This window comes from Ammodytes marinus (assembly GCF_949987685.1).
Source record: "Ammodytes marinus genome assembly, chromosome: 10".
NCBI lineage: Eukaryota > Metazoa > Chordata > Actinopteri > Uranoscopiformes > Ammodytidae > Ammodytes > Ammodytes marinus.
The window spans coordinates 23,719,383-23,791,471 of record NC_137214.1 but is presented as its reverse complement, the minus strand read 5'-3'; positions in this window follow the sequence as shown (position 1 = coordinate 23,791,471).

Below are 72,089 nucleotides of genomic sequence, written 5' to 3'. Positions count from 1 at the left end.
GATGGTGTAAGGAACAATTTTAGGGTTACTTTACTTTGTTTAAAAAAGGCCATATTAAGCCAGCATGTTTTAAACAGAAAACACACCACCAGACAACGGTTAATCAAACTGTATCATATGCAAAATATTAGAACTTAAAATACTCAAGCCAAGGTAATGGCACTGGCCTAGATTGATATTTTAAATATGATAGAACAGAAAGTCTGTGCTCTACATCCAAAGCCAAGTTCTGTCTCCCAGGTGTACTCCTTGCTTTCAGGCATATAATCTGCTGTATCTTGCTTCAGCAGTGACCTACTTAAAATCCAATGAAAGCCCCCCACCCTCCACTCTCTCCAAAGTAATACACACAAGGTTACCTAAGCTAAATGTCACCAGGGAGGCATATTGATTATTTCCCAACAGAGAAAAACAGAGTACTAAATGCAGAGTAAACTTGTCAAACACAACATACTCAGTGAAGCATACTGTAACAATCAGATTAGTGGCTTTTCATCAAGCTCATGATTTAGAAAACACCATAAAAAACTAATAATTGTTTGTATTTTGTCCATATTCAGCATAGTTCCCACCTGAAATCCTCTATCTATTTGTATACAATTCATCTCATATTTAAAGTATTCAATGCACAATTTCCATTTCAGGAGTAACAGGAACAGTGGATCACATGACACCCTTTAAATCCAACTTGGTGAAAGGTTGACTCCATTACTGAAGGTGTTTGTCAACTCCACTTAATCAGACAGCAGGGACGGGAGGAGAGGCTCCTGCCAACGTCACAGACTTTTCTAATCAATTCCAGATGGAGCCAGCCTCTAGCTTATCAACTGACACTATATGTGCCACATATTCTATGAGCACTCAGATTGTCTGGTTGATTGGTGAGGAGCAAGATAAGTGGATGATAAACTAAATTGATCGTTTATCAAATGAAGGGCAAGCATGTATGTCAGTTCTTTTGATATGTCAAAATGTTTTTACTTTTTTTTTTATTATTTTAAGTCTCAACAGGAATGCAGCTGAAAAACAAAAACATGCATAGATGTTTTTAATGTGCATTATGTCATAACATTTATGTTGATGATTTTTGTTTTAATTAACTGTAATTTAAGCGCTATATAAATGTATTATTATTATATGTATTACTTACTTTATCCTGATGAAGGGATTTTAATATCTATCTGTTTTAATCTGTTTCAATCGCAGACAAAGTATTTTGCATCTTCCAGTAAAATAGACTGGGAAATCGTTGTCTACAATAGTCAGACAACATAGTGTACAAATCCCTTAGATAAGATCTTAAGGTAAACTGTCTTTACAGCAAATTGCATAGGACTTAAACTAATAAGTGTACAAAGACCTTTGTTTATAAAATATCACCTTGGGAATAGGTGTAGACTTATCACACACAACATTGTATGTCTCAGTTGGCCATGTGCTATCATGCCCTTCTTAGATCGATACACTTTTCAGTTCAGTTGAAACACTGACCTTGTAGTGTCAGCATGGTGGATATACTGTAAATTAAAAAAAGATAAAACAATACAAACACACAAAACACAAGTGTGTCTGAGGACTCTGTAGCAGTGGATCCAGAGTCTCTTCCCTGTGCCACTGCATAAAGAAAACACATTGATGATTGCATTGTCACACTGCAATAGTCTGCAGATATGTTACACCAGGGGTCTCCAACACGTCCATAGCTTGGGCAGGTTTTCAGTAGCTCGCCTGATAGGTTGACCGACTGTGTTGTAAAAAAATAAAATATATATATTTTTTTAAGTTTAAAATCTGACGAAGGTAAATGCACCTCTTCCCATGGTCAAAACTTTGCGAAGGGCCGTGATTTGCGGTAAATAAATGTTCACATGTGTCTCAAAGGGTTTCTCTATCAGCTGGTGTGTGTGTCTGTAGCCTCGTTTGAGTAGGAGCCGTCTTGATCAGACCCTCGCAATTATGACGCGCGTCTTGCTGAGCGCACAGCAAAAATGCTGCAAAAATGCTGTGCGCTCAGCAAGACGAGCGTCATAATTGCGCAGGTTAAGGTGCGAACACACCAAACGCGTTGGTTGCGGTGGCCAACGCGCCCACCGCACCTGATCTGGCGCGTGGTCATTTTGTGTCAAAAAGTGGTTCAACGCGTCCAACGCTTCGCAGCTAGTCTCCCCCACGATATATTTATTCCCCTAATCAACCATGGCTGCGATCAGACCCGACCCAACAGCGATCATGTCCGCACAAAAACAACAACAACATGGCCAACAATTGTGCCAAAAGACAAATAAACAGCAACTGAACGGAACAAATAGCCTTAAAACAGATTCACGCCACTCGGAAATGAACACAAACAGCAAGGCAGTACCATACCAAACACATTTACAGCAGCATTGTGTGCAGGGCAGTAGAAAATAAAGGCAACTAGCCTATCCTACCTGGCTGTGACAGGGGACCGTGGCTGGCGTAGATATAAACACCGGTGCTTCGCTGTACTCGTTGTGAAAGTTACCCGGACTTAGCCGTTATGTTTGGCTTCATTATATGGAGGTGGTGGCCGAACACAACCGGGTGAGTTAACTAATGCTATCCGACCGGTGCTAACTTGGTTTATCGGCTAATGCACAGCCGCACATATTCACTGAATTAACCAGGAAGCCCATTCTCCTGGTTCACTTTCCCCACGTCTTGTAACCCCGAGCGGCTTCATACAGCACCAGGCAGCCAGCCGTAAATACATTTCCTCCTCGGTGTTTGCCTCTGTGTTGTCCTCCGCCTCCAGTCCTCCCACCGTGCCGATGTCCAGAGGTGGAAAGAGTACAAAAATATTCTACTCAAGTAAAAGTATGATTACTTGGATGAAATTTTACTCAAGTAAAAGTAAAAGTACTGGTCTAAAAATCTACTGAAGTAAAAGTAAAAAAGTAGCTGATTTAAAATGTACTTAAAGTACAAGTTACTAGTTACTTTTTAACAGCGGGAGGGGGCAGGGGTCTCTTCAGTGTAGGGCATTATATATATAGACAAACTAGTTTTGTTTAATTAATGCAACACTTTTACAAATTAAAGTGCACAAATTAAACAAATCATGTCACCACACATGTATGGATGTATACTGTGTCATTATACTTTAGATAAGCAAATATGGAGCAAATAGTCTGTTGATGTGGGAATTTAACCGGTCTACAGACCTAAACAGACTGCAGTTCTAATAATGTAATTGTGTATAATTGATTCAAACCATGGAAATTGCAAGGTTAGGCTGCTCGATTTTGACAAAAATCATAATCATGAATGACATTGTGTAATCACAATTATTATAGACAATTATTCATTGATTTAAGAACTGCAACATGCACTTATTTAACATTTGAAACCATGACTTTAAACATATCCTAATTGAACTGAAAACAAGGAAAATGCAAATAGCCTAAGTAAAACATATTTTTTTTAATAATTAAATTAAATAAGTGTCAAAATCAAAATTAACCGTTGAAAATGTTGTTGATAGGGCACGTCTTTTGCTAGCAGGAATGTGAGGGCATATTTCATTTATATCTCATGGAGCAGCTGGCTGGATAAGCAAGTTGCATTGTAGGCTACAGTGTTCTTAATTGATGACTGTTGTGGTGGCAAGAGTCAAGGAGCTTTAAACTTCCTGTGTTTTTTATTCCTTTATTGCTTGGTCATAGACCACTAGGATTCAACTTAAAGTGAGTAAACTAATTGGTGGTGATGTTTTGAGGTGCAGCTGGGTCGCATGCCTTTTTTCTCTCTCTCTCTCACGGTCGCGTATGTCATCTGACTCGTGTGTCCGCGCGTAACATATCTTGCACATTATTTTAGTCTATTAGTTTTACCTTTCTTCTCGACCAAAGGCTGCCTTTCTGCCGTCTTCTGGAAGTTGTTCAAAGCTCCCGGCAACACTCACCGTCTCCATCCTACTCTGCACTGTTAAACTGAAAGCTAAACTATCAGGTGAGGGAGGGGCCGATCGCACGGCTGGATGAAAGGTTTGCTGCATTTAAAAGCCTTCACGTCTTCACGTGCGGTACAATGACAGTTTAACTAGGATTATTTTGTTTTAATGATAGAGGGAAGCAATGTTTGTTGTTATCATTTAGTCGCAATGATCCTGTCGATCATTCACTGTGTTAGTTTCCGGTATTGTGCCGTAAAAATAAAAGCCCCCCGCGATATTTATTTTCTTTTCTCTCCTTTCCCCATCTATTGTTTTACTCAGTAACGCAGGTGATATAAAATGTAGCGAAGTACAATACTTCACAATAAACATACTCAAAGTAAAAGTATAGGTTTTAAAAATCACTTAAAAAATTATGTAATTTAGTTTAGTAGTTTTTTCGTGTACTTGTACAAGTACACGAAAAAACTACTCAATTACAGGAACGCGAGTAAATGTAATTCGCTACTTCACCCCTGCCGATGTCTGTGACGTCGGGTCAAGCTCACCGCTGATTGGCCAACGCGGCTAAACGTCACGCGCTGGAGCGTTGAAAGTTCAATTTTTTCATCTCGGGCGATGGTGCGTTGACGCTTTGGTGGCGCGTTGACGCTTTGGTAACGCGGCTGCCGCGCCCAAAGCGACGCTTTGCCGCGGCCAACGGATCATCGCGCCTAAACCAATGGTTCCCTATGCAAAAATAGGATTTCTCAACGCCGCCACCGCACCCAACGCGTTTGGTGTGTTCTCACCTTTAGCAAGACGGCTCCTTCTCAAACGAGGCTTGTGTTTGTGCTGCTCTGCGGCTCTGCATGCGGCCATGCGTGACTACGGCATTCACGCGGGAGAGTAAACGAGCAGAAGCAAGCCGATATTGGCGAAAATAAACGCAGCGCGTTTCTATGGGGATTTTCAGCTGAACAGAAAGAAGTGGTGTGTAAAGCTAGAACAGTTAGACTACACATCACCGTGGCAACACAACCTATCTGCTCAGACAGCGCAGAGAAAAGTTTGAAGAATGCATGAGAGTGATGGCCCAGGCACCTTTCAGTAAGTTTACAGAAGTGCCACACTGTTACTGTCTTTGACCTTTGGATAAATGTATTTAATAATTTTAAGGGGAAAACACATTGTATTTATTATTTCAACTATTGAGTTATTTGTAAAACAGCATGCTAGTGTAGCCATACAAGATTTATTTTCTGAATTTTCAATGCTGCTTTATTTGTATGTTTTAAATTGGGAAATACATGTTCCAAAACGACCAATAACCTCTGCATTTAAAAAGAAATCAAGCGAGTAGGCTAATAATAACCATTAATGAATTATAGACTATCGCATCACAGTAGGCCTAATTGTCCACAATAATCTCACAGCCCCCCATCCAAAAAGGAACTTTACAAAGTTACAACTGTAAGGTCAGTTGTCTGTTTTATTCAAATAAGCAGTTCTTTATTTCTGTAGTGCGTATTGGCATCTTTGAGCAAAATACCCCCAACATTTTCGGTGCACCGCTTTGCGCCGCGCCTCCTCCACACCTGGGCGGTGACCACCTTGACTAAGACTATAGCCTCGTTTGAGCAGGAGCCATCTTCCTCAGACCTTCGCAATTATGACGCGCGTCTTGCTGAGCGCACAGCATTTTTGCAGCATTTTTGCTGTGCGCTCAGCAAGACGTGCGTCATAATTGCGCAGGTCTGAGCAAGACGGCTCCTTCTCAAACGAGGCTATTTCCTGGGGGAACACTGTTGCGTCACAATAAGAAGTGTAATATAGACATTGGTGTCAATTTTCAGTGATGTATATGTGGCCCACAAAAAGTGTAAAGTAATGTTTTCTTGGACCTTTGGGAAATTATTTATGATAAGCATTGGGTATTGCAATTTCACACATGTACAAACGGAAGCTTAATTAATTTGATGCGTGCTATAAATATAAGCGATTTGATACAAGTAGCTCTTGGCCACTTTAATTTTTTCAAAGTAGCTCTCAGTTGAAAACAGGTTGGAGACCCCTGTGTTACACTGTTTGAATCTCTCAACTGATGTCTGGAAGGTAAATTGGACTGTTGAAACCAAAATATGCTCAACCTCGAACTGTAAATCAAAGGACATATCCGTAGCACATCCAGTCATTAAAAGTGTTGCGACATCTGAGTAACTGAATGCAAATGGCACTAACAGTGCTGGTGCATGACTTCTGTATGTTGTGTAACGCCTACAGAGTAAATATATTTGATCTAATTTTAGTGTGTGCCTGCCTTGCCCTTCACACAAATTCTCATTATCCGTGGCACAGCCGGAGAAGTATTGGCACAGTCAGTGGTACAGAGCCAATCAGATGTGCCATCAATTCTTGCTGAAGGAGTGAAGATTTCCCACTGTAGGAAGTGCAAAAGAAAAAAAAAATGCTGAAAATCTTGGGCTATGAGCCCAGTCATCTGGGTTAGTGTTGAACACACAGCAAGCTATATGAGAGGGAAAATAAATCTGTGCTTCTGTTGTAAAAAAGCTTGCTGTCACTTGTTGCTTGGATCGCAAAGTTGCACATTTTTAAGTTTTAAAAGTTTCTGACTTCCTTTTCTATGTATAGTTCTTCTCATCCTGGTTCACACTAGCTAACCAAGTACTATCTCCTCCCTCAAGTTGCACCAGTTTCTACTAATCATTTAAAGGCCATGAGCTTCTCTATGAGTTTCTTTCAATTGAGCAATTGCTCTGAAATTTGCCTTTTTTCTGTAGCAAAGGCTAGCCCGTTATCTCGTAACCATGCAACTCTTTTCCCATTTTTCCTATAATGAATGGGATGCTGCATCACATCATTTTAATTTCTCCTTTTTTTGTCGTTCTGCTCCTCTCTCTTTCTGTCTCTGATTAACAGTTCACTTTTACCGTCCATCTTCTGTTTTCATGTCTCTCAACATATTTTTCTTCCCCGCACCAACTTTAAATATTCATGTCATGCTCTTTCAACAATAGATTACAAACACTTGGAAATAATTGTGTCTCGGCGGGCTGACAAAAAAGGGAGCAGTGATCGTGAGCAGTGGAAGTGATCAAATATGGCCTTGAGCCAACTGTCTTTGTAGATAGTCTTTCTATTGCCATTGATCTGGGGGAGGATACACCCAAGGAATACATTATTTATGCACTTTTTCCTCCCTCTCTCCCAACAGTTGAAAGTAGTGAGTCACAAACTGTAACAAGAGTAGATGGGTGATGCATCGGAACAGAGGAAACTAGGGCCGCTGAGTATATGGGCAACCCTACGGGCCAAAGGCAGTAACAAAACAGTGTGGTAGAATGCTTTCATCTTCTTACAGAACAGTAATCGTCAAGCTAATGTACTCCTCAACCTCACTGTATACACTGGGTGCCATGTCATTATTACTATGGGCTTTTAACTACCTCTTAAACCTGAATGAGTTGATCATGCATCCTGGCAGGAAGCTGTTAAAGTCATTTTTCTTCTCCCTTGGGATATATAGGTTATAAGTTGTATATGTTGAACATTACGAAACATAAAACGAAAACAATCTGGTGATTTTGTTGGAGCATTTTCCGAGACTCAGGTTATTAATTTGCTGATAAGCTGAAAGAAGCTAAGTGTTCCTAACACAAACATGTTGAACATGCATCCTTGATGCACCTTTCTACAATTATCTCGTCACTTTATGTCAAGTGATTTTAGAAATAATGCATCTTAACATGTCCATAGCTTCTAACTTATTAAAATATATGTGTGTCTAAGTGTTTTGCCATGTGTGTATTAGGTTTGTGTGGGGGTTTGTGGAATGCCCATAGGGTAGACATATGTCTTAAATGAGTATAAATTGCCATAGCCTCAGTACAGTGAAATACACAGTATTAGTTTAAAGGAACAGTTTATTGTTCAAAATTATAATACAGGATTGCTAATAAATAATACATTTTTAATTTTGGTTATATCCACACCAAATAGGTTTTCTACCAAAATGTATCACACTAGCAGATTAAATAGTCTACTTTAGCGAAAACTTGACGTAAATTGCTTTTATTCACCCTTTTTCTCGGCAGGGGCAGCAACTTTGTTGCTAAGCACCCATTTCTATTTTGTGCTTGCATTGCACATCACATACATCACTTCCGGATTAGGTAGTCAAGCCTATTTTCAGAACTTTGATGTGTTGATGTTTTCAGAACTCTTGCTTTTTCGTGTATTATGTCTGAGTTTTTGTAACTGCTGATATTTGATTGTGGTTTGTTCAACCAGGCCAATTCCCTTCTGTATAGCTGCAAAACAGTGTTGTTGCTGCCAGACAAATTACCCAATTATGTTCTAGAATAGCCATTTTCTTCAATAGTATTTCTACTGATGTTTACATGGATAACCTAAGAGTAGTGTGTTCCTGAAACTAACTGAATCTTATCAAAGAACACTCACACTCACAGACACACACACACACACACACACACACACACACACCAAAAAATGCATACTGTAGTACTGTACAAGCCCCATGTCCCTGTGTATCTGTATGGATGAGCTCAAGGCTGTGACCAGCAGAGCCAGATTTGGACAGTCTTGCATCCCCCTAGGTGTCCATGTTTTTCCCTCCTATTCATTCTTCCATCACAAGCCAAGCCCAGAGTGCTGGTGGATTTTTACACAATACATTCTCATTGATTCATTATTTACATCGAGCACACAGGCATCTAAGGCTAGGGCTTACCCATGTTGACACTAGCAGAGGCTCTTGTATACTTGGAAGCAAAGGTCAATCTTGGACGTTTAATTCTTGGCTCAAACAGAAGTGGGCAATAGGCTACTGTCCCTGAAACATCTAATGTAGAAATCTAGCCAAAGGATGTGTAAACAGAGCTAGCTGTGTTGGTGCTGTCACCCGCAATCATATTCAAAAATGAATGTGAATGTCATTTATGATCCAGCTAGCTAGTGCTACTTAAGGAAACGCTTAATGTAGTGTGACTTGCAGTGAGCATACGTTTCTAGAATAACAAGTAAGTGAAATGGGATAACTAACCATGACAATCACAAGGGTTCCATCATTGACTGTCTACTGAAGCCTTTGCCAACTTTGTGTGAAATGTTTTGAGGCATAGCTTTTCTTTTGAAAAAAAATCCAAATTCTGAAAGGTACAGTATCTTGAAAATATACCCGTAATTGCTACAACCATTGGATGATACAGTTTATTAATAGCTTCCTGTCATTGCCAATGTGTAAAAAAAAATGTGAAACACATATTCTTAGTCTAGCAAGCACACACACACACACACACACACACACACACACACACACACACACACACACACACACACACACACACACACACACACACACACACACACACACACACGGGAATCATCAGACCAAACCTCTTTGTAACCAAAAGGCAACCATAAGGAGTGATACCACAGCAGGAGGGCGATCATCTGCTGCCTGCCGCCAGAACCTGCGTCGGCTTCCTGAAAGACTCAGAAATATCCGGAGCTTCCACTTGACAGTCAGACCCTCTGTAACACACTGAGCCAGGAAGTGCAAAGGCGGGGAGCTGGCGCGATAAAGAGACCGGAGCCAGGAGGAGTCCTTATCTGCTCAGTGCGCTCCCCAGCCCAGGAGCTACGGCATGACAAAGGTTCTAATGAGTCTCTCGCCCAACTGACAGCTATCTGAGATCATCTGGATATTGGAAAGAGGCATGCAATAAATTAAAAGGGGGAACACTGATTCACAGCCTATCGCCTCCGCGATATACTGGCAGTGTATGCAAACGCCTGAAATAGAGCAGGAGAGGTGACTGCAGGGTATATGGGAGTTTAGGAGCATTGCTGTTATCAAACTGGGTTGGTCACACTTTCTGGAGAGCAGCCAACAGTTATTATCTTACAGTAATGGAATAAAGCAGGTACAGTAGGAGCTTTTTGTGCTCGTACAGGAATTAATCTTGTGTCCTTCTGCCCTTCTTCTTTAACACCAATAGACTATTCACAATTGCCATTTAGGCTTTTAGGAAAGCCAGTTAACGACAGGGTCACCAATTATAGAGATGATTAACTGCTATTAGAACTGTTATCATATTCCCTCAGTCCCTACTTTCCATCTCATATTCATTCATCTTTCTTTTTACTCTTTAACTGCACTTTCATATCGAAACTCTCGACAGCACTTATTTTAGGAAGCGTTTTACAGCAAAAAACTCTTCCACAGGACCAAGCAAAACATTGTGTGAACCATATAACACCTAGGGAGATGAACCATTGCATTGGCCCTGGTCTAGACTTCCCCACTTTTCCTCACAGACTCGTTAAAGCATAAGCAACAAACAAACATCCAAGCTGCACTTTGGCCTATACGAGCTGTAGGCAAGGATCAGTGACCTGCACCAACACGTGACGGCCCAGTGTCCTTCTAAGAGTCTTTCATGGTCTGGCAGAAGCAGGGTTATGGGAGCTTATCCAATGTGAGAGACAAAGGTGCTGTTGGAGAGTCCATAGTCCCTTCAGAGGCAGAGTAAGAATCTGTGTAATGACATGTCCACTATTGTTGAAATGAAAAGGACTCCACTATGACATAGTGTTCAGCCCGTGGAGTGGGGGTACTGTAGTGTTAGTAATTACTAGTGCCGTCAAATGATTTAAATATTTAATCTCGATTAATCGCATTAATCTCATATTTAACTTGGGATTTATCGCAATTAATCGCACATTTGTATCTTTTCTAAAAGTCCCTTGATTTATTTTTACCCCATTATTTTTCTCATGTTAATGCTTATCACACACATTCTCTACACCCTTGTAGTTCAATGTATATATATTTTTTAAATATCATAATTTCCAATTTAGTGCACATAGCCCACAATGTAGATTCCCCACCCCCACACCCCTAGAACAACATCCACAAACATAATTGGAACTTTTTTATTGAAAACCAAACTATAAAAGAACATAGGCTATATAAAACAAATTAATATTAAGTATTGAGGCTAAATTAAACTGGTTGCTGCCTAAATGTTTTGGGAGTAGTTCCTCCAATACTTATTGCAGACTGTGTGTTGATATGTGGACTCACACAACCTGGTATCACGCCGAGGCGTCACTTCCAGACGCATGGACCGGCGGCTCTATTTCACGCCTTGCCTGACCAGGGCGGCTCTTTTACACGCGCACCTCCCGCCGTCCAAATGAACGGAGGAATAGCACCAACAGGGGCCGACATGTTCTCCCAGGGATAGCAAGACATGTTCTCCCAGCATTTCAATACTATCTAGCTGCAGCCCCCTCGGTGGTTAGGGTTAGGGCAAGGGGACAGGGAGAGGTTATAATATAGATAAAACATTGACGGAAAACCGCGGCCGCCATTTTGACTACGGAGGTGCGCGTGTAAAAGAGCCGCCCTGGTCAGGCAAGGCGTGAAATAGAGCCGCCGGTCCATGCGTCTGGAAGTGACGCCTCGGCGTGAGATCGGGTTGCCGGCTGCCACTCAGTTACATGATTTTAATGTGATGTTACGCTGTAGGAAATGTTCAGTTTGAATTAACAGTAACTAAACTGAGATACATACATAGTGTGTGGTGTTGTAGAGTATCTAACAATACTAGTTGTTGCAACAGCATGGGAAAAAACTACAATGTGTGTCAAGCCAAAAAGAACAATTATCTAGCGATAAAAAAAATAAAACGTTGTTAAAATGGTTTTGCGTTACCGCCGGTAATAACACGTTACACTGACAGCACTAATTACCCAGCCTTTCTGGAAACCAGCCATGTCAAGAAAACATTTAAAACTGTGGTCTCTCATGCTATTTGACAGATCTCTTCAACTGACAACAAATAAGTGAAGTTTGGTGTTGTCAAACACATGCACACATTTATGATTTAATTGAATTGAATTTTAAGGGTTTTACAGAAGTGCACATGCTGAAAAAGACATTTATCTGGCCTTTATCTGCTCTGCTAATGACCACCATTTAATGGGACTATAGATCAAGCTTAAGAAAACATTGCACACAACCAAGAGTTGAATATTTAAGTAGCCCCTCACCTTGATACAAGATACGCAGCATTTTTCTGTTATCATCTAAAGAGCAAAGCGGTCAATACTCTAAATACCCTGCTTCACTGCTGAACACTGAGGGTACATGGAAGGCATGAAGGTGGCAAAGTCGCTGTAAGGACATTCTAAAGAGGCTGATGGAGGCAAAACACAAAATGGATGGCCCCACAATTGGCTTTGCTAAAAAGGGACCGGTATCAATCGTTTTCCTTGCTATTAGAAGATAGGCAGGTTATTCAACAGTGTGAATATTTAATGATCCTTAAAAACCCTCTGAGGTCTAGGGATATTTTCTCCGATTTTACATACTTCTATAAATACCTATTTCAAATGTGCAAGAAGATAAATTATACCAAAGTGTTTTATATGGAAATGTTCAGAACACATTAGGCCTTTGTTTTCTGAGGTCTACTTATGTCCTAGACCATTGTGTATATAAATAATTGGCTTAAATGCTGAAAATTGTATTGCGATTTTTGAAAAACCTGGAAATTTGTGTGAAAGAAGAACCTTTAGTCATCCTGTTTAGTTGTTTTGGCTCTTGACATTGCTTCTCCTAAGCCTTAGCTTCAAAAATGCAGTGGAAATTTTCCAAAACACAGTAGTCATTAGCATGACTAATATAAAATTTGGTCCAGACGCTTTTTGGTAGAAATGTTGTCTCTACTTTCAAAAAACATAAGGAAATTAGACTGAATGAAGACTTTGAACCACATATGATGATTCATGGGATGTACACTAATAAAAGAGGAAGCATCACAAAATTTTTTCAAACAAACCATTAAGTAAACAATAATTACAAACTACTTTCACACTATGTATATACTCTATGCATTATTTACAAGCTAAGTGGTAGCTGGGAAGCTTCTGGGTCTTGCTTCTCACAGTGTTTTCTAAGCCTGTAAGGGACTGACAGTATCACAAGAACATTCCCTGGAAACAGGAGAGCCTCTAGTTTGAGATAATGTTTTAATTTTTTGTTTCAGTCATATCTTCAGGGAGATATTAATAAAGATATGCGTGCACGCGCGCACGCACGCGCCGGCGCGTGAATAACCCTAATAACCCTAACCCTAAACAATTTGTCTGGTCAGTAATGGCCATAAGTGGGTTGGCTGCATGTGTGTCGCTCAACCGGCTTATTGGTTATTGATGAAAACTGAATTACATAGTAACACAAAAAAAAAACATGGATAACACAAACACAATTTCCAATACTGCAAAAAAGTGATTGTAAAAATACCCAAGGATGTTACAGTACATGTCCCATGTGTACTACACTGCACTCCTCTGTTAACAATAGACTACAAATGAGCTAGATGTCAGCATATTTACATACACACTGCTGGTAATAAGCAATGGTGGCAAAAATAGCATGGCAAAGAATATCACATTCACCAAAGGGGATTTGTTTCATTAGTGTTATTAATTTATTTTTGTCACTAACCTCTTTTTTTACTTTTACCTGCAAGTGTAATGTTTCACTTGCGTGTATACGAAACATGTATGCAAAAACGTCATGTGAGATTATGAAATGCAAAACACATCAAATCACTTATTTTATATATGTTTCGCCTGGCATTTGGTGACTTGGGAAACACCAAAATACCACTCTGATTATTTTATGGGTACATAATCCAACTGAATCAAGAGTCAGGAAGGCAGACTACCCATGAATTATTTCTTATTTGGTGTTCATGTTTCTATGGTATTTTCCTCATTTACAAAGAAGCATTTTGTCTAAATTGGAGAGGCAATAAATTACTGATTTAATATAGGATTGTATTGTGATTAATAAAAGCTGAGCTACTAGTGATAGCAGTCTATAATGTTTTTCATTATAATCAAGGTAGAAACAGAGGTATGCACAGTTGTACAGTATGCACTGTCAAGTTTTAAGGATGAGACTATAAGAACATTTTCAAAGGGAAACATACGCTGCTCAAGGACATTTGATGTTTGTTTTTTTCAGGGGGATAGCCCAATATACTTTTTTTCCCCCTCTCATTTTCTCTTGTTTTATCTCATCTGCCACATGATGCGACATCCTCTGACCCCTGTTCTTAGCCAGCTACATCACCCCTTACCCTTACTAATGCTCCTCGTCGACACACACGCAAAGGGACTTTTCCAAAGGTTGTAAGACACTTATTGCCCTCGGCAGCTTGTCAATGCAGGGTCACACTGCCCGGTGACACAGACAACAAGGTCACTGTCAAAGGGAGCTGTTTGTAGATCAGTCCTCATGGCCCAGGCACACTCTACCCTGGTTGCTGCATCCCAAAAGGGCTACACTGCCACCAGCAGTCACTTCACATCTGCAACTCTTTGTGTGGGGCTCTCGTGGTGTAGTGGCTTGAGGCTCAGTCCTCGTCGCAGCAGCCACGGGTACCATTCCGGACAGCGGTTGTTCTCTGCATGTCAATCCGCAGCTCTGCCCTATATCATCTCTGTCTCTCTGCACCATCAAAAAAGCATTGAAAAAGCCCAAAAATAATATTTTAAAATACATTGTTTGTGTTCCTTTTTCTTACACTTACTCTAATAGTCTGTTATACATAACCCAATAATACATCCTATGATTCATTGCAGTGCAAGTAACTTTCAGTGGCACTGTTACCTAACTGAGAAACATAGCACATATAGCCTTATTGTCAAATATTCACTGAAGGATATTATGCTCAGTACAAATGACCATTGCTTTTGTTAAGGTAATTTATATAAGAATGCTTTTTTTATAAATAAATTAGTTTTTTTTTATTGTTCTGTGAAGCATCCGCAAGTTATTTTCTCCTCCTTTTAGGGGCAGTACACAATTATGAGTAAGCATATTCCATAAATGACCCCAGCTGTTCAAGCATATTGTGTTTCGCTTCATCAGGGATTAAAAGGGGCTGACAACTGATCAGCTGAATCGGTGCACTGCTTGGTCTCAAGCTGACCGGACCTCCATTATAAATGAGAAACTATATGTGTTCATCAGCCAGCTGGTGGTGTATGCTACAGATGTGTGGCTCATGATAGCTTGCATGAGTATATTTCTAAGTGACAGCAACAATTACATAAATATTAGCCTGTGAATTTCAAAAGCATTTGGTGCGGTGACATTGCTGGTTGAAAAAGAAGGTTGCTAATCCCCGCCCCCCTTAGTTACTGTTGCTAACTCCGACAAGCTTTCAGATCCAGAATGCCGCTCCCCATGCTATTAATGCCGCATTTTTGGAAAAACCAGAAAGCCATTTCAGACAGAAACAGGCGGAAGGGTTGACAAAACGCATTTTATTGGTAAATTCAGGATATCAAACTAACTCAGCATCACCCGATAATATTTTTGTTTTAGTATAGTAGATTTTATTTGGACATGGACATGACAATGTCATTGGACAAACCAGATGCATTGTTTACAGTGTATTAGCATAAATGCTAGTTTATAACACCTGTCCATTTTGACATCAAGGTAATGCCCACTTGGTTGCTAGAGCTTAACTGTACTATCTAAACATTGATAAGCTGGCAAGATCAATATTGACAAAGTAAACATCAAGTCTAAGTTCACCAACAATGCAACCGTTTCAACCCAGAGCTGTAGGCCACAGACCATAGCCACATTCGGTTAGCTGGTGGAGCTAACGATTCTTTATGTTAACCTGCTATGATCTGCTAACTATAACTACAGCATCACATTATTATACGGTTAATTAAAGTAATGATTTACCTTGGAGCAGACAAAGCTGTGCCTTTTCTGAGGAGTTGCACTGCAAGGACGTCCACATAACTGTATCCATAGCCTACACTTTTCAGGGTTTGAAGTGTGTTTTAGAACAGAAATAAATATATATTTCTCATTCCAAGCTCTCAGAGTCATGAGTGTTATATCAAGTGTCCCAGGCACAACGTTTGACCCTTTATACCAAGAAGTCAACAACAAAAAAGACCAAAAAGTGAAAAAAAAAATGTATTCATAAACCGTAGCCAAAAAAGTAGCCAACCTCTGTCAGAGCCTGCCATATGCTGCGCTGTGATTGGCCAGCTGCATGTACGGGGCTTGGCATTGCAATTTGTCAATAATAATATTTGCCTTGTACTTAATAAATTATTTAGAAATTAAGTTTAATTTAAATAAAAACAACCATTGTTTCTTTCAATTTCCAAGTTTAAATCTGATATTCATAATATGAGTATTCCCAACTGTATCCAAAGGTCATTGAAACATTTGAAACCCAGTGTTTCAGTCATTGATTTTCTCCCATGTCCTTAATGGACAGGCTAAAAATATGCTGTTCTGCTTCTGGGTACAGTCCTTGTTTTCAACAAAGCTCTCTGTACATGTCCTCTAACTACAAATTAAGTGGATTTTGAAGGACTGAGTTATAACTATTTTCTTTATGATATACAAATGTAGATATATTGCTAAAAAATTTCTCAAAATTATTAAAATAGTTAAATATTTTTATCAAAACAAACCATGCTAATCAAATCAAATATAGACATCCCACAACAGATACACTGTCCAAACGTTCAATTATATGTGACTCAGTATGCCACACACTTAAAGCTTACATCTTTAGTAATACATCTTTCAAAACTACATCAATTAGCGATAAAATACTGTATATTCAAATCAATTAACCTTGAATATGAAAACAATATATTCAAATATTAGGCCTGTTTTTGCAACACCTATCATTGACTGACATTTTGTGGCACACATGATTGCCAATGATGTATTATTCTAGAAAGCAGGTGTGTCACATTTCAGCTCCCTACTGGCATGAATGCATACTGATGCAAACTTGGTTTATGTGAGTAATAAATCAAAAGCCATCAAAGTTGTTTACTCTTATTTCTGCCCAATGTGAACACGCTGTCAACGTCACTGAATAATCACATGAAGAAGAAAAGGCCCCCTTCCCTATGTTTCATCCATCCTATGATTCAGTGGATGCATAAAATCACTGAAAATGGAGGGCCTTGTCTTTGCCATGTTGAGATCAGGAATGGGAGAAAAACACAGACTGTATACGGTTCATCCCCTTTCACATAGATAAAAAGGGATTATACACACATACAGGCACTCACACCTGAGCACACACACACCTGCTGTTTGTATGGACACGGAGCCCATATACTTGCTTACACACACAGACACCGATATACAAAAGCCTGCACACCCACAGTCTCGCACCAATGCACATATAGTGCCTGACCACATCATCTACCAAATCCAAAGGGCTGAAAGAGGCAGACGCAGCATTGCTAATTCCGAGTTAAAAGAAGTACCCGGCAGAGCAAAGTCTGTCTTAGTGCTTTCATTTAACCATGCAGCTCCGTATCAGAGCCAATGCGTCATTCCTACCATGGTTAACACTCAATAAAACATCAAAAGGGATGAAGCTCAAAGCTCTGGACAAATACACACCCACACAGATAGCAGATACACTCAGTAGCTCTTCACACACACACACACACACACACACACACACACACACACACACACACACACACACACACACACACACACACACACACACACACGCACGGGTTACTATATTGGACATTGTACATACTGTAGATGTAGCTCATTAGATTAAATGAACAAAGCAGGCAGAGTCAAAGAGAGGTTTGCGTTGCTTTCAACAGGAAGCAATAGCATACTACGCCTCTCGAATGCTAAATTTCAATACAGCGTTTGTTTCCACAGCAGCAGCCTCTTGCAATCACGCTCCAAATGTGGCAGAACAATTGTTTTTTTTGAGCCACCTATGGCTAGTCACACAGGAGCTGTCATCAACTTCCCATCAAGGCTCCACTTCCCCCCAGTGGATGCTCTTGCAAGAGGACAGATACTTCTTTTGAAATTTTTATATCCAGAGGCAAAGGCATTTAATGGTCACAGCTTTGCATGTTACATGAGGAGGTAGGCATTATAATCATATGCTCAGGCTGAAGTCAGCTTAGACAAGCTATTTATTATTCAATTATTTTAAATATTTAATCGGCCCAGCAGGATGCTCGCACACTATTTCAACCATTGCCTTACAAAAGGAGGTATAGCCTTGCACTTGTCTGGTATTGATCAGGAGGGCGGCATATTCACTCTTCTCCAAAAAAAGAACAGTAAGTATTGTACCTTTATCCTTCAGTCTGCTAGTCTTTACACTGTTTCTCAGAACTGTTTGTATTTCCATCCGAAAAGGAACATGGCAAGCAAGAGATATTGAGAAATGACTGTAAAGAAGATAAATCATAAAGACCAGAATCACATCGACAAACTTATTTAATATAGACACAGAAAACTGAGGGTGAAGTTATAATGTAGGGTGTGAGAGATAGTGTAACGCTGGACACAATCAGTTCCCTTTGAGCCGAGATAAAAAAGGGAAAGAGCAGCCTTTAGAATGCAGAGGCACTCAAATCTGGTGATTGTACAAAAGTAATTCCCTCTGCTCACAGATACTAGCTGTTCCAGAGACGAGGACAAACAGCCACTGCAATTATGCCCCTTCCACCAGCAGCCTCCCCTGGCGATAACTGCTATGTCGCAAAGGAAGCAAAGAGATGAATTGCTTTGCAGACAGCAGGCATCTCGCCTCTCAGCAAACACACACACACATGCACAAGTATGCAGATACACATAGATACATTTTGCTCTGCAGAGGGGAGTAGCCTTCCAACAGCCGTTAACAAAAAAAAAAACATTAAAAAAATCAATCACATTTTCTATATTGACATGTTGTATTACTAAGACATTTATCCTAACTTTGCACTTTTCTGTAACACTGGCTAATAAACAGTTTAGGATGAGTCAAAAACCTCTTCTGGCATCCTCTCTCTCCTTCCTACTTCATTGGGATCATTCACGCTGTGCTTTCAGCTCACTAATCTCAGAAGCCTTGATGGTGCTATTAATGTACAACAGCCGGTGTATGTGTCCTTACCTTGAAATACCACCCAGAACCCTATAGTCCACACGATAAGATGTCGGAAAGCTTGGCGCTGCTCCACAACAAAGAAAAAGGGGCATACAAATCCTACCGAAGTCTCTCTCAATCAGTACCCAATTCAAAGCCTCTTTATTTTCCTCGATTTAGAACTTACTTTTTGTGAACAGGGTGTCCTTCATTGAGTCTCTGCATAATCCATTTCCCCTTTTACTTCCTTGGTTCAGGAGAATAGCGTTTGCGTTGCTACCACACTTGACATTCCACCTTGGCACAGTGAAATAGTGTTTTGTATTCTTCCCTGAAAATGTGTGTGTCTGCGAGACTGAGCGAGGGAGAGAAAGAAAGAAAGAAAGAAAGAAAGAGGCACTGTAGGATCTCCTGTGGTGCGCACTACCACCTCCACTGCAAGTCAATCCAGCCGGTCCTCTTCACAGCTCTCCTGCCGCCTTCAGGAAACCAAAGTCAGCACCTGCTTTTCATCCCCACGACAAGGGGAGGGTGTCCCCCCCTGGATGGAAACTTTCAGACACCTCTGCCAGATCTATCAAAGGTGACAGTGTCCTGAAAGAGTCCTAATTTTGTGATGTATTTTTCCTCGATATCCTCCCTCCTCAATGGCTCTCACTCTCCTTTTTTTCCTTTTCCAATTTGCCTGATATGCACCTCTCTGCTCTCCGGAATAGGGTGTTACAGAAGGGATGCTGAGAAAGAAGAGGAATGAAGCGAGCCGCTTGTTCTCCCTCTCTCTCTCTCTCTCTCTTGCCTTCACCCTCCCTCGTACATGCCCCCTCCCTGTTTCTCACTGCGCCTCCCCACCCTTTCCTTCTCTCTCTCCTCCTCTCCTACCCTCTCATACACACACATACACGCACTTCTCTAGCTCTTGCTTTTCTACAATTACTGCTGTGCCATTGCCAGCCATGTCAGACATAAAGGTTCACCGCCCATACTCCTCAGAGAAAGAAATATTGCTTGATAAATATGTAAAGTTAAAAAGATATGAGGAAATGAACCAGCAGCATGGCAACGAGCAGAGAGCCACGAGGCAATCTAATCTACTTTCACCATCCTCATTACCCGGTTACGAAACATCCCTGGAGTTTACAGTACATTGTTTTGAATCTTTCGTTGCTGCAACTGTTTTGTTTAGTAATGTCTGCTCAGTGGTATATGCTGGCCAACTGTCAAGTGAGTGACTGAAGAGGAAGACAAAGATAGCAGGTGAGAGAGCAGCACGCATAGGAGCAGGGACATTACAAGTGCAGTAGCAGCAGTCATATAATTGGCCACCTAAACAAACTGCAGGAGGCTCTGTTATCATTGCATGTACATAGTCAGTGATTACTAGCCAAGAGGTATAGCACAATGACAAACAATGGGAAGAACAATTAGGAACACAATAAAATTCTGAAACATTTATGGAAAAGCCTCCCACACATATACAGTATCTCACCTCCCCACATGTTCTTACTGAGAGACCATTCATGGCATAATCAATTTGTCATGTACCAAGAGTTGCATGACAACAATACATGCTGTTTACACTCACCAACTGTGAATAACACATATTACTTAAGCCAGGCAATTATCTCGCTAAGCCTGGACTTCACGGTGTGTAAGCCCTCGTCTGTCAGTCATGTATAACCGCAACAACACACCACGGGTGATTACATAATGGTTACATTTTCACTTTGTCATATTAAGTGAATAATGACCTTGATTGTATCAAGGCAAGGTCCCATCTCATCAGCACCTTGTCAACAAAGCCCTGAGACAAATCTTCACATGCCTTCTCAATTCCATCAATCACGTATGTCTACCACGGGGAGGCATGTCAACAATGTCAGCATGTTCCTTTACCAAAAAAAAAAAACATTTTTGGAACTAACAGCCACTGTTGCTTTCCCAAGAAACACAATTAACAAAAAAAATAAACACACACACACTTTGTATTCCACTGCTCTTTTTACAGGGGCCGGGACGTGATGACAGCCAGATGGAACACTGTGTGGATGAAGGATCAAACTGTTTTGACAAATAGTTGAAAACTCCCCTTAAAAATGTCATGAATGTTCTAAAACTGAGCGGGGCCCTCAATATTCACTGGTGTTTACTGTGAAAGACAAGTTTCTACACTAAAATGCTCTCTCTCTCTCTCTCTCTCTCTCTCTCTCTCTCTCTCTCTCTCTCTCTCTCTCTCTCTCTCTCTCTCTTTCTCATTCTCTCATCCTCACTGTCATTCTCTCTCCCTCTGTGGTACAGCTTGCACATAAGCCTGGGTAAGCCCTCTGGCTGAAGCAACAGCACGACCCTTACTGACTCTCATTATCAAGGTTACATTTTATTTTTATTTTTTTAAAGATATTTTTTGGCATTTTTCATGCGTTATCGATAGTTTGAAGAGACAGAGTTGAAATGGGGCAGAGAGGGGAGTGACATGCAGAGAACGACCGTGGGCGGGAATCGAACCCGGGTCTGCTGCTGGGCCCGGCCCGGGGGGGACGCCCTATCAACTGAGCTAAGGGCGCCCCCTAAGGTTATAGTTTCATGTTCTAAAACAGTCACCAACGACAACCCATTTGCTGTTTATTGTCACAACAACCTGACTTTTTTTTGTCAACTTCTTAAACTTATACGACACGTATTCAGTAGTTTCTAATGTCTGCCTTAATGTCAAATTAAACATGCATTTAATAGTTATGGCAAAAGAACAAACATTTTAAAAAGAAGGGTTGTTAAATATGGGTCAGAAATAGCTACCTAAAACATAATCGTGTTACTAGAAAGCAGAAACTACAAAAACTAGAGCCAAAAACTGAAAGGTGGTCAACTAAGCAATAACGAACCAACAACAAGACTGAATGGACCTAACCAGACAAGGGGAAACGGAGGGTTGGCCTAGGCCTATTAGACACACTTGAATATACTCAAAAAGAAACAACATCTCGCCTTTTGCCAGACGTGTTCTGTAAGAAAGAAAGGTAAGTATTAATTCAAATTCATGCAATGTAACACAATGTTAATGAGCCTGTATGGACTCTGGAAACTATAAACTAAATGTGTGTTATATGAAGGCAACTGACTATGTGTACTGTCATTATTTGCCAAATGCCTGATTCTATAAAGAGACCATAATGATATACTTACCTTGATTGGCAGCTACTTATGAGCCTTTGTACAACAGACAAACAAGTGGAAAAATGGCTACACTGTAAGCTATTTCCATGTGTGTTGTTTGTACAATGCTGAGATGTTGGATGAAGTGTGTCTGTGCTTTTATAATGTAACTGTTGAGTAAAGTAACAATCCTCTATCCTGAGTCCAATCTTGGTGCAGGAGGCTAGACAGCGACATTGGTAGTGTGCAAGCAGAAACCCTTAATTCCTGTGGCCCCAAGGTACACTGTATAATCACCAGCCACCTCTGGCTGTCACCACCTAGATGATTTAAAATCCTGTCCACCACATCAAGTACATTTTTAAAGAACTTAAAAGCAAAGTAAGATGGTTCACATTTGTATGACTCACAGCTTTTTACAGCTATGATTAGGTGGGTTTTAGTGGGTTTAGCTTTAGTGAGCTCAATCAAAACCTTTGCTGTGAACATCATTATTTTACTAGTATGGTCTGAGTCGCTGCACTGCCTGCGGTGTGGTGTTATAAATACAATCTTAGACCATTGAAATACTGTGGGGAGATCGTTTCGGGGCTTTTTTGGATAAGAAGCCTCATAACTAAACAGATCAACGGCTGCTTATGTTGGAATTGAAAAAAGCAATGTTTACTCTATATTTCTCACAGTCTGTTAAACACCTTTATTTTATTTGGTAAATATTGTACTGTGTTTGCTAAGAACTCAGCTATTTTCAATGTTGTTTGAGGTAAGTGCAGTAATTGATCACATGTAGTTTCCGGCAGTGAATGTGTGCCTTTCCCCAAAGTTAAGTTTACTTGCCTTCAGTGGAGCTGAGTTCTGAAAAAAAAAATCCAGCCATTATCAGCCTTTTTTTGCAGTCCAAAGATAAACCAACCCCCTCCAATCTTATGTCCTGATCCTGAGAGCCCTGACACGCTTTCAATCCAAGCGTGTCAGTCAAAGAAACCCCCAGGGAATGTTTAGTCCGTCTAGCATGTTAAAAGAAAGTGACTAGACCACATCTCTCTTGGTTATCAGGGTTTAGTAGCCTGGAAATCCAGACCCTGATATCTTGAACGATAGAGGGTCTGGCGACGATCAATAGTAATTTCCAACTCAAGGGGCGGCTCCTACTCGTGCATTTCAAATGCCACTGCACGCAGTTGGATAGCACTACAACCAATCAGAGCGACGCACAAGGCGACGTAAGCCCCTTTCGTTTAGCGAACAGCTGTTAAACGTTTGCCGTTGTCGGTCGGCAAAATAGAACATTCCACTTACTTGCTAATGAAAGATTTGAGTGCCGTCTTCCAAATCGTTAAGGGTCGAGGCCAAAGCAGTCTCAAACTCACACAACATATCCGCAGCCATCTCTGATGTTTACTATCACGGCTTCGACGTCGCATGCACGTCACTGTCGTCATCCGGCTACGTCCTCCCCAGAGTACCATATAAGGGGCTCTGGCGCGCCCGCCAGATTTCTGGCTTTCTTGATAAAGCTTCAACGGAGCGTGTCCAGACCAACACGCGCAGCAAATTTAATTTGCCAGCGCCTAGTGTCAGGTCTGGGAATGCCAGGCTAAGGGTTTAGGTGAATCTCTGCCGACACGTGAGTTGACCTCCTCACCCTATTTTCTCCATTGACATCAATGGCAGGAGGGTGCATTTGTGTGAATTGGACCGTTGTCCATGAACCTGGCTGGACTCACAGTTATCAGTGGCATTATTCATTGTTTGTCTGTTCTTGCTTTCCCAGGTATTTGGTAACCATTTGTCTTGTGGGTTTAGTGGGTCTGGTCCCATAGTCAGGCGGAGCATTTGGAATCATTAAAGCTTTGGATTCCCACGGAACGTAGTATGGCACTTCACAGCCTTGAGGTAAATGAAATGACTTGTCTCCACCCCATTGATCAACAACGGCTTGAAACTCTGACATGTTAAGGGAGAACTAATTAGGGGAAGCGTACCTCATTAAGCCTCATTAAAGTAAAGATCAGGAAAAAACACCCAGCCAATTCCTGTGATGCAGAAGTTGTATCTGCCCCGTAATATGATAATAAATACCCAATATAATTGATTCTGAGGTAGATGTCTCTATTTTGACTTTAACCTACCTCCAAGGGGGATCTCCTTGCTCTGTGATAACGGCTCAAGGTATTTATAGTATCTTGAATCATATAATGATCTTAGAAGTATTTCCTAGTTTGGGCTAATCCTAGGCATCCACTGCGCACATGATTGGGCACATCTGACGACGGCAACACACACAGGTTTCTAAAACCCTTAAAAAACTGAGCGGAAATTAACACACGCACATACACTTAAAATATCTGCCGACATATACTTGTGTGTTTTTGCTATAGCTGATTGGCGCATATATTGGACGCCATTAAATAGTTCAGCTCATATGAAGTGTCATCGGTTCAGATACGCAAGTGCAATTTCCAACTAACGCTGACAAGAAGGGCATTGTGGCTGTCATTTAAATAATGAAGATGGATGTAACCCTTCTGTATCTTCAATAATAAGGAAGACTAGTTTGTGCAGCGTCTATTGGCCTATGCTCCAACCTTAGTTCATGTTATCATGCCAATTTTAAGTTCAGCTCTTGAGCTCTCTGTCTGCTGTGCCCAAGCGTTTCTAACAGCCTTCCAGCACACCTGTGACCGGATGGCAGAGAGAATGTGGCTATAATAAGTAGGCCATTTGATCGTTCCTGAGGGGTCTGAAGGTGTGTGTTTGTTTAACCTCTGTCAGCTGGATGCAAATTAGCTGTCCATGAGATGCTGCTCAATTTACCCTCAACTCATTTAGGTTGCCGTTACAGATTGGTAAGGTTTACGCAAGGTTATTGTTTGTAATTTCAAATAAGACAACGTTTATAAAGATGGGTCTTTTGTAAATAAAGCCTGGTGCAAATGACCATGTTTGGCGGAACAGCAACAGCTTTTAATGATCAGTTTTCCGGAGTATTTTCGTGAGCAGAATATACTTATTTGATTCATGTTTTCTTGTACCAGCTCATTGACTATCCTGCATTTGGGAGCTTCTGATACACTGGGCCGATCATCCATAGAATCCCACTGTGTCCAGAAAGGTCAACAACAGCGAGCCATGGTTAGGCTTGATTACATGTGTGTGTGTGTGTGTTTGTGTGTGTGTGTGTGTCTGTGTGTGTGTGTGTGTGTGTGTGTGTTTGTGTGTGTGTGTGTGTGTGTGTTTTAACCGTACATTGATTCTTCACGTTGATGTGTTTTTACTAGAATACTACTGCTTCTGAAATTGTTCATAAAGCGGCAAATGGTTTAATATTGTCAATGTTAGTACAGTCCATAACAATATAATATGCAGTATGCATATCGTGTAACTACCTCAAGTGACGTCGTATAAAGAATAACTTTATTTATTTCACGATTATTTTTGGATCACACGGAAGAAGGAAATAATTTCCAAAAACTAAATAAATTCATGTTTTTCAAATCATTGGAGCACAGAATGTCACATTTCATGAGACATTAAAAACAATGGCTTTTGGTAAATAGGAGTTACTGTAATAGAAGACATATTTCACTATCTATTTCAAGCTATTATTGTAAAAGAACCACAATCTAAAGGAAGAACATCTAAATGAAGCATCTGCTCTGTTTGCATGATGAGGTTGTTATTTTAAAACTCAATCAAGAACAACTTGAGTCATAATTCTGCCTTGGCTGACATCATAAGTAGGGGAGAACGGGGTAAGTAGGCACACTTTTTACTCTAGTGAGAATTGCTTATCACCTAAACATATTTCAATAGTCATTCCTACATTACATTGAAGCTTAAGGTGTTGGCTTGAAATGTGTACCCCTCACTTGTTCTATCTTATTGTAATAAAGAAGAAATTAATCATCAAAGACACCCTTACACATTGTGACAACCAACCCCATCAAGGGGTCGGTTGTCAAACACTATGGGGTTGTTTGTCACAATGTTATCTTAATGGGAATAATCTTAAAAATAAGGCAAGCAAGTAGAACTAAATTTGAAAGTTTAATTGCATTGTCAAGTTGACAAATAGGCCTACATAACTTACTGTAGCCTTGGCAGCTGGTCTAGTATGGGATGCACTGGGTTGTTTTGATTGTGTTGCCCTTTTTTCTTTTGCATGTTAGCTGCCTTTTCCTGCTCTATTCTTTCCTTCTCTGGGGTGTCAGTGAGGATACAGCTTGACAATGTCTTTCGTTATTGGGTTCCTTTTCTGGCTGCAGCCTTGAGATAACATGTGACAACCAACCCCCCAAAAAATGTGACGACCAACCCCAACTTGAATTTCTTGCTAGCATCAAGGCCAACAACCATCTGACAACTAATTAGCTTGCTAACCACAATCTAAACTATAGTTTACCCTTCACACTTTGTATGGGTAACAAGTGTTTTTGTTATAAACCCATTGTGTAAAAGCCTAGAAGAAAAATACTGAGGTGCTAAATATTTTCAATTTGACATGAAAAACACAAACAGTTGTCTCACCTCAAATTCAGCAGTCTAACTCCAAGGAAGACTATGTAGGTGACCTCTGATCCCAATTCTGGATATTTACATACCAAAATTTCACAGACAGCGACTTCTGGTTCCGAGATATAACGATTGTGACAACCAACCCGTGTGACAAATTACCCCGTTCTCCCCTAATACATTGCAGTTAAGTCTACATGATTCATGATATTCAAACTGACAACAGATGCATTGTGACTGTATTGTATCTCTATGTAGTGGGATAATCAGGATCTTTTGACTGGGGTGGACAGCGCTATTGTGGGTCGGCCATCCTATAGCAAACCTTAATTATTGGCAGGTGCTTTTGTTTTTAATACAGCTAACAGATGAACCATAGTTGAATTCCAAAACTCAAGAGAGCATCCATTACTATGTTTTGTTTTAATGCAAGTCCAGGTTATTAATTTTGAAGCTAAGCAACAAAAAAATGCATTCATGATTTATGTGCTGATGATTTGCTTTTCAAAACTTCATCAAAAGTTGGATGAAGACAAAAATGAGAAATGAGGGAAATAAAATAAATTCCACAGCAGTGAGGCAGTGTTTTAATGCAAAAGAGATAGCAGGTGTTGGAATTGGCACACCTGATTCTTACCATTGAACTGTCAGAAGTGTCACAAAGGAACCTGGAGTGATGAATTACTTTCCTTTTGTTGTGTGTGTGTGTGTGTTTGTGTGTTTGCGTTATAAAAGGCCGCTGTTTCATTTATTTGATGAAAAGAAGAAAGGGAAAGGTAGGCATCCTGAGTACACAGTACAAAAGAAGACTTTTCATGAGGAACTTTTCTCTCTGATGAGCCTGTTCTTATGTTCTGTCTTCTTTAGAAGCTTGTTTTATACAAACAACGTTTTATTCGTATTAGTATTTTTGCTTTCCATATATATACCTTTTTCAGACAAGCTGATGCCCTTTTTGAGTGAACATGTCAAAAGCTTGGGTGAAAGGACAACAACTATTTAAATAAATAAATGAAATTCTAGTAATCATGTATGTACTGTAAACAGCAACATATGGCTTCAAAGTGTGCAGCCGTGAGTTGGATAAAATTGTGTCCCCAGACTTCTATTTGTATTTTTTTTACCCAAAATGGATTTTTTTTTTTAGCATTATTCAAATCCATTTTAAGGCGACTTTACAGGAAAATCTTAGTTACATTTAAGTACGGAACAAGATCCCTTAAGGTACAAAGAGAAATCACATGATGGAATTAAAAAGGAAAAATACAATGTTTTTAATCTGTAACATTTTTAGTTGAGCAGGCACTATATGGATGCTGTAGCATTCACAACACATGCAAGCCAAATGGTATTTTCTGAATGGAAGTCTAGACATACTCTGCATACCTAGTATCCTTGTCTCTGAGTGAAGCAAGATGCTATCTCTCTGTTGCGACAGTTTTTTATTTAGTCTCATCCACCCCCTCTTTTTGCAACATAAGCACATTACTAAAGACAACTACACCAGTAGACGCCATACATAACAATACCACTCACTGGTCCAGAAAGTCATTTTTATTAATCTTTCTCCATACGGAACCTGTAGATGATGTGTGTCGTGCGATTAAATTAATTAGTCTTGTAATGCTGTGGAACAACTGTTACAAGACATTGGATGCACCCTAGCTAAAATGCATTCAAAGCCCTGAGCCATCAGTTCCTCAATGTGCTGAATATTCAAAGAGTGTAGTATTTAAAAGTCATTCTGCTTGTACAGCCTTGGACCTCGGTCAGCATGACCCCAGTGTGACCCCAGCATTAACCACCTGGCACTGGCTGGATCACACCCAACTCCCTGACTTACTGTATACTAATCTATAATTATCTTGCAAACCTTGAAAGAGATTGTCTCATTCTCTCGTGTTTGAGATTATGCCTGTACAGTGATGTGTTAGGCCGTCAACAATTGCTGCCTAAGTGTATTATGTAGCTCTGGGTGCTTTGATGTAAGTATGTTTCTTTAATCAAGACTTATCCAGGGAGATAATGGCTTCATAGATAGTAAAAGGAATATAATGTGGTGGTCATTAACGATTAAACATTTAAAATTACAAGGGAATGGACGAGTAGGCCCTGAAGACTGGCATGTCCTTCACAGCTCTCCGTTGTCTGCTTACAGGCACACATTAATAGTGCACTAATCCCCTTTGACTCCTTGCCATTTAAAACACGGTGTATGAGCACTATGCATATATTCACCTCAAAATTGTGATAGCAAAGTCCCTTTATGGATTGAATGAATGCTATTACCCACTTTCAATTCTATATTGGTTTTTAAAAGTGATTACTTGACTTTGGGATAATGCAGAATTTTTGAGGAAAATGTATACTGAGTGTTGTGCTTAGTATTCCTTCTTCACATACCAAGATAACTAATTAGACTGTTATTTGGCTAACATTGATAGTGGTTGAGTGGCATTGGTAGTTTGCGAACGCCAACCAAATGTTTTGATGTTTTTGAGTTGTGAGGCAATTTATTGTATAAAATCCATTGCCTTGACCTAATCACTCATGCGTCTTACCGTAAGAAAGGCACACTATTTACTACACTGATACTGAGAACTGACATTGACTATAATAAGGCTGGATAGCTGTACGTCTTCAAGTGTCCATACAGCATTACCAGGAATTGTAAATTAATTCAAGGTAATTTCAGCAGCAATATACAGTCCCTAATACTTCTTACTTCATCCTAACGATATGTTGCACTGCTGTGAAAGGTGTGTACGTATGGTGTACAAGAAAAGCAGATGACATCTACATTCACGCAATGCAAGATTCATAATTATATTATTATACAGGAGCTTTATTGTTATGCTTACCTTAGAATTGAAGTCTCGACATTTGAATTGTGTGATGTGCTATCAACCCGTGAGGAAAATACAGCACCATAATTATGATCTCCATGTTGTTTTGAGAAGGGTAAAGCCATCTGAATCCAATTCCAACTTTAATCAGATTTGCGTCTGACAGTTTTAGGGTTATCTATATGTAGTATTATCACATTGTCCGTTCCATTTTGAAGTATTTGTTTAGCTTTTCTTGATGCAATCTGATGTTTATTATATTGTTATCACACCCTGATGTGACTCATCTCTGTGCTGCTCCATGGTGTTGGAGATAAGATTGTATTGGCCACTTAGAGCTCTGAACATTGCCCAGCTGTATCTATCCCCTTGCATTTTCCATTTATCAAAATGACGTGTTCTTCAGTAATTATCATGTGCAATTTTAAGTGAGTTAGCGTTATTCAGCAATAATAGAGGCTTAGCAGCTGCAGGAGGATAATTGGTGATAGCAACTAAAAAACAGTATTTGAACCAGATTTATTCAGGGAATTGGAAGAAAAAGCAAAAATATGAGTTGCTTTTTTATATTTTGACTGACAATACTCCAATAAGTCCTGGCTATTCCCCATATGTTAACTATGCTGGCCAACAACGTGTGTGTTATATTTTTCACACATGTTAGGTCATAATATATTTTCCTTTTGCATTTCCCATTCCTTTAATGCTAACGTTCTTTTTTTCTTCAGTGTTAAAAAGTGACGCTCATTTGCACTTTCTCCCCACTTTCCATTCCAACATGCATTTTCTAGCTGTCAACACTGAGAGAAGACCCTGTTTGCAGTAAACTGTTGTGATCAGCATCTTCTTGCAGCAGGAAGGAAAAAGCTTTTGAGTGCATGGCAATATTAAATCCATTTCAAAATCCATTCAGCACTTCAGTAAAAAATTCAGTAGAAAATGTCTGATGTTAGCAATACATTGCACTTGCTTTGTCACAACATCCCATCTTAAACTTTTTTAATTGCATTTAAATCAATTAGCTTTTCATAATGTGTTGTTTTGTTTTCTGTGACGAGTCTTAATCTCTAAACTCAGTCAGAATACGCAATGTTGTCCATGTTAGAAGTGCTCTCTGTATAACACATTATAGATAAAATAAAATAGTATCCTTTCAGTGTGCAACTAGAAATAACCTGCTTTTAAGATAAATTAAGTTCTAAGAAATACAACAGAAAAGTAGCTGTCTAAAATAGCAATGCAAGGCAAGAACGTGGAAAACATTTGAAATTTATCAAAACTAAAAAAATAACAAGGAATTTAACAGACACCAAGACACATTTAACAGCAGATCTGATGTTGTCTCTTTGACAAAATAAAAGGTTTACTTACAAGGGATTCTGAATGTTGGCTATTTCAAGTGTCAGTCAAGAGGCAAACCTCTAACTAAATTGGATACTAGTTATATTAAATCCAATCACAGCTACATTGCTAAAAAAACATTTCAACTTTCACTATGTATTGACTTTAGTAGCCAGAAGTATAGATACCTGTACATGTTTGCACCTAAACATGCTAAACGTATTCCCTGTGAAATCATTGCATTAGTGAATGTCATCTGAATGTGTGTCACAGACTCACAGTACCAAGAATATGCAGTTTGATATATGCAGGGAGGCCAACATGTCCCCTTGCAACATAGAACACACAAAGGGCCACACGTCATGTACAAGACAAGGTGACATGATATACACAGTACTCTGTAACCCTGACTATGCATATAAATTAAGCATACATAACATTAAGCATCTGGCTCCTACTGGCATTCGAGAAACATGGAATACAATATGAGGTCACATGTATGCAAGGATTGGGGGGTCTCATAGAATGTTGAATTTATGCACCATCCGGAAGGTTGCTTTGTGGGATGAAATGGCTGGAATAAGTTATGGCCACAATTATGGAAGCTAAAGTGGTACTGCACAATGGGCTCTCTATTACTTATTTCATTGATTTTGTCTGAGCAGCTAAATGAAGGCGGCGCCATCTTGCCATTCGCATTTGATTGCACAAACAGGATCAAGCGCTGCCATGGGGCCCTCGTCTGGTAAAACTAGTGAATAATGAAGATTTAGGTTGCCAATTCGGGCCTATATGAACTGCTCCCCTCACACTATTTGTACCAAAAGATCCATCTTTTTGTAATGCAAGTTCAGCACAGCTCCATTGGATGATCAATGCACACATTCCCACCTATCATTGAGGCTCATTTGTCAAGGTAAGCTCATACAATGAATAATTAGGTTGGCGTTTCAATGTCTGTCTGCGGAACTGCGGCAGTGTAAATTAGATGTATACTCTTTTGATTGGTTTGCAGCCCACAGGAACATAAATACAGTGTTTGCCAAAAAGAAAAGGAATAGACAACAATAGGGGGAGGGTTCGTTATGTGTAGAGAGTTACATTATTTCCCACACGTGTTCTCATTCCCATTGCATTTTCTTCACCGGTGGCACTCAGGGCGGCCAACGGGAGTGCCTGTCGTTATTTATTATGGCTTAATAACTGCTCGCCTGCCAAGTTGGAAAGTGTTCAATAAGAAAAAGTGGCTGTGAGAGTGTTTCATATTAAATGTGTCAGTGTTTGTTGAATAGAGATCGTGCCTCACCACTCTGTGAAGTAAAGAAAAATTGCATTTGAATCAGCCTCACCTTCAGCCCTTGTTTGATCTGTGTTAGTGCCGGGGTGTAGTGATTAGTCAAAGGCTGTTTTTTGTTTGGATCAGCGCTGACGTAGCAGAAGAGAAGACCTGCAAGGCTGATAAGAGTTCACTCAATACAAGTCTCCACTCTAGAGAGATAAAAAATAAATAAAAGCTGAGATACAATAAGCCATCAATTATAAAGACAGCGTGCAATTATATTATACCCTTTTTTTAAATAGCTTAAATAGTTCCTAAAGTGGTTAAAAAAACATTAATTCCACTCATAGTCTGTGCTCTTAGAGGAGAATGGGTTTTCAACATGGAAGCTTAAAACATATGTTTTCTATTAAATCACAGCACAGCACAGAAAAAAATCAGGTGTATTGGTCAAATAGAGAGACTTTCATACACACAAACAGGCCCAACAGATGTGTATAGTCATACACTATAAAATAATCTTAACTTAGAGGTCCTACTATCTTTTTTCTGGACCTTTGGGTGCTTTTCTTACCACATACTATTTGTAAGTGAATGGAGCTGGCTCAGTTGTCATTACTTGTGAGTAGAACTTGAGTCACATGATAACAGGTTATCTCGAAGAGGGGAGATCACAACCCAATATCTTGGTCTGAATAGTACTGGATTTGAGTACCAGTTATATCCACGTGTTGCCCAGGGAGGGCATTCATATCTGACCACACCATTCTTGAACTGTGACAGGGTTATGATTTCCCCTTCTCATATCTGACCTTACATACACTCAACAAAAACATAAACGCAACACTTGCTCCCATTTTTCATGAGATGGACTTAAAGATCTACAATTCATTCCAGATACACAATTGTACCATTTCTCTCAAACATTGTTCACAAATATGTCTAAATGTGTGATAGTGAGCACTTCTGCTTTGCTGAGATAATCCATCCCACCTCACAGGTGTGCCACATCAAGATGCTGATCTGACATCATGATTAGTGCACAGGTGTGCCTTAGACTGTCCACAATAAAAGGCCACTCTGAAATGTGCATTTTTTTGCTTTATTGGGGGTCTGGGGACTCAGAACCAGTCAGTATCTGGTGTGACCACCATTTGCCTCATGCAGTGCAACACATCTTCTTCGCATAGAGTTTATCAGATTGTCAATTGTGGCCTGTGGAATGTTGGTCCACTCCTCTTCAATGGCTGTGCGAAGTTGCTGGAGACGGCTTATGGTGGAGAAATGAACATTCAATGCACGAGCAACAGATCTGGTTGACGTTCCTGCTGTCAGCATGCCAATTGCACGCTCCCTCAATGCATGTGGCATCTTTGGCATTTTGATGTGAGACAAAAATGCACATTTCAGGGTGGCCTTTTATTGTGGACAGTCTAAGGCACACCTGTGCACTAATCATGATGTCAGATCAGCATCTTGATGTGGCACACCTGTGAGGTGGGATGGATTATCTCAGCAAAGCAGAAGTGCTCACTATCACACATTTAGACAGATTTGTGAACAATGTTTGAGAGAAATGGTACAATTGTATATCTGGAATGAATTTTAGATATTTAAGTCCATCTCATGAAAAATGGGAGCAAAAACAAAAGTGTTGCGTTTATATTTTTGTTGAGTGTATATGACCTTCCCTCCTTAGATGAAACAAGTTCGATCTCTTCTTTTGTAGGAACTTTTTCTTATATTTTTTCCCCAACAAAGATGCATGCTTTTCCCAATTACAAACAACACAAATTAGAATATGTAAAAAGAAAAAAATAAATAATGAAAAACAAAAAACCCATTCCCCCAGCTTACCAAATGTTACAATTTTTTTCATATTTACTTATTTTTGAACCCCTCAATAATGTGTGTTTAAGAATGATAAGCAGCAACACTGACATCTACTAAATATAAACTCAAATTAAATTTACATTTTTTTTTAAAGTTAAATCTTGAAAATGCCGGGCGGGCATGGGAGGGTTCCTTCAGTTCAGTTCAATATTTAAGTCAGGTGCGCATGCAGTCTGCATTCTGTATAAATTATTAAATAGGCTTTTGAGATTATTTTGCAGCAATAGTGTCAACATTAGTTTACCTCCTAAGCCTGATCTTGCATTAAAGGTGAAGTGAGCATTTTATTTATATTAATATAAGTGTTAAATTGCTTTTTATTCGTACAGCGATCACTTATATAGTGTGCGCGTTTCATAAAGCCGATCTCTCAGTCACCCGCTCTGCATGTAATCGGCAAATAAACTTTTCAGGGATCCCGAAACTGTTATCCAATCAGAAGAGAGAACGCTACAAACAGGCACCCATCTCAGTGTCGGTGCACATGCAGAGCGAAAGATGGGTGAATGTGTATGCGCCTACAATGGCGGAGCAGGTAAAAATCCTTTCCAATGTCTGTTTTGATGGTTTTTATCATGGTTTATCACACTTATTGATCTGAGATGATGTTAGATAACTCGCTGCTTGAAGACCGCAGTGCATTAATGTGGTGACATGGGGACGAGGGAGGGGACTGCTAACTGCAGTAACTGACAGAAAGTTAGCTAAACTGACCATTCCTTCAGAAAACATTCATTTGCATTTCTACAACTATTTGGCATACTTCAACAATAGGTGTAACATAGATAATGTGCTCTGCACACAGGAATTCCCAATCACACCAATAAGCGTGTGTGTCTCTAGCAAGTGGTTGAGCTAGATAATGAAATACAGTATGTTGAATGTAAAACAAAATATTTTCCAAAATCCTTCAGAAGGAAGAAGGCAAGCGGTTGTGGGTTTTGAATAAATATTGGTTTTAAAGCCAATATTAGAACGCTGCAGCCTCCAATTTTATTATTATTATGCCCTTGGCTATTTTCTCTCTCATACTATGGGCATCATCTTCTAATCAACCAATTTACCCCGCAATTTTCATTACACAGCACTACAGCAATGTGCATTTCCTCGTTCCCATATTTCAAGATCCAGAGGCTCAAAGGTACTTCAAACAGTGGCTGGATACACCCTCGTAGTTATCACATTTTCTATGTCTATGCACTTCATGGTCTGTTTGATGTTATTCATGAGCTGTAACTGAAAGTAATACAACTGCATGTGGCCAGAAATCGCTTTTGAATACAAAGTGTGGGCTGCTGTTTTGCTGCAGGATCATATACATACCTGCACCTAGTAATAAGGGATGGGAATTAAATGCTGCCTATCAGGAATCACTGTACCCTTTCAGTGTGTGAATTATAAAGAGGGGAGCACTGGTGGGGTTCTCGGCTATCCTTGGAAATGTTATAAATAGTTGCTTTTAAAGTATTGCTTTCATAATAGGGTTTCTCTCATTATTATGTAAAGAGAATTATGATTTTAAAAGTATGCCTGGGTATACCACATGTTGAACAACTGGAAACCCATCAGCTGTGTTTAACTAAACTGTCCCAGACTCCTTCATCCCCGGGGTGAGGTACATTATGTATGAGTAAAACAACGGACGATAATCACATTTTACAAGTCTGCCTGCAAGAAATCATATTCTGTCTGAGGATAATTTAATGACCCCATTGCCCTGTTCGGGTTTTGCTAAGATATCATTCCTCTTTACTGCTGTGTACTGAGCCTCTGTGATTTTTATTCCACACTTCATAATTCTGCTTCCCCATTCCCTCATTTGTCAAATGACTGCATACATTGAGAAACTGGGTCTTGATATTGATTTGTGCGGCTGGGTTTGGGAGTTGATGCATGCGCCTGTACACAGGGCCGCCTTTATGCACGGGCTTACCTGGGCTGAAGCCCCAGGGCCTACGAAGATTAGGGGCCTCTCAAAAAAAAAAATAATAATAATTTTTTTTTTTCTGTCTCAATATAGGCCCCTGATCTAAGAAGGCCCCGAATATTGTCATTTAAAACAATAAATTATTGACTGGCTCATGATAGGCCCCTAATCTTCGTAGGGGGGCGGGCGTACGGAGAACAGGGGCCTATCATGAACCAGTAAAGAAAAAGGGAAAAAAAATCACATTATTTTTTGGCCTATGAAGATCAAGGGGCCTATCATTCACCAGTAAATTTGTTATTTTTGTTTAAATAACATTGTTCGGGGCAACGCAGATTAAGGGCCTATATTGAGTTGAGCCATTAAAAGCAAAACGAAGAATTCAAAGAGAGACGTAGCTTTGGGATAAGGGATTATTTAAAAAAAATTGGAATGCTGAATGACTGGGTTTTTTAAACCTTTGTATTTTTGTTTCTGCTTTTTGGTATTTCTGTGTCTCCAAATTATTCCAGAAAATAGCTCACATAGGACACAGTTGATTTAGCCTTAGTTTTCTTCTCAAAGTGCACCAGATTGATGCATTTTACTTTAAAAAGGTTCAAATTTTTCTTCCGGGGGGGCATGCCCCCGGACCCCCCTAAAAGGTCCTGGGACCCCACCGCTGTCTCCTCAATAACTTGTGTGTTTGGTTATTAAAAGTCATTAGACCAGGAGGGGGTTATTTACATGTTACCTTAAGTGATTTTGTATTTCATCAATAGAGATATTGTGGTGTAGACAAACATGGCTTTAACACATCTGTATTGTAAGACCGCCGCCCGGGGGGGCCTACGAAACCTCTCAGCCCCAGGGCCTAGTGGCAGGTAAAGGCAGCCCTGCCTGTACAGATGTGCATATATGTATTTGCTGTCTTGGTTTCACGTAGACAATGCCCTGGAATAAAGAATGTGTTCAAGGGTGGTTCAGGCAATTTTCCAAACACTGCTTTGAACTCAGAGCATCAACCGCAGGTTGCATAATACATTCCTCACCAGTCTGTGGGTGGAATAGATTAGCCAATACTTCTATGTAAGGTGGCTTTGTCATTTTTCTTGAACATCATTTAAAGAACATGCTGGATAGGTTTCTGTCTCATTATTCATTGCTGCCAAAACAATTATCCAACTCTGCTGGGATTCCTGAGGCTCAGGGTGCGAACTAAATGACATGCTCTTGACAAGGTGGATCAATATCAGACTCTGCTTCAGACTATATAACATGGGCACGCTTCTTGTTCTGCCTGTATCTTTCACTCTGTATTTGCTCCTCATAAAACACAAATGCCCTACATCATCCGTATTAAACTTAAGCTTTTGTTGAGAACAACCGGTGCCTTAAAACTGGTTGTTCTCAGAACTGGCTACTGTACAGTTGGTGTCTGTTGCGGAGGAGTACTTCAGTGCTTCTTATTTCATGGTAACTGTGCCAGACATTTGTCTACCTTTCTAGAGCGATGAGCCACAAGGCAGAACTCCTTTAAGGGCTCCAGTATCAGCATGGAGCTTTGCATGATGGACATTAACTGCCCTCAGTCTTTAAAGTCCTACTGCACCAAGCCACTCCTAACCAGCTTATGCTGCCTGATTTTTGTTTAACGCAATGCCAGTTATGCACTGCGGGAATGTCTCCCTTTGTGTTGTCCAATTGCGTTTTTCGAAATCAGCTTTGTGCCAGGGTAGCCTGCATCAAACTGCAATATGCCTTAACACTGCGTTCATGTCAACATGACATACAAAGGGGATTATCTCTGGCTAGAGAGTCTTTTGGTCTTGCCACTGTGGACCTTAAAGAAGCCATATTGTCCTTTATGACATTGTTGGCCGGGCATGTACCAGGCTTGTGGGCTTTATGCTGGATTGCGCTATAATGAAAGTTGAATCCCCGATACAAATATCCTTAATTATGATTTTGTTTCCAGCTGTTTGATAGGATGAGCCTCCAATAACAGTGAATGAGCGATAAGTCAGCTGTGACATTCACCAGTGCCTATGCTCCCCTTTCAAATCACAAACGTTCCTCACATCAAAGGTAGTCAGTGTCTCTCTGGTCAAAGAAAACAACAAACAAACATATGAAGCAGCCAATCGCGGGTGCCCATGCTCCAATGAGAGGAGCTTATTTCTAAATTAGGGAATTGGATTGGAGCTGATTTATGGAAGCAGGAATTATAGCTCACACCTTTGATAACACAAAGTTTTGGAACTGATACACAGTTTGGTTTTGTGCTTTTTACGTGCATTCATTACAATCACATCTCTCTGTTGTTAGTTATAACTTAAAGGAATCCTTCACCCATACGGAACCGGCGTTTTATCATTATAAAACTTTAACTTTAAAAGCTAAGCCCTTTTAGAGTCAGAAATCCCAGATAAAAGTAAGTTGAGAGCTGATATTTTGACTATTTAATAAAATCCTTGCAGGTACCGTATATTATGATTATTTTGTGATTCCAGACAATGAAAGATACTCTTTATTTACAGTGCATTCCTTTCCTTCAGTATACAGTGCATTCCTTACCTTCAGTATTTGTTGGGGTAGTCAGTCAAGTGACTTTTCTGTTCTTCTAATACTCCACTTGTCATAACTTCAGCCAGTATTTAGTTTGTTTTCATATGTCTGTTTTCCTGGTTTACTTTCTACTCATGTCATGTCACTTCAGACCCGGCCACTCCCTCCTGCTCTGCACTCCCGGTTAATTACATTCACCTGGCCTGCCCCACACTCACCTGCTCCTCATCAGTTAATCAGCCCCAGTATATATTTCCGTTCAGGGTAACACTTTACAATAAGGTACACAAAATTGTAGTAGCTACTACATACCTACTACATAGATATGTGTTACCTACTACATAGGGTTTTTTTTTGTGCTATTTAACACATAGGTTTTTTTTGTGCCCCTATGTGTTAGGTAGCACAAAAAAAAAACCTATGTAGTAGGTAACACATATGTATGTAGTAGGTATGTAGTAGCTACTACAATTTTGTGTACCTTATTGTAAAGTGTTACCCAGTTCAGTTCCATCAGTCAGTGCCAGATTGTGCTTAGTGCATTCACCCAGCTTTCCAGTGTTCTGAGTTTATTCCATATCATTCTGATCCTGCCTGCCTGCCTGTTCCTGTTTTTGACCTTGGACTTTCCTTTTTGCCTGCCCCAACTGGACTTGTTTGCCACGCTGTGTTACTACCTGGTTTGTCATCCACTTTTCATTAAATCTGTTTTTGAATCTGAACTGTTTCCTGTGTCGTGCAATTGGGTTCTTGTCTGTCTTTCCCGGAAACCTGACACCACTGAAATGACTATTATTTGAAGATAAGCCATGCGCAATAATGAATGAGAAAACATTAGCATAGAATGTCCTCATTGAAATTAATTGTTAAAAATCAGTGTTATGTCTCTGCAAGGGGGTTGCTTTGGAAATAATAACAGCTTAACACATGGTTTTTACCTCATCACGGGGTCTTTATCAGTTCAGTTCTGGCTGTTTCATGTATTATGCCTTTGCATCTTGCATTATTTCGTTTTTCTATAAGGATGATTATTTTCTGAGGGAGTGTCCTTTGAGGAAGGCTTTGTGATGAAGGGTTAAACACAGTGTGAAATAACTTAAGTTGCCTTGATGCAAAGTAATATGAGAAAATGAGCAAGTTAAAATTGCATATCATAATTGATGTGTAATTACACTCACACTATTGTCAATGTATTGGTGTGTCCTCAGACATTGTTCTCCTAGATATTACATCCATATAGTACTAAATTGTTTTCCCGATTATGTTGTGATGGCAAAAATAATCACTGCCTGGAATATGTTCAAAGACAACGGGCCAAATCCACTAAAGGATTGCACTGCTTTTGATAAATGTCCCTCTCTCCCTCTTCAAAGCTTGTGATCTTTAAATTACATTACATTGATATTGTGTTATATTATGGCGGAAATCTGGATTGTGTGTTTATATAGGACTTCCAAAAAAGAAATACAACAGTACTGATGGAAGTATAGACAATCTTAATTCAAAGTGCATGCATTTAATATATTCAATGTTAAGGTATGTAGCCTAGAGTCTGTACTCGGATGTCATGTTTTGATGTTCTGACAGTATGAAGGAGAGGTGAGGGCTTTGCATCTCACCCCTCTACACAGCCCATTTTAATGAGGCCTCATTTGACTGGCAGTCTGAGAGAGGTCAGTCTGATGTTGTTTGAGGTGCAAGGAGAGATCACAGACTTCATGCAAAACCAAGCCAAGGTCAGCAGAGAAGCTCAGCAGTTACTGGAGATGCTGAGCACAACACTGAAAAATCTGTTTACGGGGCAGACCTATGCCTGATGAATACGGCAGGAATCCACAATGCAGCTGGGCCCCCTGTCTCAGTCGAAATCCGAGTTAAAAGTAAAGTTTGTTACCATCATCATTTGAAAGCATTATTAATATGATTACAAACAACTGTGGGTTGCCAGTATTTTCCTTTGATACATTTCTGCAAAGTAAAACAAAGTTTGAATTATTAATCCATATATTTTTATATATACAGTACTGTATATAATGGCAGTATTGAAATTGCATAACAATACATAGTAAAATAGCTTCTAGTAAATTTTAATTGGCAAAACTCCCACATTGATTCAGAAATAATATAATGTGATGGTTTACCTTGACAATGGTTGTCAATATCTCTGCGTGTTTCAGTTTTATTCAGAGCAGACTTTTGGTGTGAACCTATACACACTATACTGTGTGTTAACTCTGCTCCCCTTCGTTAATGGAGTCAAGTGATGGAGAACATCTCATCGTCCTGCTGCCCACTGAAAGACTGGAATGGAGGATGCCGGAAAACTGAAGAGATTGGCTGACTTGAGAGTCAATAAAGAAAGCCAATAAAGTATGTGTAAAGTGCCACGGTTATTGTTTAGCCTACAAGTCAAGAGCTTCTTTGCAGCCTGCAGACCTCAAACTAAATTAAATATTTATTTATCCATTTCTTTTTTTCAGGCCGGTGCCTCAAGGTGAATTTAATGCCAGTTAAATTATGTTACTCAGTTTAAATAGCGATCATCTGTAACAGCCAAAAGTGAGTGTATACCATATACCACACCACAATGCTTAATTACATACATAGTAAAACCCTTAAAGAAATTCATGCTACATGGGAAGTGTATAGAAAAAAATAACAATGTGCCTGTGTGGAATATAAACAGCTAGCTAAATGCCAGTGGTATAGCATGCTCGTCCCCTCTTGATATTCATGAGTTGCCTCTGTTCATTATTAACAAGCTTCACAGATGTATCTTGAATAACTATTGGTGTGATACAAAGGGACAGCACACTGCCTTAAAATATATGGTACCTCATTATATATCAGCAGTATGTCAAAACAAACACTACCTGGGTTAAACAAATCCAAGTCAAACATGACAGTCTGTGCACCAAAGCTAGGTTTGGTGTGAAGACCTTCACTTTCTGTCAATGTAAAAAAGGTGCACCCATGTCACTGACAGTCCGTCCAATTCAGCAAATCAACGTGATGGCTGATCATGCGATCCCTTTGGCCCCACTCCAGGCTCGATGCACTCATGCCACTCTAGAAACCAGTAGCTTTGAACTTAAAATACAGTAAGCTGCTCAACCAAACCACATTCCCACTTAAGTCATTTCAAGAGCCAGATGGCAGGATCACATGGTTGGGAGACTACTGTAGTGCTAAATATGTTACTCTTCCAGAAATTCCCATGCATAATTTTTAAAATTCATAATGCAAGCTCTGTTGCGCCTTCTTGGAGTAGTCAAGCATCACTGTCAACTGTCAGACCAAATCAAATCAAGACCGCACATACACACACACACACACACACACACACACACACAACCACATATACACACACAAAACATGTCTCTCATCAGCGTCTGTCTGGCATTCAGCCCTAAATGGTTTGCTAAAGAAAAACAGTTTTCACCTAGTCCCCAAACACTTTCTTTATGACAGCAGTTGCACATATTTTTCTGATGTCCTTTTTAAGGAAGCGCATGACCTTTGTGTGGGGCATCTTCATTTGTTGGCTGTCTTTCAGTATCTGCCCGTTAAAAGGTCACCTTCTCTTTGACAGAATGGGAAAAAGGCATCACACGAAGGTGACTTATGGTGAGTAAACTTTTAACTGTGGAGGATTCTCAGCCTACTTTTTTTTACATGCAATCTGTTGCAATCAGAAGAAAGTTATGGTTAATTTAAGCCAATAAACTGTATATAGTAGGTTGTTCACTATTGTCTCATTCACAAACCTAACCTTTGTAGATTTCATTTTTTTCTGGCGTACAAGGTAGGGTTTACACATTAAAATAATGATGACAGCTGTGTTTCTTAGAGGATGTCATGCTACTCAGTGAGCTCTACTGAGCATGGCGGACACAGCTCAGCTCTATTTGCATTAGAATAATAAACCATAGGCAGCTAACTCAAAAATAAAATGTGCATTTATTTAATACAATCATGCTAGCTAATGACAATCAGATAAATGATTCCTAAAAAAAGCACACATTCTCCTTATGGGTGATTTTGAAATACATCTTGAAGTGAACAAGTATCTACTCAGATGCATACTTTCCATGGATCAAATGGATGTAAATCCTGTCAGTATATATTTTTTGACATACAACTGTGTGCAACTGTGGTGGAACGTCACTACTGTAGGTGCATTTTCATCCAAACCTTAACAGTAGCCTACACTTTGGGTCTGGCTTATGACATACAGTATAACTTCAAGAGCAGTAAGCTAGCAAGGGAAATACTGTATGTCTACGCTTCCACTTATCACTTTTTTTTCTTTCATTTCTTATTTTCAATAATGAAATCTCTACACTACATTTACTGAACAAGAACCTAAACACTTGTCTTTTTTCATATTATTGAGCTAAGTAAAATAATCCCTCAATCTTTTTCTAAAATGTAACATGTTAACCTTTGTGTCTATTTACATGCGATTCACCACAAACTGTATCATAACAATTAAATATATCTGACAATATACTACAGTGTATAATTTACACCATTTGTGACTGCAATACCACTGAAGAGTGTCATGAATGTTAATAATGCACTGCACATCCCCACTGCAGAGGACCACACTCCGTCATCTGCAGAAGTTTTGACAATTGGTGTAGCATGAATGTGACCCGCTCTGACAGGGATAAACTCAGCGGTGCTGCACCCTGATGCTGACAGCTGGCGCATTAAGTTTTCCTTCAACCTCTCCTCATTAATTCAGCTCAGGTCGATGGTCAGCTTGAAAAAAAACATGCACTTGGACTCCCCTACAGCGTTCTCTGACAGTTATGTTATCATTAAATGGGATTATGATTATAATAATGCTCATATTTTAAAAGATGTGTGAGGTATGGAGGGGATTTAATTACCTCCTATTAGTTATAGGACCTCCTGCGTCTGTGGATTTCATTGTATTAACCTTCCTCCTGTGTTAACTTTCTGCTACCATCCATGGTGTTTGCGGGTCGGTTTCGACCCGTGTCTGAAATCAGCTGTAAAAAACACTAAAAACAATTATCTATCATCCTTTTTGTTTCTCATCTCTTGGTTACCTTGTTAGGATCCCGTATCCATGAAAATTTTGTTTTTAATATTTTTGGTGTAGGCGGCTGGGCCTTTTTTTTGTCAGTATGCGCCTCAATTTCAGTTTAAAAAATGGTAAAATGAACCTTAAGAGAATCATATATATAAATATTTGGTTGTTGTGTTACCTGATTATTACTGAGGGGTATGAGAACACATTTCTTAACAAAATTTGTTTTATTTATTTTTTCATATTAATATTATTGACCTTTTTAACATCTATGGTGTTATCGGTCAATTACGACCCATAAATATTTATTTCAGAAAAGAGCAAAAAAACTTTTATTTCAGCATTATACAAACACACAATGAAAACCAGAACAAGTCACAACACAAAATATAGATTTGTAAGGTCAAATAAACAACAACCAATCAACAAATCAAACCAATCGAAATCAATTACCAGCTCCAAAACTAGTAAAAAGAAACAGAGTAAAAGTCTCTGTGTGCATGTGTATGTGTGTGTGTACATATGTGTGACAAAAAGCAACACTTTAAGTGTTCTTTGCAGAGATATTTATTGCAGGTAAAGCACAATCCGTTTATCTTTCTGTCCTTAGTGCTTCGGCAGACCTGACACCTCTTATTTTTAGAATCAGGTGGCCATTTTCACCAAAAACATGATCCAGAACTTGCCTCACTGTATATCTCCTAATTTTTTAATACTGCAAATTGGAGATGTGCATTCTGCAAGTCACCAACTCTATACTGAATTGACCTCACATGTCTGTTTGTTTCGCTTTTATGCAGGTATAAGGGCAAACAAAGTCAAAATGAGAACCCCCCCAGAGCTCACATGATTGGGAGAGGAGCTGACTGTCATTGTGTTGGCTGACAGTGCACTTATGATTTCAGTTTTGGCTCTAGTTATTGTTTTTTACATCTTATTCTATAACCGGGTCGAAAACGACCCTAACACCACCAGTGTTATAATTTCCATCAGAGCATTTTATAATTAAGTGAAACATTTTTAATTTTTTTTATTTTGTTGAAATAGAGGTTCCTGACAAAGTCAAGAAATTTTGATGCAATAAACAAAATGCAAGTGGTTCTTTTATGCATTTGAAAACCAAAACGGGTCGGTGGCGACCCTAACACGAGAGGAAGGTTAAACACAATGTAGGCTATTTTTCAGTCATTTTACCACCCGACAGTGTACGCACCATCCCAGGCAGTTAAATAAATCAAAACTAGGATGTTCAATACTAACCCTATTTTTATAAAAAGACAAGTACACCAGACCGCAACCAGAGCTAGTGACCAGATAATATTGCAAAGGCTGAGAAAAAAATGTCAAAGGGATTCATGTTACATAGAGAATACATTAGAAAAGACTACTAGCTATTTAGCTAAGTAATGTATTATTATTTATTTATTTGGGTATGGAAAAAATAGAGAAGAGCATACAAGTGATGAGAGCAGGTAGAGTGAACCTAAACTCCCCAAAGATGGGGCCATAAAACCAATACAATGAGTTGAGAGGCTCAAGCCTGTAGAGCGGAGCTGAGTGATAATACTCTTGTATTTGTCCTTGTGTAGCTGTAATCCAAGGCTAAAGCGTCACCACCACATGCAATAACTTTCAATATTGTCTGATCATAATACACAAACAAATTTAATTTCATTGTGCCCCGTGTATGTGTGTGTGTGTGTGTCTGTGTGTGTGAAGGTGTGTGTGTGTGTCCACTCTTAGATGTCACCCAATGATTCAAGTCCACTGTTAGCAAATTCTTCAAAAAAATTTAAAAAACACATTTAAAGTAATATTATGACAGAAGACATTAAAAGTAAATATTCTGTTGTGTTTTTTTATTTTTTAAATGACCAGAAATAGGTTGCCACACTTGGCTGGTACCTGCGATAGTCCCCTGTTAGTAATGTCGGTGTGGCTGTGTGTGTGTGTGTGTGTGTGTGTGTGTGTGTGTGTGTGTGTGTGTGTGTGTGTGTGTGTGTGTGTGTGTGTGTGTGTGTGTGTGTGTGTGTGTGTGTGTGTGTGTGTGTGATGGAAATGATAACTACAGTAGGTAGGCCTATATTTGAGGGTGCTGCTATTTTACTTCATGAGTGCAAGACCTTGTATTAGCTTTTGAATATAATGTCCCATGTCTAGCACTAATATGATTAGTGTCTAGCACTAGTATGATGTTTAGCACTAATATGATTAGTGGTTCAAGTGTAATGCATTTCCCTGTAATGTATATGTTTTTCTTTATACATAAGGTTCTGCTTGGTTTGCTGGTGTTTACCATTGTATTGGTGGGGATAAAGGACTGGCAAAGTGCACTCTTAAGGATTTAGCCAGAGTAATTGTTGGCTTGGATATAATTGTCTCCAACTGTCTTCAACATCTTTTAAAATTATAATATGTTTGCATACCATCTATGTGTTCTACCACACAGAGGCTAAATGTGCTCACAGAGAAAATAATAAATCGCTGGCTGTGCTTGCTAGTCAACTATTCAGCCCTATCCACATGGAAGCAGCACTAAAAACCCTACCGCTGAAAAGTCTTTGTAAGCTGAATCACTTCCAGTCAAGTGGGCCAGAGATTTGCTGCTGTGCACAATGGATGAAATACTCATTGGGGGATGTGAAATTGAATGTTCCTCAAGTACCGGAAACCATGAATTATAAGGAGAACACAAAATGCTTTTCCTTCTGCTTTTGGCTCTGCTTCCAAAATGTATTGTGACTATGATCTGACTTGAAATTTGTTCATATACAGACTTGGGCATGTTCTTTGGCTAATGTTGACACAAAGTGGAGTTTACCATGAGATGTACTGCTCTCGTGGGACATGTTGAATGTCTCATTTCTGCAGGGATAAAATAGGTAAACAATGGTGTTGAATGACCTCTGGAAGTCTGAAATCGTCAGATGGTCAGAAAGTCTAATTGTCAGATGCACTTCCACTTTCATTTGAGTGTATTTGTGGATGTAGCAGTCAGTGCTCTCTGTGTTACTCTCAAGCAGTATGGTTCTACACAGCTGAGGTAATTGTGAACAAGTAAACCTGATGTATCAAACACACTTTAATTTACCATGCTGCTTTTAGAGCTGTGGCTATGTGAATTTTTCACATTGCGGTGTCCTGTCCCTTGCTTAGTTTATTTTAGACGTCTTATGCTTCCAGCCATTTCAATGAAAATGAAAAATGCTTGAGTTGACGTTCTGTCTGACAAGCAAGTCACTTGTTGGTTACAATAACTATCTAAAACAGATTGAGTCTCACAAACCAAATAAATTATTTAATAAAAACACTCAACATAATTATTTCTCCTACCACCAGTGAGCAGTGACAACACATTTTGTTTTGTTGTAAACAGATACATTGCTGCTACTGTTTTTTAATTAATTTAACTTTGCACTTGATTTGTTTTGAACGTAGCTTAAAATGTATCTACTTTGTTATGCAGCAGTCTTTTACTTCTCCAAATAATGGCACCAATATGTCTGAAACTGAAAGTCTCAGTTGTTCTCTAAGTAAACTGTAGTCACTTGCTTCAGATTGGTTTGGCCCGAGGACCAACATCTCTTACCTCATGGGATATTGTGTTACCAAATCGGTGATCGATGCATGGCTGCTTAATAGGTCATGTGACTTTTGTCTGAAAGCCTTTCAAGGAATGGTCCTTCATGATATGTCACAATAATTACCACCCCAAATATGCAGGAAACATGATCTTCTCAATCGTGATAGTGAACTTTATGTTGCAGTTTAAGACATGACATCTCAGCTCCCCATCCATCTAAGACATAATGTGACAGCAAACCCCGGTGGCTTGAAAATGCATATTCAGCAATCTGGTAATCAGGACCCAATGAGCACATTAGCTTAAACAACAACAGCCTTCAGGGAAAGACAGTCAATATTTGGTTAAAAAAAATCTTGTTATTGGATGAGTAAAACTCTGTAATCTAATTTGCATAGTCCCTTGAGAGAGATACAAAATAATATGTGTTTTTAACTCCTTTAAATAACCACTCTTCATGAAAACCCACACTCCACTTGGCCTGCAGCTGAGGCTGCCTGCCAATGGAGATTTTCTTAATGCAACATTAAAAGCAGACAGAACGGATCATTTACATAGCAAGCGGCATGGATGTAATTGTTTTTTGTTAGGAAGTAATCAATTAAGGTAAGACTACTAATACATAGATCAATCGTATCCATCTACCTTTGTGAAAGGTGTATGTTATTTCATAAATGTTATATTTTGTGAGGGAAAGGGGACCCTGGTAATCCTTGGATACAAAATTCATGAAAACATTAGTGACAATATGTATTCTGAAATGTTTTTTCTCAATTCTGGGTACAGTACATTTACATTTTAGTAATGTTAGCCATAGGGCTCTCATCTAGGATGTCCCAATGCACGAATGTCAAATGAAAAATACAAAATATTCCGGCATGCCCCTCAACAGCTTTTAGCATTTTTCAATGTACAAAAAGTTCAAAACCCTTTAACCCTCCTCCAGCATGTATAGGGCAGTATACAGTATATGCCACTGCAGTGTGTTGTCTACATGTTATGGACATCCACTAGTTCACCAATTGCTGGAAACTACTTGTTTTTCACATGTGCCCTGTTTTTTTATGTTTCTAAAGGCACTGGCAAGTTTTCAATCAGATTATAATGTCAAATATGCATACCCAAATTAAGTTAAATGTCAACCGAAAATACATTCAGCGTTCGTTCATCGATTGTACTATTGCTTTCATCTGACATAATCCTTGTGTGTAGTGACAAGAAGTAGAAATTACGGCCAATTTGTCAGACATATTCATTACGTTCATTAGATACAAGCAACATTAATCACTGGGGAGGAAAATTAGGCATTCTGTCGCCTCCATACAAAGCTTAGTAGACAACATTTCAGGAACGAGTACAGTGTAAAAATACAAAATAAACGGTCATTTATACATTTTGAACACTCATTATTATCATTCAGGGATGTGACTTGTGTATTTATTCACTACATCCTAAGCCTTTGGGTGAGTTTAAAAAAAAAAAGATGTTGATTATGTAAAGTTGCAGGTGCTTGTTCCACAGCTAACTCTGGTTGATGTTCTGGACTTTATACATTTGCCTTGAAGAAAGGGACTTCAGGTAAGTACTTCCATCCATATCTCAATGTGACAGCAGCAAATGTCCATGCATCACATCCTCCTAAGTAAATCAGTCTGCCATTAAGAAACAGAGCGACCGCTGACAAGCCATCAAATCACTCGGGCTGCAACAACCAGCAGGTGACCACAACAACAAGCAGTAAATGGCTTTAAATAGGGCTTTGCAAAATGTCAGTTTCCACACATGACTGAACAATATCCACTCCCATAACCCTGACTAAGGGGCCACTCACACTAGGTGTGCCAGAGCTCATTTGCATACTAAAGTCTAGAACGTTTTGCTAGTGTGACCACGCCATCCGTATTCCAGCACGGAACAGCCCCAAAGTACAGATGCTAATGAGATGACACGCGCACAAGCAAGCGCACAGGCGGCGTTCCTGACGTGAATTTATTAAAGGCCTACTTCACCGGTTTGAATATGAAGGTGTATTGAATTCTGAGATCCTATGTAGTATAAATGTGCGAAAAAAATTGAAATCGGTTCATCCTAGCCTGAGAAAAGGCCTTCTCGTGACATCTGTGATGTCACGAGAAGGCCTTCTCGTGACATCACAGAAAGAGAAATATAGGGTTAAAAAAAAAAACTTACTTTGTAAATATTACTGTGATGTCTTTTACTGTGACATCACAGTAATATTTACAAGTAAGTTTTTTTTAACCCTATATTTCTCTTTCTGTGATGTCACGAGAAGGAGAAATATAGGGTTAAAAAAAACACTCTTTCTGCCTTTTCTCAGGCTAGGATGAACCGATTTTAATTTTTTTTGCACATTTATACTACATAGGATCTCAGAATTCAATTCACCTTCATATTCAAACCGGTGAAGTAGGCCTTTAAGGATGCATAGTCCATTAACATCCGCTGCCTTACTAGTCGGCACCAGAATTGCCCACCACTTGGACTTGTAGCTACATAAAATGTGTTAGAATTAACGTGTGTGTAGGCCTAGGTGTGGGTTAATAAAAGAGGGAGAGAGCTAAATAGGTGAGCGCAGAAAGCAAAGCAAAAAGGTTTTTCGTGTTTACTCACGTTCGTCAGATGATTTTTTTCTGTTTCCTCCCGTCAGCTGTCATAATACTGCCTTTACGCATGGCGGTGGAGACGAACCCAAAACAACACCGGGAATCTGCGGCCCGGTGATAAGGAAACAGTAGCCTACACTAAGGTTTAACAAGAAACTTTATAAAGACACTTAAAAAAAACGATCTCTGCCCATACAAAAAGTTCTGACTTGGATTACTTGATGGAGCGATCGATGTGTATAAAACCATCCGGTACGTATGGTGTGATGACGGGCCGTTATATTAATAATAAACAGCGTGCTGCACAAATATGAGACTGTCCACCGCGACCTATTACGTCAAGGCTACATTTAAAAAAAAACAATAGCTTAAGGATTCTCGTTGCTCTAATGCGGAAGTGGAATATATGATGCAGATTTGGCCGGATGAAAATATTCACTAACTGTCGTATAGCCTACAAGTAGACTACGCTCCAAATCCTGAACGCGCACGGTGACGTAGGGAAGGTGCAATCGTGCCCAGGCCACGAGCAGTGTGACCACGGGCCAGCGGGGGGAGTGGGGAGGGGGGGAATCGTGCTGAATCTTCCTGCAGCACGGAACAGGCAAACGGCACTAGTGTGAGTGGGCCCTAACATGCCCCACCCCTGCTAGGTATGTCAGAGGAGGTACTACACAGGGCAAGCTACACAAGACTTACAATCACACTAGGCAAGCTGTTGAACTGACAATTATCTCCGTGAGCGACGGTACAGCCTTGCAAACTCCATTTCCAAATGACCCAGGAGGTGACATCAAACTGTGAAGGGAAAACGAGAGACAAAAACAGTGTCTCTTTTTCTTGTTTCACTTTAGTTGGGTTTTACTGTAAGATAGTTTTGGTTGAAAGGTAGTCATTTGAGGGATAGCATGTCTAATAACAAAACCCAAGTTGCTGTCTCCTATTTTGGTGTCCCTGTATTCACCATGGTCATATAAAAAGTAAATAGGAAGATTACAGCAAGGTTAGAAGTAATGTAACCCATTACATGGCGGATGGTAAGTTATACTAGGTGCATGGCTTGGACACCAGATATGAGAGTTCACGTCCTGCATCCCACTTGTTGTTCAGATTATTCTTCTGAAACAAATTGCATTAGTCTAATTACTGGTTGTTCGTTTGTTATACTACCAGCTTTAAGCTTGAACATATTGTCATGAACTGTAGCAGATGCATGAAACTACCTAATACAAAAGCCTCAGACTTATCCTCTCTGTGAAAGTACAGTTTGTACAAATGGTCATTATCCCCTTTTTGAAAGTATTGCTCTCGCTTTTAGAAAACAGATAGTGGTATTTGCACTGCTCCACAGTCACGTCGGTATTCCAAGGTGAGGCAATGTGCTGGTATAACAGAACTGTATCAAGACATGTCTACATGTTATAACCCTACAGCACTCTGTGTTCCTTTGTGCCTAATTGTATTCCACTCATCCCCAGACCTCCAACAATATGCATACTTGTACTCCTGCTTGAATCATTTGTTTTTCTTACGGATACAATTATGTTTGCAATGCAAGGCAATGCTCCTGGTGAAAAACAGCATGGGGAATGTCTTTTTTGCATGCATCTATATACCGTTGTCAGGTGGTGTATCTCATAGAAAGGAGGAGGATCTCTTCAAAGAAAACTTGGTAGGTAAATCTAGACAATGAAGATCAGATAGTTCACTGTACTTTATGCTACTCTTGTTTTTAAATGCAATGACTTAAAACACTGAAATGTTTATTCTGACATTCATAAGCCAGGATGGTCAAGTGCATGTTACCGATAAGGGAAATAAGATTTTCATCAGCTTGCTATAATGTATGATACTGCCAGTGCAAGGGTAGTAATTGAGGGAACAGAAGTCCTGGAGTACCTGGATATATACCGAAAGTGTTTGCCTTGCTAATGGGGATGTACATGTGCTCAATCTCAGCTACCCAAAATATCTGACCAAACATTTTGAGTTATTTCAAAAAAATATTCCTTGAACTACATGGTCTGAATGCCAACCTGAAGGTTATGTTTCTAAAAAATAAACTTCTGTCATGAAAGAAAATTCAGCAGGAAGCATGCACACACAGCAGTAGTTATTTCTTGGCAAAGCTGCCAGTTTATTGGGACCGCCTTGCTTAATACAACAGCCCTAGAGTATCCTCATGATAATGTTTAAGAGTTGTCGTTGTTTCAACTTAATGATCATTTTGGAGGATGTAGTTTGTGTCTTGGGATGTATTTAAAATTCAGCCCCTCGCTGATTTAATCCCTCATCCTCACTGACATAAGTGGTGTGGACAAAACATTAATCGCACCTCACTATAATGCAATGCAATTTTACAATACACATTAAGCACAAACTACAGCCTTGGGTGGGCATTGAGTTGAATCAATGTCTATCTGTGTTTTGCCAACACTGGCAACACCAATAATTTGTATTTTATTTGTCCTTATTTTGTGTGTGTGTGTGTAATTTACTTGGGAGACAGGAGTTGTCATCCAGCAAAGGCAGCAAATGCTTTGTACCAAGGAGCAGGTGCATTCATTAGTACACATCATACTAAAGATACTAAAATCATACTAAAGATATGTTTACTTAGGATGATGTTGTCTACACACTATTAAATAACAGCAAATTCAAAGCTGTAAGGGACTGCAGTTGTATCCAGTTATCTTCTGCAGGCTACCCACTGTCATTATGTGAACTAGAGTTTTCGAGCGCTCGTGTGTGTGCAGCATGCACTCTCCCACTCTCACACATGTGCACTGTGTGCATTCCCTTGCACATGCTCACTGCGCGCATGGAGTAACTCGAGTAACTGTCGCCGACACAGCTGCTATTATAGTAGTGAGATCACTGAAGGAGGATCAGGGATCCCGGGACCATGTTCGACTTTGGACTCTCATGAACCTATCATTATTCAAACTTTTTTATTTAGACTAAAGGAAGACTTTATTAACTATTTCAAAACATGGTGCATTGACATGAAACACAGCAGCCGCACATTATTTTCAGTCTGACTGGAAAGACATAATAAATGATGCCCAACTAATGACTAAGTTTGGCCCAGAGCAGAGGGGCACAAATTGAACCAATTATCTGTACATTTGTTTAACGTATATGAGTGCTAATAGAGACAGTTATTGGTTAGCTTAGGACTCAATGGAGAGTGGGGAGACTTCTGTCTTCTGGAGTACTTTGAGGGCACACATCTGCAAGCAATGCAATGGTCAGTATACATATAAATGGTTTTGAAATAAATAAATAAATAATCCAAGGCATTCACTGGGAATTAATGGCTCTGTGTCACATTTTATTTATGATTTCTTAATAATTAATTTCCCAAATGTCTATGTGAGTGTTTTCATTGACATTCTAAAGGTCTGATTGGCATCATTTAGCGAGAAATCTGCCTTTTTTGTTCCTGCGTTCATTCTGAATGCACAATTTTGAGTGCAATTGAGTAGTTCACTTTCCACTGCAATTCTGTCCAGTTTTGAAAACCTACACCCACCTGCATCTGTAAAGCACAGTATCAAATCCAACCCATTACCTGTTGTAATGTGAGCGTATCTAGGTGAAGGCTGTGGCCGGTGGTAGCTGTAGCTACCGTTGGCTGAAGGACTCTGCATTCATTCAACAACTCTGACTGTTACACCATCATTGTGTCAAATGCATATCTATAACCGATAATATAATACCTTTGATCCAACCCAGGATCAAACACACAGAGATGCAGATATGTTGAGCTTTTGGTCACGTTGCCTACCTGTCCATTGTAAGGCAAGGCAAGGCAATTTTATTTATATAGCACATTTCAGACACAGGTGCTTCACAGGGTCAAAATTCAAATACATCAAGTACAGAATACACATTGTAGCAGCACGTGCTCCTGGACCTGGAAACGTGCTTCCGATGTGTCTTAATTTGAACATTCATATGAACATATTCAACTGGGAATTAACATTGAATCACAGCTTTATAAAGTAATATTTCCTAAATCTGTTATAATGTATGTGTATAATGCTCAATAGAGGAGACCTTGATCATAATGATATGCAAATATAGAGAGACATAACACCACACATGCCTTTTTTCTAATATGACATTTTCAGGTCTGTGACACACTTTGTTACATTACTATTTGAAAAACTTATCCCAAGGAAATTGGCATTATTTACATGTTTCGATAGACCACAGAATGGAGATAAAACAATTTGGGCAAACCTTCAAAGCTGGCACTTTGCAGACATTATACTATATATAAAAATATCATCAATAATTGATCATGGCAGTTCTGCTGTACATGGGGGCCTTTTAATCTTCCGCTATTTGGCTTGATGTCCCAAGCTGTTGCACGCAGTCCAAAGCTTTGAATTTGCAGATGTTTTGCACGTCCCCTTGCATTGTGCGGAAGGGAACAGGCGGTGGGGGCACCAGCGAACGCTATCATTTATGCTTCCCTGCTTTTGAACAAAGGAAATCACAATGATCTGCAACAGTGTAAACTGGCTTAAATCGAGTGTAACATAACTTAAATCGAGAGTGAAGTAAAGACCCAGGAAGTGATAGGAAAGGGGAGGGTTCTCGGGGTTGAGAGAGAGCACATGAATATGATGCAGTAAACTGAGTGCAAAGTATTCTGAGGGGGAGGGGCTTCGGCGGTACAAGTCAAATGCTGAGTTCTTTGTTTTTTCAGTTGCTCACATAGCCTGTAGGAGAACCGAGTGACTCGTCGAAAATGTGCAGCCTGTGCCAAGCCCCCCTGTCCTACTTATTTGTCCCAGATTTGCTGATGCGGTCCTCTACTATTGTTTCTCCTTTTTTACCAGCTGTGGGCATTTATTATTCAAATCATTCCTTTTGACTTCTCTCTCTCTTTCGTGTTTTGCATAAGGATTAGCAATGCAGCACTGGTTATTTTTTCCAAGCAATACCTACATATTTGAGTCACATACAATAGGATCCAAGGTTTGATTTATTTTTTTCTATTCATTTGGCAGGACAGTATTTAGTGCTTCTTAAATGACTTGGGTTGTAACAGCTACTCGATGACAAAGTTCTCACTCTGAATGTTTTTTTCTTGAAGCTACTGTAGACTATGTGTTGGACCTGTATCAACAATTTAAAGCTTGAGTTACGTTGTTGTTTCTAGTGGCCGTTAATGTAATTGTAGGCAATTCTGGACCAGAGTGTCTTTCAAAACCGCACATTATTGAGTGTATGAAGTCAGCATAGTAGTTCTAACCTGTGCAACGCCTTCCCTATGTGTTCTGGTCCACCATTGTGACCCAGAAGTTATGAGAAGTACAGATAGTCTCTTTTTATCATTACAGCAGTTGCCCATTCGCAGGGCCAACATGCCTGCTGTGTCCGATTGTCCGCCATAACATGTGAACTTTAGACACAGTGGCTCACAGTATGCAGAATGACCTTTTCATACATTTTGAAAATGTGGGAGCTAGGACCATGTCTTAAATAAAAACCATATAATCATTGCACTGTTCTGTTCTTCTGTCATATGATTTGAACTTCTCCCTACATATCCTGGAGCCATCAGTTATACAATGACTGAAAACCATGAGATGAAGCCGATAGGGCTTTATGAAGTGATACTCGGAGGTTCATTACATCTTATCTGAACATGTTTTAAGTGATGCAATTAGGCTTCTGGAGGACCTCAGAGTTTGTATGATATCCACTGGTGGATATCTCATAATTATTTTCTCGGCCATGAAAAAAAAACAGCAGAAGATACTGTTCCGATATCCTAAGAGGGTTTAGGCAACAAATACACTGAAGATTGAATTATTAACCTGATAAATAGTCAATATTTTGAGACTTGGCAAAAGAGACCCAGTCCTTATGTTTACACTGTGACAACTCCACAAGGTAATTTGGAAAGTTAATCTTTATTTAAACTGTTGATCTCCAGCCCAATATCCTCCAAAATGCAGCCGACTTTTAAACGCCGTTAAGTCACTGCTCAATATGCAGCCTTGTCAACTCCACAATCGTATTATTGCTACAAACACTATTACTGGGCAGAATTCATTACCCTAAGGTTGAATCATGGTTAATTTAAAATGTCCTTTAATCTTGCAAAACTAGCCATAACAACCTTTGTAATTTCCTGCAGACCAAATGCATTATTTCAAAATCCTATCACGTACTACAACATATTTGCCACTTGCAGTAAATTATTTCTGACTGTCATTGAGCTATTTCAGCCTTTTTTTTAACTTGACCCTGCAAAGCAAAGCACAGCACTCCTCTATGCTCTTCCCCTCCAGTGTTGGCTAAACGATGCAGTTACTCCTTGTTCTCTAAAAGCCCATTGTGTGCTTACTTTCCCAAGGCAATCCATATCACCTAAAGTTATCCTGTGATATGCACCTGCTACCATGATCAACAGCAAGACCGCCATGGGGGAAACGTAAACAGCGAGAAAACCTTTCAGCTATGTGGTTTCCTGTTCTTTAGCAAGTCAATTAAGCAGCAAATGACCCATGGAATCCACTGTAATAAGCCAAGCACAGAATTGCCTTTAATATATCATAATGATGACAGTAATTGGATCGGACGGTTGATTGCATTTTCTCAAGCTGTAAAGATACTTCACTATAATATCAATAAAACATAAATGCTTCTTATGAAATTAGTTATAAAATGCATTCATTTTAGTCAAGTGGTTTGAGAGGCAGACTGCAAACCTTCAATAAATTACTTTTTTTAACACATATTTCAGATTATTCTAGGTTACCTGTTGTTAATAACTAATGTATCACAATATCACAAAGTGATCCATGTTTATCCAGTGCAAGGCGAGACAAGGCAGTGTATTTGTATACCACCGTTCAATAACATGGCATTTACAAAAACTGAATGCTGCTTCTCCATATATTTAGTTATGACTCAGGCACAGTAAGCAGACAGTTCATAATTTAGCAGCAGATTATCATTACCATTGAGTGCTTTAAAAACCCTCAGAGCTTTTTCAAAGTAAATTATTTTATACAAAGTAAGCTAGTATAAAATGTCAGTTACAATGATGTGATTCACTATTCTGCATTACGGAGGACTCAAGAAGCATTTTTCTGGATCAGCTGCAGCTGTCTGATTTACGTTTTAGATAAACCATTAAAGACAGGGTTACTGTAATCTGCACTAGGTACTGCAGCACCGCCTCTCAGATGGTAGAGGACCTTCCATCTACAACCAAACAATAAATACAATTGTTTAATTAATAAATAAATTAACATCTTATGTTCATATTGAAATTATTAAAATGTTTACCTGTGCTAGTTGTAGTAGGTTAAACAGAAGAAGCCCAAGAAGGGAGCCCTGCAGAACTCCACATGTAATTGTGTGAACACTGCATATGCATTGTAAAACATGAAATGGAAATTAATTAAAAAAGGATTCAATCCAGTTCAGGATTTCAATAGAAAGTTCCACTCAGTTTTCAAGTCTGTAGTATAATTTATTGTGGTCAACCATGTCAATGCAGCCAACAAATGAGATGAGAATAGCGAGACTACTTATTGTCCCACTCTATCTACAAGTGAATAATATTCTAGACTTTAATAAGAGCAATCTGCGCATGGTGAAACTTCTGAAAACATCAAAACAAACTAGCTAGAAATATGTCCAGTTGTCCAAAACAGAACATACTATACCGGATATGAAGGTACTTGCAGTTTACAGTGGCAGCTGTCATTTTAAATGTGTCAGTGAATAAAGACGCATTAATCGAATGTCACGGTGGATGGAACTCCAGTGCTACTTACATAGGAGTGTTCGTCAACCTGTGCATTTGAACTGTTTTTGACAAAAATGTCAGATAAGAAGAACTGCCTTTTATTTGTCAGTTCTAAATGCAAGATGTGAAGACTCTCCATGGATGTCATTATGAACCTGGAGATTTTTCAGACATTCAGATAATTAGCTTTGTTTTTTTACAATATTCCACAGCGTGGCACTTCTCCAAGGTGCTCTTTTCTTACCCATAATGCCTTTACCTTAGTGGGGCAACGGCATAAATAATATTTATTATTTTAGAATTGAAAAAAAAAAAACTTCAAGATCATTGACATATAGACCCAGTGGTGTAGTGGGGGGTATACGCAGGTATACGGCGTATACCCACTTATTTTTCAGGCGACATTGCGTATACCCACTTCTGACGGCCGCGACTGCGGTCCGCCTCCATTCGTTTCTACTCTTGGCAATGTGTGTGTAGCCTACTTGTTGCCACCCGTCCCGTTTTTCCCGAAATTGTTCTCTTTTTTTCACCAGCTGTCCCGGGAAAAGAAAAATCTCTCCCGGGACACAATTTGTCCCGTTTTTTGGGGAAAATGCCAGAACCTCATTTGATTTCCTTCGTTCCGTTTCACACGGGCCGAGGCGTTTGTTTCGCCCACTAATGCATTCTCAATAGAGAGGCGAGCGGGCAGAGAGAAGGCGCAGCGTTTCGTCAGGCGTCACGACAAGCGTGCAGGGGCGGTCTTAACGATCTCGGGGCCCGTTTCAAGACCCTGTGGGGGGCCCCCCACATTTTTTTTGTATGAAAAATGCTTGTGCATGCTCCCCGCAAAAATAAAAAAGATTGTGGAAACCAGTTGGTTCATAGACGGATTATGAGATTTAAAGTAAAATGCATCAATCTGATGCACTTTCAGAGGAAAATTTAGATTTAAATCAAATCTTGAGCTGCAGAAGGAACATTATTTTTCTTAAACAGGCAGCACTCTTTACTCTGCAACTGTAAAAACATTTCAGTAGATTGGTCTGCAGACCCATGTTATATGATGGAGGGGCCCATTGCAACAGATACAGGGTGGAAAGCTACTTTTTATGAACAGTATAGAATTTACACGTATAAAGCTTATTCCTGTATGTGTGTGGGGGCCTTAGAGGCCCCTTATGAAGCCCATAAGACATAGCTAATAATGCTTTTGTTTTGCACTTGCTTTTCTATTTTTCACCTGCTAGGGGCCATGATGATTTATTTCCTATTCCTTTTTGGACCCTAGGCTGTTATTGACATGAGTGACTGAGCTCTTTGACAATGCGACATGTAAAGTTACTATCTGTATCTCTGGCTTAGGGCCCCCCTGAGCCCTTGGGCCCCTGGGCCTGGTTGCATGCAGTTTTCTTCTCAAAGTGCATCAGATTGATGAATTTTACCTTAAAAGGTTGCATTTTTTTCTTCCGGGGGAATTATCCCCCGGACCCCCCTAGAAGGTCCAGGGTCCCCACCTCAGTCTCCCTATTTAGCCTACTGTGCAAACAGTGATGGTCCGGCAGACCGTAGCGGCAGTCAGCCGTCAGGACAGTGAACGCCCCCCACTCGCACTAATGGCTGTAAATGGAGCGGACACGAAGGCTAAACATATAGGCACGTTCTGCCAGCTATGCTCTCTATATCTTATATTCATGCATTAGGCCTGTGTTGGACCACTACTCGCGAGTGGCTGTGTGAGGCAGCACAATTATGGGAAATATAGGACCGGCAAAAGCGGATGCGCGCGCAGTACAACTTACAGTATACCCACTTCTCCAGGCACCACTACACCACTGTATAGACCCAATCAATGACAGGTGTAGAAAGCCTGAATGATTAATCCACTGGTGATTTTGATTACTTCCATTTGTCCCTCAGTAGCAATGTCAGTTAAGAGTTTGTTTCAAGGTGGTATATACATAAACATATTGTACTTACTTACATGTTTGTGCAAGGAAAATTCAGTCAGGAAGAGCAACATCACTCACTAACATCTTAACGTTGTAGATGATATAGTCCAGAGAGTGCCCCATGAAGTTCCATAATTTTACCTCTGTGGGCACTCTTTGCTATCATCAAAACTATATTGATATATGAAAAGGTCACAGTTGCCCTTAAGTACATGTACTTATTCTAAGCAAATGGTCTCCAGGGTGCTATGGCCTTCATATGCTGGTAATAAAAAATAAGAGAATGTATACAAAAAGTAATAATATGAACACATGCATAAAAACAAAATGTTTTACAGTTTACCTTTTCGTAGCTCTTGCAGCTGGCAAATCAGGGATGCATATAAAGCACATTATTGTTAGGTTTAGATGTGAGATAATCTACTTCCTTCACAATCATTACTTTTGGTTTGCATTTTGTATTGGACAACTCATAACTTTGAGTTGGAGAGAAGGTTCAGTAAACCCCCTAGAAATGGCTAAACACTCAACTGGGCATGTAAGGGCGAAAGTGTTCACCTTTGACCCTGCTGTTACCAACGTAAAGTGGTTGTGACCAATCATTGAACTAGATAAACTTTACCTCTCTTTGGTTTTGCAGACCTTGTTTAACTATTTAATTCTTTTGTCATGCCTTCTTATATACATCTCACATCTAAAGCAAAATAAATTATTTTTTAGGTTTGATAAAGTAGCCTTTATTAAGGTAAAAATACATTTAAAATAGTATGCCTTCATATGTTTGAAAGTAATGATGAAGAAAATACTGCTCAGCGGGAACTCATTATATGAAGAAGGGTCGTGTCACAAAATATCTCCTGCAGTTGTGATCTTTCACCTAGTGTGCCTTTTTACCAGGTAAACACAGTATTTTTATATTGTAGTCTATTTTACTCTATTATATTCTATTCTATTCTATTCTATTTAAAAGCCAAGCTAAAAAGTACAATACACATGCAATATGTTGGCCTCTTATAGACAATAGGACTATAAGACCATAGCCTTGCAGAACAAATGAGATTGAAATAGGAAGCTATACTCAAGCATGCCAAGTTGTCCTGATGATCACATTTGTCAAAGGCCCAACCATTGATTTTGAGAGATAATTATCTCATGTATGTCACCAAGGTGATTCTATGGGTTTTTTGGAAGTGAGAAAATCTTCAGCTGAAAATGAAGCCGCCACATTACAAATTCATGAGCTTATAATGAAATAACTGTATTGTCTTCACTGCCAAACCGTTTTCCTAGCCATCAAAAAAGATTTGATTGATTAATCATTCATACTTCATATCCATTCATTAGGTTAACACATGGATGATTAGTTAATACATATTCATGTTCTCAATTCATGATTTTAAATCAAGTCCCTGGTTTAAAATTTGTAAAATGATATATGTGAAAAGGATTTCTAAATCCTGCTCAACAGTCATCGACGGATAAAAATTAGAAAATCGAAATCTAAAAACTCAACTGTTTATTATTATATTCAGTGATCTGAATATAAATGTATACATGTCTTCAACTTGATACCAGTATATGTAGGTACCACATTTTCCAAATTAGCAGGGAGCAAAATTGTGAGTGTATTACAGCTTACAGCCTTGCCACATCGTATCATTTCCATGTCTCTCTCCAAGTGCAGATATTATGTATTACAAGGGAAAATATGAGGGAACATAAAGGCAATTTCACATCAAAGCTATAAATTCTGGCATCTCATTGTAATGTTTCAGGGATTGAAATTCACTCTTTTCATGTACTTTTCAAAACCACTTACAGCTAAGGTGCCTGCCTTCTGTGTGTGTTCTCAGAGGGCTCACACAAGGTGGAACATGGATCTAATTTAGTTTGCAGAAGTCAGAACAAACAAACTATCCTAGTAAATCCAGTTGGCAGTCATAAGAATTCTGATGCATTTCAGTGTCACAGATAATCTTGGCATTTGGTGCCGCCTATGCCTCTAATTTGGAAGATCAAACTTTTATCCTGCAAGTGGAATATTGTGAGTGCAATGTGTGCTGCACATTCCATAAGTTGTCCGTACCACATAGATTGTTTCTTAAATATGTTTCTAATCAGCAGTTACATTATTGAGCCTTTTTTATTGAACTGTAACAATGCAACATTAATAGATAGTAATGTATTCAACTCTCCACCCAGTAACAGTGCGTGTATTGACAAAATCCCTAAAGTCGCAGTTAACAACAGGAAATGTCTTGTAAAGATGTGTCATTGTGAACAATATTTTGTCTTGAAATTGCTTTGCCCTCACTCGTATTTTTTGTTTACTTTGTATAATAGAGGTAATTGAAGGGAGCTAATTAAAGGAAAAGCCAGTTTAACATGAGGGCTGCTTTGTCATTTGGCTTGAGAGTGTCCCTGTTACATCTTTCAAACCTTTCACACATTCAAATGTGTCTTCAATCGTATGTATGGCAAGACGCTGAAGGGGGAAAAAAACTATTATTTTTGGTATTACAATTTTTTTAGGAAATGTTGCTATATCTAACTAATTGTGACCAAACAATGTCTCCTGGAAATTATGTTTACATACTACCAATCTTCAATGGCAACTGCTTTTGGAAATTAAGAGGAAACATAATGCTTGCTATTTTCAATTTTTAAACAACATAAGGAGAAAGTACATTCATTAATGTCCCCTGAATGTAGCAATATCTACAAACTAAATGTATAGTTCAAATGTTTTTTCTTATAGACATATTGCATGAAAAAGCTTAAAATGGATTTGTACTTATTTTGAAGGTGAAACAATGGTGGTCTGGAGTCTAGTGAAAGACAACAATTCACAGCTGTTGGTCAATTTGTCAAGTCCCTGTTATAGATTGATAACTCTATGAACCTCCAGGAGATACCCTATCTTTATTTTGGACTGCAAGGTAGCAACAATGGCCGCGTTTCCCAGATTCGTTAAGAGCCTCTTTGGGCTAATACTTATTTGGAGCGCTCTTAAGAACGCTGTGAAAGAAGAATGCGTTTCCCAGATTCGTTCTTAGCGAAAGAAGTTCTTTCACTAAGACGGAACTGTAAGATGGAGCTGACCCACTCTTTCAACCTTCTTAGCGACCAAATCGTCAGTGATCATGCCGCGTCAGGGACATTTATTTCCTCCACTTTTCGAAATAATAAAACAATGCTCAATGCGGACCACTGGCGCAAGAAACATAGACTAATAGTAGAGATTTTTTTTGTTTTTAATGAATTAGACGTTTACATTTTCCACACATGTGAGTTTATAGTACTACTACACACACAAAAAAAACCATCAACAACCCTGTGGCATTTCACAGATATCAAATAAACAGATATAATTGAACTCAGCTGAACCTCATTCAGAGCGGCTCCATCTGCTAAATGCGTTGCCAAAGTCCGCGCGTGTGAGAAACCATGGCTGCAATACAACACCTTCTCGCTGCGAACCAACAGCCTCGCCGTGCGCGAAGCCAGACGGTTTACATAAATGCATACGTGCGTCGGCACTTCTCCCCACTGGACGTGCTATCAGACCAGGCCGTCCAGGCAAAGTACCGGCTGCCCCGTGCGGAGATCCAACGGCTGATCACTCTGGTGTCTCCACACATCCAGAGCAACCCGCTGCAATTTTGCCTTCAGCCCGGTCCAACAACCCGCAGCCCCTACCTCTTCACCACCAGTCACCAAGCACTAAACCAGGGGTGGCCAACCAGTCAGAGACAAAGAGCCACATTTTTTACTGTGTTACTGCAAAGAGCCACATCGTACACACGGGTACACACAGTGGCGATTCCAGGAAATTTTGACTGGGGGTGGCCAAGGTGGGCCACAGAGTTAGAGTGGGGTGGCCATCGCACCCCTGAATGAATAGCATGTGATATGCTGTACAACCAATTCAAAGATGATTTATAATCCCAAATGCCCAAATCATGTTAGTATCCATTGTAATGTTTGTCAGAAAACTAAACCCCTGAAGGGGGTTCTGGGGGCATCCCCTCCCAGAAGATTTCTTTGTGTTTTTAACATGTAATCTAAGCATTCTGGTGCATTCTGGCGAAGATAATAAAGGAAAAAGTCAATATTTATTTCAGCTCAGATGAATAGTAAAATTAGCAAGACAACATAACTTGCTAGCAGCCAGATGCCTAACAACTGCACAGAGGGACGGATGACCGCTAGCTTTTGACCAAATATCTTGCTAAAAAAATAAACCTTTATTTATGAAAGTCTGCCCTTGCTAAGAACATGTTACACTCGCTAACTACAAACTTAAATTTTTTTATTCAGATTTCAAAAATCTGCTGGGACACGTGCCTATACACATGCATGGGTGGCACGCATGTCACAAGCACACTTATGCTGTTTTCAAGACCTTTGCTGACCAAAGACCAGTTCTAGTGGCCACAGTCCTACCATTAATTTAGTAATTGAAAATTGCAAACTGATCTCATATCAGTGGATTGGAGTGTTTGTGTGATGAACTTGGCAACTACCTATCAAAAAAAGTTAAGAAAGAAAAAAAAAGACATATCATCTCTGAACTAGGATACATATCAGGAAAAAAATGTAATTAAAAAAATTAAATTAAAATAAAAAATAACATTTGAACTGGGGGGGTGGCCAGTAAGATTTCAGGGGGGGGGGCGTTTTTATTTGCACATGCATGCACAAGCATTATTTATTAAAAAAAAAAAAAAAAAAAAAAAAAAAAAAACAGGGGGCCCCACACTAGGACTTGAAACGGGCCCCCAGATCGTTAAGGCCGCCCCTGTGATAATGACAGGACTGGACTCCTACAGTACTAAGACGACAGGGCAGTCATTTTCAACAATGAACATTGTGTGCACTGCCTCACACACAAACTCTCAGTTCAACCAAATCCACAAACAAAAATATAACAATTTAAAATAGCGTTTTTCTCTTACTATGCATGTTGCTTTGTGGGACTTACTTTTAGCATGGAGAGAGCTGAAGTGGCGCCGAAGAATTGAAGCCTTGAAATGCGCAAATGACACCTGGCATATAAGGCAGAATGGCCTGCCATAACGTTCAACAAAAAATATGAACTCTCCCACTCTGTTTCGGAGCGAACTTGACACAAATAGTTTACTCACGGAAAACCTCCCTCCAAGCTGAGCGGGCAGTTTTATGTTGCGTCCGCACCAAACGTTTGCGAACGTTATGTTGCGTCCTCAATTAAACATTTGCGAACAGGCATACACATAGGGCCTACACATTAATAAAATAAAAAATGAAATAATAGACAACATGTAAAACGAACGTAAGAGCCGCATGAAACGTTTGCGAACATGCACACACATAGGCCCACACAAAAAAAAGTATAAAAAAAATTTAAAAAAATTATAATCACATAATTTGAACTGCAGAGCCGCACGAAGCTGGGCAAAGAGCTGCATGCGGCTCGCGAGCCGCGGGTTGGCCACCCCTGCACTAAACCATAAACCCACAACCACCACACATCACCCATATCAACTCTCAGGCCTGAAGGCTGAAATAAATAAACAGAACCAGCAGATGTAGGCTACATGTAACGTCCTGCACACTATGATTATTGCTGCAGTGTCCGGGTGCTTTACCTGAAAGTCTGGCACTGGAATGCTGTTGAAAGGGCGCACAATACGCACACGTCATTAACCTACGCTTAGATACATTACAAATTGCCTGGGACTTTTTGTTGCTAGGTTTGACACCCTCATTTCAATGCAAAATGATCCACACAATACATGGTTGAAAAGAAACCAAAATAGTTTATTGAAACCATGTGGGGTAGGGGTTACTCCGCGCTGTCTTTACTGGGCGTCTGCATCACCTGCAACGAGATATGATTAGTGAATCCTTCTCACTCTTCCTTTTTGTTTGGTTCTGGAACTCCTGCTACTTCTTCCTCACAGCACGCCAGTCACGCAGGCCACATGGGCTGGAGGGGGACATATTTTCGGCTATGGCCTGCCTAACACGGTTCTTCACCGTGATGTTATTTTTGCCCCTTGTTCCCCCGAATAAAACTCCCCGGCACTACCAGACCTCGTCCACTAAGACGCCCATCTCCTCCGTGGTAAACGACGGTGCCCGCTTGTGTATTTTGCTGCCGCTTTCTTCCATTCTCATATCACATGTGTGTGCCTATATCCACGGGGTATATATGCGCTAATGGGCTTGATTACTACTTTGATACACCTGTTGCCACACACACCCGCACCCACACACACCCCCACACACACGATACATGCGTAGCCTAATTACACCTGTGTGGGGGAGACCACGGGGCGCTGTGTGTGACTTATGCGCTGATAAAGAGGTGGGTGATCGATTCGCCTGGCATCGATTTATTCAGTTTCAGCACGACCGCGGTGGACAGCTCCCACTAAAGAGCTTCTTTCGCTTCAACTTACGCGTTCTCCAAAGATGGCACTTAAGAAGCCATCTGGGAAACACCCGCATCTTAGCGCTCCTTCTTAGGCAAACCCTTCTTTCGACCCTTCTTTGGTCCCAAAGAACGATCGAATCTGGGAAACGCGGCCAATATCAGTTTTCACCACTGAAGATGTATTTTGATGCTTCTGCTTTTTCTCAAGATTGTGTATTGATGTTAAGACTATATTCACTAGAAAGTGAAAGTCAGCTTGATGCAATTCTATCAAAGAAGCACTTGAATGCCCATCGATCCACATACACAAATGTTTGACTCCAAACTAATGTGCATATGGATACAGTGCCAGTGCTGAATCTCCTCATTTAAGCCTATGTCTGAAACGCTCTGTTTCAAAATATTTAAGCCCCACCTTCCAAAGAGCCCATTCTGCTCTGATTGGCTCTGAATCTAACTGCCTGTTAAATAACTTCCAGTTAGATTCAGGGGTATCTGGGGATGTGGCTTATCACAGGTGGAAGTAGTGCTCAGTAAGGTTGGTAATGAGGAGGGTGTGGCGTCTCTCCTTTCAACGTCATAAGGGGAGAAATCTGATCGGAGTTTTTGAAAACAGGTTCATTTTGACTGACATGACATAAGCAAATGACAATGTTATAAAACAGCAGAGAATTGTATGAAAGCAACTGATACATGTCCAAAAGCATTTGCAATTGTGTCCAAAAGCATTTGCAATTTGTTCAGAGGAAGGAGAAATTGCTACTATGATGTGCTCAAATGACTAAATGTTGTGGAGGTTGAACTAATAGTTATGAGAATTTTCATTCTGATCTGAGAAAAGCACCAAAGCAACTGAGAAAAACTGTAAATGAAAGGAATCACCTAGCACATTTTCTCATTAATTTACAGATTTGCAAGGAATATCGCATTGAAGGTGCTTAGCAGGCAACCCCGCGGCGGCCATCTTGACTACGGGAGGTGCGCGTGTACATTGACGGAACACCGCGGCGGCCATCTTGACTACGGGAGGTGCGCGTGTAACTCACACGCCCTGGTCAGGCAAGGCGTGTAATAGACCCGCCGGTCCATGCGTGTCTATCTCACGCCTCGGCGTGAGATCGGGTTGAAGCAGGGCCCATGATAACCTTGCATATCTAAAAAGTGGTGTGAAGCTCAGATGTTCAGGACTTGGCTTAGTTGATAATTCCACAGCAGAAAGTGTCCCTCATCAAAATTCTAATCGTAATGGCGTTGAGTGTTCCTAGATAATTTTTTTTTTTGTCAAATTATCAATATTTGTAGTCCCTTTTTAGCTGTGTCACATGAGAACCAACATATCTGTTAAGAGATTTAAATCCCACTCTATTAACTTTTTAGTTGCTTAGTTTGTTTGTCTGCCATTTAGTGCAGGGCAGTTAGTATACAAATGATTTTTTTTTGATAGATAGATAGATAGATAGATAGATAGATAGATAGATAGATAGATAGATAGATAGATAGATAGATAGATAGATAGATAGATAGATAGATAGATAGATAGATAGATAGATATAGATAGGTTTGATATTAAAAATAATTGTGTCTATCCAATACAATCATGCCCCCCCTGACATGTGCTGCTGAGCCAGTCTGTTACATACTATGAAGACTGTACTGACATTCTACTGACTTCTTCAATCCCAGTCAGCTGTTCATTATTTAGTGAAAAGTCCCTTTTTGTATGATAAGTAATATGGATTTTGAATGAGAATTACGGTATTAGCGGTATACGGTATATGTGTTGATTTGACTTCCTTTATAGTGTTTGTCATCTAGCCTCTCCCTTTCTCCCCGTAGAGATGCATTGTCTTTATGTCGAACATGACATCAGAAAAGAATGTGGGAGCTGTGAGACAAGCAATTTGCCTGGTAGCTAGGCAACCCTAGAGAGCTGCTCTGGAAGACCTTGAGATGTCTCCCATAATATCGTAGGCAAGTATTGCTTGGAAGCTCGCTGAGATTATTTTTTTATTTTTTTCAACTCAGAGCAAGTTGATGGTATGAATCAGAATTTTGGGGAGTGAATGAATTTTGGATATGGTTTTCTAAATAGGCCACACTCACTTAATCAATAGAACATGTATGCACCCCTTAGCGTCAACCAGACATTTGATCATGTACATACATATTCTCAGTTCTAAGATAAAATTGATTAATATGTTCTTAACATTATTGGTACTATGTCTTGTTATTTCTCTTTTTCTTCAATATGTCTTGTTAAAGCAGGATTTAAAATGGCTTCCTTTCAAACTATTCAGGGGAATGCTAAAATGTATAATTCCTTGTTAAAATCCATTTGGCAAGTAAGGCTTGACATTTCTCCTCTTTGAACATACATCTTATATCTCACCTCTTGTTTCATAATTCATAGCTGTTTGGCTATACAACATGGACTCTGCTCCAGCTCAATCACACACGTCTACCTTAGTAGACTCAGTGGCAGCCGGATAAAAGCAAAGCAAAGTGATTCACCTGTGGCAAGAGGAGCCCCCTTGCTTTTAGGGGTCGCTCACCCACACATACGACGTGGCTTCAAAGCGTCCTCACAGGGAGAGAGAGACAGAGGGAGAGGGAGAGAGAGAGAGGCACAAGTTGGGACAGACACGAGGTGAGACAGCAGAGAGAAGTGTGCAAGTGAGAGAGGAAATGAAGAAGGGGTGTCAAAGGGAAAATAGAGACAGAGAAGATGGGAAAGCAGTGACACAGGAAATGGAGAGGGAATGGTGCAGGGAGAGTGCAATGGATAGATGGGGGGGGGGGCAATAGCAGCGTGGGTACTCAAGTAAAATATTTGTCCAACATCATTGCAGGAGATCCTCTGAGTGCCCCTGATAATAGGTGTATTTTATGTCGTAGAGCCTTGTCTCTCTAAAGGAAATAAAGTGGCCCGCCGTTCAGTGCCAATCTTCTCCACGGATGAGATGACAGAAAAAAATTAAATATAAATAAACATGTGTTCGTATATTTTTTTTTTTTCAATAAAGATGGCGATATTTTCATGTAAACTTTTATAATGTGACTCAATACTATTTATATGTGCCTAATATCAGCCTTAAGCCTTGCTACGTACAGACTCTGTTAGTTTCTTATGTATGGCCTGTTAAATGTGTTTGGACAACAGTGGACGTCTATGGTACAGACAGCATAAGTATATCAGGCTTGAACTAAAGAGGCTAAACGTGTCAGTAAGATGAAGTTTTTATTGATTTGGGATTTTTTAATGATTAGATAAAATCATAATTATTTTCTAACACCAAAGTATGGTACCATAAATAAATAAGTGACCCTGTCATAGATTTATTTTCATTGTGAGATGTTTTTTTTCTTTTTCACATGGTTTGGTTTATATCTTATTTAACTGTAAAGTACATTTTCCTTTGCAGAAAAGAAACCTCAGCATGAATTTCTGCTTGCCAAATCCGACAACAAAGCTCCTGATACACTGTATGTCTAAATTATCAGCCATTCAACACAGCTTGTTATAGAGTACAATACACTATTGATTATATGGCCGCAATAGTTAGCTGGACCACAATCAACGAGCGATATGCTGATCATGATAGATGGATCAGGGGATGCAGGGAGTCATAACAAATGCAACACCGTTCCAATGTGAACATGATCTATCATACTCATTTAAATTATACACACACAGGCTTTTAGGGTCAGAAGGTTATGGAACTTATTTCATCTATAAATAACCATGCAAACGTTTAGTTCAGACAGGGCAGCACTGCAACTATGTCTGCAATATGGAAGAAAAGATAATGAAAATGAGTTTTCTGTGTGTGACTACACTGATTTGTTCATGAAAAACAACCACAGTTTGGTTGTTTCCATCAAAGCTATACAAAGTTACTGGGACCCTCAGACAGACAAAGTAAAATGACTTTCTTTTTTCACTAATTAAAGACTCTCAACAATCTAGATTATTCACAATGATGCAACAACGTTGCAAGACAACCTAATTTAAATTAATCATCTCCCTGAATTATCCTATAACTGATTGAAGTTGTGTGCTGGGAAATTTAAAAGATAAAAACAGCAAGCCCTTGAGGGACTGTTACGTGTTATGTTACTGTATCACATAAGACAATTCTGTCAGAAGTTTACCCAATCCTACCATAAGAAAAGGACTTGAGTGAATTAAACGAGTGTTAACACTGTCCTTTAAGTTGCTTCCTGATCAGGAAACAATGGAGATGCCTCTCAATGGTAGCCTGGGAATCTAGACCAATAGGGTCTGGCCACCATCAATATACTGTACCTTCCCAACTCAAGGGGCGGCACCTACGCATGCATTTCAGATACCACTGCCGCAGCCATCTTTGTTGTTGACTATCACAACTTTGACAGCTACGTCCGCCCCAGACCACCATACATATTATGGCTCTGGCCTGTCCACATCAGACAGAACAATTTGATTGGCGGGTCAGAATTTTCCAACATAGTCAATGAGCTCCAATGGATGGTGTCCAGTCCCAACAGGCTGAGCCAATTAAAATGTTCCAGCGCAAGGTCTGGATTTCCAGGCTACCTCAATGGGTGACCAAAAGGTCAAAATGAACAAGATACTTGGCGCTCCGGTGGCGTAGTGGATAGAGTCTCACCATTTCAACTCTGTACTAACAAATAAAGCTTGAAAATGCCAAAGAAAATATTTAAAAATGAGCAAAATACTGTTTTTAAATGTTTTTAATTTGAGTGCAATGGCCATCGATACAATCCCAAAGGTTTGCAACTGCCAATGTCACAGTATTACAAGACTTGGTGTCTTCCGGATCACACCATCACAACCTATACTACATTTTACTTACATTTTTTTCTACAGAGCTTGTTTTTTCGGAGACTGCATTATATTGTCATCAGGTCATTTTAAGTGCTTTCAGCGTATAATGACTCAGCAATGTTCTGTACCAGCGTTGGTGTGGTCCAAAACATCCCCCACCAAAATAAACCTGTACCTTTAAACAAGTCACTGACAAAGAGCTGTGTGCTGTACATATTATCTTCTTCTGGGCCTGAAGAAGTGTGTACTGATAGTGTAAGTGCCGAAACATTACAACACAATTAAATTGCATTTCATCCTGCCAAACTCATACCAGATCCAGTACAGACAGTAATAAAAAAAATGAAGGACAACTAAAAAACATACACCCATGTATGTGAGGACTTTATCCACATAAGTCTCTTTATTAGTTTCCTTTCAATCTCTGGTCCTTTTATAACAATTTCAAGATCATGCTTGACAAGTACATCCTGCTAGTGAGCCTGAGAAAGGGATTGGGGAAGCATACACACCGTCAGAGCTGACATTTTTAAATAATGCATGCAGATTTAGTGTGCCGTTCTGGTGGAGCTGTTGTCATCCATCTGTAAACATCCTTTAGTCAAGAAGACAGAGCGGGAGTGAAAGGTCATTGAAATATGTATGGGCATCTCCTTATTTCTCAAGAAAAACATCAATGTGCTGCTTTTATCATGTGACATGTTTAGAATATCATACAGTATTATGTATCTGGACACAATATAATGTATAATCTTATTGTTTTCAAGGTACTGCGGATGTAGTTTATTGGTCGATTGTGATGTTGAACTTGATTTACTATGGATGGTTTACTATGGTGGTTAGCTTGTTTAAGGAACGTTAGCATATTTGGTTAATACACATTCTATTGTGTTTTACATTCAAAGATGTGTGTGTTCTGTGTTTCTTATATCACACAGAACCCACATTATAATAACAAATGTCCCAATGACAAAGAATAGAGAACTGAAGTCACTCAGCCATGGCATCCACAATGATATAAGCCCCATTAGGAAATGATATGTATTACAGGCAGCTAAAAACAGAAATATTATGTTTTCTTGTCATGCATGCTGTGAGACTTTGATACTGAGGCTTTGATACTAAGTATGTACATTAGAGTTTCTCAAATGTGTATAATCCTAACTTCACTTCTTCAGTATGTATCTGGGGGACACAAAATGAAAGCAAATGTTTTGGTTCAAATCCCAAAAGCAGACAACAACAGAATTTACAATTTCTACAAGTTGGAAGGGGGGATGATTTAGTTTTAGAGCATTGAGCAGCGTGGAAATAAATAAAAGCCAAACACACTCAAAGAAAACAAAATATATATTTTTATTTTTTTTTCATCTGCAATTCAACAGAGATGTCAGGTTGCCCTGACATGTTTTTTTTTTTGTGAGAGTCATTATTTCCC